The 50,789-nt window shown below is 41.4% G+C and overlaps 3 protein-coding genes across 6 annotated transcripts in view; 2 read left to right on the top strand and 1 right to left on the bottom strand.

Annotated features, from left to right (window-relative positions):
- The first annotated feature begins 13,127 nt into the window (after positions 1-13,127).
- On the top strand, positions 13,128-17,361 carry LOC128499972 (galectin-1-like). The gene is made up of 4 exons (XM_053468973.1): positions 13,128-13,140; positions 15,526-15,605; positions 16,638-16,809; positions 16,936-17,361. The coding sequence occupies exons 1-4, from the start codon at positions 13,135-13,137 to the stop codon at positions 17,077-17,079; spliced, it is 402 nt and encodes a 133-aa protein (XP_053324948.1). The 5' UTR covers positions 13,128-13,134; the 3' UTR covers positions 17,080-17,361.
- A 4,568-nt stretch (positions 17,362-21,929) lies between these two features.
- LOC128500850 (arf-GAP with dual PH domain-containing protein 1-like) lies at positions 21,930-42,271 on the bottom strand. Of its 2 annotated transcripts, none has more exons than XM_053470178.1 (11): positions 42,254-42,271; positions 36,782-36,912; positions 32,882-32,973; positions 30,798-30,877; positions 26,339-26,451; positions 25,610-25,756; positions 24,392-24,475; positions 24,196-24,258; positions 23,533-23,604; positions 23,215-23,446; positions 21,930-22,255 (listed from the first exon to the last, which is right to left on the bottom strand). In XM_053470178.1, the coding sequence occupies exons 2-11, from the start codon at positions 36,809-36,811 to the stop codon at positions 22,227-22,229; spliced, it is 942 nt and encodes a 313-aa protein (XP_053326153.1). In that variant the 5' UTR covers positions 36,812-36,912; positions 42,254-42,271; the 3' UTR covers positions 21,930-22,226. The 2 variants fall into 2 exon arrangements, with proteins under 2 accessions (XP_053326153.1, XP_053326152.1); XM_053470177.1 differs by lacking the exon at positions 42,254-42,271 and adding an exon at positions 40,307-40,609.
- A 4,886-nt stretch (positions 42,272-47,157) lies between these two features.
- The window catches only part of NOL12 (nucleolar protein 12), a 6,035-nt gene continuing 2,403 nt past the window's right edge, over positions 47,158-50,789 (top strand). The window contains exons 1-6 of one of the 3 annotated variants that reach the window (XM_053470181.1): positions 47,158-47,229; positions 48,240-48,366; positions 48,681-48,786; positions 49,116-49,164; positions 49,591-49,733; positions 50,468-50,559. In XM_053470181.1, coding sequence (XP_053326156.1) covers positions 47,190-47,229; positions 48,240-48,366; positions 48,681-48,786; positions 49,116-49,164; positions 49,591-49,733; positions 50,468-50,559 — 557 coding nt within the window. In that variant the 5' untranslated portion in view covers positions 47,158-47,189. Of the gene's footprint in view, positions 47,269-48,239; positions 48,367-48,680; positions 48,787-49,115; positions 49,165-49,590; positions 49,734-50,467; positions 50,560-50,789 lie in introns of all 3 variants that reach the window. The other 2 variants (XM_053470179.1, XM_053470182.1) reach the window with 2 other exon arrangements.

The following is a 50,789-nucleotide window of genomic DNA, read 5'->3' as shown; positions in this document are numbered from 1 at the left end:
GCACAGCATTGACTGATATTTAGCCCCCACAAGCTTGTGGGGACAAATGTTAACCCCATACACAATTGTGGAATTAAAGGGGTTAACGCTGACCAAAGAACCCTCTCCCCCTGTCCCTGAAGCTGCCTCTGGCAGCTGGGACGCAATTGCTGGTCTATAGACCAGCCATTGCAGGGGGGAGTCTCTGATGACTGCTGTAGCCTTCCATGCCTACAGGAATCATCAAAGGGGTTGTGAGGGCTCGTTTTTGCTGTCGCTGGTCTGCCTGGGCTTCCAGGCAGACCACCAGCAGCAGAGCCCCTTACAAAATGGGAATTAACCCCTAAAATGCCGCAATTGCGGCATTGAAGGGGTTAACGCTGCACTGTCGCTCTCAGGGAGCGATCAGGCAGCAGGGGAGGGTTGGGGCTGGTCTCCACACTCATGTGGAGACCGAAGAACCCTCTCCCCCTGTCCCTGAAGCTGCCTCTGGCAGCTGGGACGCAATTGCTGGTCTATAGACCAGCCGTTGCAGGGGGGAGTCTCTGATGACTGCTGTAGGCTTCCACAGCAAAACGGGAATTAACCCCTAAAATTCCGCCATTGAAGGGGTTTACGCTGCACTTTCGCTCTCATGGAGCGATCAGGCAGAAGGGGCACAACTGTGTCATGTCCCCACACTTGTGTGGGGACCCAATTAACACTCAACCCCCTTTCCTGAAGCTGCCTGTGGCTCTGGGGCGGGCTCTGCAGCAGCGCCCCCACGATCACAGGCTGACAAACACCTAGGCGCCTGGGATTTGTCGAGCCCTGTTTTACACACCGGCCCATATACACACACACACACAAGCTTACAAACACATACATACACATACACTACCGTTACATCCCTTTCTCCCCATCTCTTACCTCTTCTTCTATCCTTCTGCCTCCATCCTGTATCCTGCATCCTGTGGTGGGAGCACGAGGTCGTTCACTTCAGACTCATAAGGTGATGTGACAGACCTCGCGTTCCCTAATGTTGAGCCGTCTATAGTGAGATTGTGATCTCCCAGCTAGTCTGCAGGCTGCAGCTGCTGATCGGGCGGCTGTGCGGTGAGTACAGATCTTGCCTCACCCTTCTTCTGCAAAGGATCTTGCCTCACCCTTCTTCTGCGGGATAGCGGGACAGAGACCCAAAATTGGGACTGTCCAGCCTAAATCGGGACAGTTGGGGGCATGAGTTTCTTCGTAGTTACACCCACAAACTATCTACTATATATGGTTTTCTGAAGCTGGATGCATACCCATGAAAGCTTTTTCCCTGCTGAACACCAAATTATTCCTGAGGTGCGGAGCAGAATGGTTAGATTCGACTTGGAGTGCTAAACCAATAGATGTAGGTATATGGTCGCCCTTTGGTTGTATTTAGCCCCATCACCGCATTCACACAAAGGTTGTTCTTTAGGTTTGTAGCCTGTATGGGACCATGTTTGCAGCAGGAAGCAAAATGCTAACAGCACAATTTCACCTGCTCTACAGTCCTGCAATAAATAAAGTGCAGGAGTAGAAAAAGACCAGAGATAAGCATGCCTAGTGGAGGCTGGATACAAATAGAACAAGACAACATACAGAAACACAAGGCAAACTAAAAAATTATGGACACTCAGTGGTAGGCAACATAGACAGGGGAATGTACACATTATGGAGATGTTGCTAGTGGACAATTAACCCTTACAGCACCAAAGACATGGTGAGCAAATTGGACTCAAAATACAAATCACATTTCTCATATGTGATGACACTCTAAGCCCCCCAAAATTATAAGTGTTACCTTTCTGTAGTATGGTTGGATTATTTAGCTGGCTGTGCAGAACTTAATCCTTGTAGACCGTTTTGCATTATACAAATGTACATGTAAGGCTTTCATTATAGATAGACGCCACTCATGAACGTGTAAAAGAGAAGGCTATGGATTTCTAACCTTGTCTCCTTCATGAATCTGGGGTATGAGATCAAAATATAAGGATCTGTGGAGTACCAAAGAGAAAATACAAGGCATAATGGCAGAGCCGAAGATATGCTTTAAAAAAAATGCTTTGGATAGGCCAATATAGTTCACCAACAAGAGGCCCACACAGCCCTACTTGAGGGCTTTCAATAGCCAGGTGTCCTTTTTGGGATTTATCCTATTTGTATGTGTGTGTGTCTGGGTGTGTGTGTCTGTTTATGTTGTCAAGTGCGTCTTGGTATGTTTGTGTCTCTGGGTATTTCAGCACCTGCATGTGTCTAGTTATGTTATTGTGTGTGTGATTGGTTATGTTAGTGTGTCTGGGTATGTTAGTGTATGTGTGCCTGTATATGTTAGTGTGAGTGTCAATGTAATGTTTTCCTTTCTCTTTCTGCCCATATTTTCCTTATCTCTTTTCTGTCTCCCTCTGCCCTTCTCCCCATAGCTTTCCTTTCTTCCACTGCCCCCATTATCGCCATCTCTTTCCTTTCTCCCTCTACCTCCCAATCTCTTTCCTTTCTCCCTCTGCCCCCTTCTCTCCATTTCTTACCTTTTCCCTCTGCATTCTTCTTCAGACTGTCAGGACTACCCGCACAATGGCACTTACCGCAGGAGTTATTCTGCCCAGTCCCCTGATACAAAGGGAGAGGCCCAAAGTAACAGAGAACCAGGACTTAGAGGATACCAACAGTAAGGAGGCCAAGTACGGGCAGATAGATATAGGTACTGAGTAAACAGGTGAAGGAATCTCCAGACGAGCCAAACTGGTACACAGAGCAGGTAGTCGAACAAGCCAGGGGGTCGAGACACGGAGCGGGTAGTCAGACGAGCCAAACTGGTACACGGAGCAGGTAGTCAAACAGTCCAGGGGGTGGAGACACAGAGCGGGTAGTCAGACGACCAAAATTGGTACTCGAATCACCAGGCAGAGGTACAGAATCACAATCCAAAGAGTAGTCAGGCAGGCAAAGGGTAAAAAATAACGAAGATCAGGAGTTCAGCAATAAACGAGGTAAAGGACCACAACAGGGTGCAGGAGAAACGGATTTCCGGCTTTTAAAAAGCCGGCGCCAATCAGAAACCCCGCCTCCAAGATGACGTCACAGCCGAGCCCTCAGCCGTCCCCCCCCCGATGCCAGCCACGCGGCTTAGCCGCGCCCCCAGAGTTCCTGCAGTCGCCGCCAGAAGAGGAGGTAAGTATGGTGGCCGGGGAATCCTCAGACTCAACCCCTTGAGTCCCGTACCGGCGGCGGATACTTTGACCACCAGCCACGGGGCTCCGGGGAGGGATCTCTAGCTCCTGGCTACCACGGACGGCAGTCCGTCCTCCGGTATCGGGAACCGAGGAGTCGAGAACCCGACATCTGCGAGCGGCAGTCCCCCCGCCAACGCCGGGAGTCGGATCAGTGACACAGACATCTGCTTCAGTGCACCCTGTGTGTGGCCCACAGCATTAAGGAACACTGAAGCAGAGGTCTGAAGATCCATGATCTCCTCAACTGGACCAGGACAACACCTGTAACTGACGATTTTCTTTGGACATGTCCAGGGGCAAAAAAGTACTGGGATAAGCTCCCAAATCCTAGGACTGTCCCGGGAAAATTGTGACAGTTGGTTAACATAGAAAGTGACATAGAACCATAGAAAGTGACATTCAGCCCATTAAGTCTGTGTGTGTGATCTATGAAGTGAGTTTCTATCCGTGTGTACAAATGTCAATATATGTGAGTGTGAGTATTTGTAAACGTTTTTATATGAAGCTACCTGTGTAGCTGAACTTATCAATACGTATTATACACACGTACTTTTTTTTCCCTAAAAACTTAAGATACATTTGTACCTGTGTATTATTCATACAGTTGTGGAGAAAAAGAACTTACACCCTGTTTGAATTCTATGGTTTTACATATCAGGACATAATAGCAATCGTCCCTTGACATATTGACATATTATGTATTACATGATTTATTCAACAGAAATAAAGGCAAAATGGAGAAGCCATGTGTGAAAAGTAAGTATACCTTATTATTGAATAGCTTGTAGAAGCACCTTTAGCAGCAATAACTTGAAGTAGGCAACACCTAGCTTAAATAACCTGCTCCAAGACCACTTTTTCTTGTCAAAATCTAGCTTCTATCTTTCGCCTTCCAGATCCCAGAACTGCCTCTCATTACTTCCATGCAACTCTTGGCCTAAGAAAATCTTTTTTTTTCACCAACTCCTTTCATGACGCATTATCATCAACACAATGGGTCAGAGAAGTTCCCCTTAATTTGGCTTATAGGCCACCAACCAGGTAGGGTTATCTCCTCACCCCTCAAGATAATGCATATAACAATAACATCAGGGTGGTTCTTGGTGGGCAAACTGGTCAGTGTGAGTCAAGCGGTTTCAGGAGGCTTGCAGTTTAATGATGTTATGTCAGAAACAAGCTTATCCCTGGTGGTTTGGTACTCTAAAACAGATATAAATTGTGATGGATTGTCTGTGTCTTTGGAAGTGATCGGGGTGTCCTACGTGTGTCCAGCCAGATGTATGAGGCGGCCCTGATAATCCAGGTTCTTTGGTAATGCATGAAGACAGATGCTTTTAGTTGCATTTTGGAAATGACCGGGGTGTCCTATCTGTGTCCAGTCAGATGTATGAGCGGACACAAGCTATCTCTCAACAGGCTAGCCAAGATTCAAATTCTATGGGAGTGAGAAAATGCCCTAGTCAGACAGTACGAGTTTGGGGCAGGCAGCACAATAGCCGAGATCCAGATAAAGTTGGGGGTCAATAAGCCAGGAGTCCAAAAGGTGCTACAGGAGCGGAGGAACAGGGAACAGGATAACAGAAACCAATGCTGGGTCTCTGGAAGCAGGGATGCAGAATAACCTTGCACTGAGCTCCAGGTGCACGGGGCTTTATAGCTCTGGGTGAGCAGGAATGCCCCTGTTGCTGGAGTAATGAAGAAGAAGTCTCCCTAGCCCTAGCAGTATGTCCTGGATCCATGGGCGTGGCTTCCGGATCCTCACTTCATATGCAACTAAGGAGAGTGTGCACACCACACCCCCGCCAACCCAAGTGTGGACATGCGTGTGCCGACACAGAGGGAGCAGCTCCATCCTCGCTGCCCTGCTGGCATGCAGCGGGACACAAAGGACTATGTTACTGTTTTGGGCCTAACGGGTACAGAACTAATAAAAGGTGCGTGTGAACCAGACTGAGAAGAACTGAGACTCTGAAAGGAAACCACTGTGTGAAATCTGGGTGCTGGGTAAATCCTGTGAATGCAGACTGGGCATGTCCTGTGTCTGCGTGTAATCTGGGTGCTGGGGCAAGTCCTGTATATATTATATAGTTAAAATTGGATGTCTAAAGCAGATAGACATAAATAAATCCTGACTCGGCCAACATGCAATCAATCCTCTCCTACTATTTCACCTTCTCTCATCCACCTACTGTCAGGAAACTGGGTCCATACAGACGACTGTAAAGACCCAGGGCGCCCAAAGAAGGAGTTCAGGAGGTATTGAGCAGTAGTGGAGTTGGACAGGACCTGGTGCAGGAGCTACATACCAGCGCCCTGACATAGCAGCAGACGTAGTTCAGAACAGAGCAGAACGAAACTTGGCTGGATGTGGAAATCCGAACGAAACTTTGATCTGACAAAACGAAAAGAACTTGGAGATATCCTGCAGGCACCCTGGAGCAGGCATAGCACTGTAGCACTGGAATCATGTGCAGGATGCTGCAGGCAGGGAGTATGGAAGCTAAGGAACATAACCAGACAAGACATACATGGTACAGGGCACAACAAAGGACAGAGAACAAGGCAAGGAACACAGGGGAAGGAGTGAGGAGCCGGAATCCTCGGACGCTTCTCCATTAAGCAAGGATAGGACTACTTAACTGGGACATGGGGAGAGGAGAGAGGAACCGAAATCCTCAGATGATTCAGGGAAGGAGGGCAAAGGTACATAAGAGACAGACGCACATAGATACAGGAACTAGCCTAGGACTATATGATAGCAATTGGAGATTCCGTCACATCATATGGCCATAGTATGCTTAGCCCACCACTACGCCAAAGTACTCCAATGACGGTGGGTCCTAACGCTAAGCCCTGCATACGGAAGTACTGATAAACAAAACATTGAATCCAAACACAGAACCGAGAAGGACATACCTTAGACTGCAGACTGAGACAACCAGAACAAAGGGGTGGGACACACCTTATAAAGGAAACAGAGCTGAAGCAAAGAGCAGACTAGAATCAAGGAATCAGAGGTACAGAACAGAGCAAACGGAAATTCAGGAATGGATCACAACAAAACATGGGAACTGAGGCAAGGCAGGGAAAAACAGAGATATGCAGCTCCAGAGCCTGGATGGACCCTGACACCTACTAGATTGTAAGGTCCTCTTCTCCTTTTGTATCAGTTTGCTGTTGCTTGTGATTTTCATTCATTTTACTGACTCTGTTGTTGGGATCTGCTGGCGCTATAGAAATTAATATAATGTAATGAAACATAACTCTTCCTTTAATGAAAAAACCCATAGCGGTGAAAGGATCTAAGCATCTCTGCATTGTGTGTCAAAGGACACATGAGGGTAGCAGAAGCATTATTAAACAGTTATCTACACCCACCAGACAAGCCAGAAGGCTTGCTTTTCCCTCAGAAATCTTGTGGTGCTGCCATAACCACACGGGATTCTGGGTGGGCGTATGCACATAAGGTTAACCTTTCGCCTCTATATCCAAAGAACAAATGAAAACCTCGAATACAAAATTGACGGTTGCCCAATTCACTTTTATTTTTCTTCCATCCGCTATTCTGCTACTTGTTTCTATCTTTTTCAACTTTTCCTCTTTTCTTTATTCACACACTCTTTCTACGTCTGCCATATTTTTCCATTTTACTCTCAAATTCTCTTTTAATTTTTTCCATTCTCCTTTTTCTTTAACCATCTATTATTTTTTCCAATCTCCATTACTGTACTCTGCCCATGTCTTACACCCCCCTCCCTCCGCATCTTCATAATTCTTTATTTAGTATTGGCTCTGTTTCCTTCTAGCTCTAGCCCCTGCTAACCTCTCTTTTTGCCGCTTGGCTCTTACTGACTCACTATGACTCACCATATAAACTCTCTTTCCTCCCACACAGATTTCTCCAGCTGGACATCTCTCAATACCAAGGTCACATGCGTTTTGTGATTGCCAGCGCAGAATAGATATTTCCATGCACGCCACTCTGGCTCTGAAACCACATGAACCACTTTTCTTTCCACTCTTGTTACTACTTCAAAAAATACTTTCCATGTTTAAAACTTGAAATCTACAACGATAAAAATGTATTTCCATGTGTATTTACCTCCTTAAGTATTTATTGACTTTTTTAAATTGCTTTCCCCAGTCCAGGGTTTTTATTTCAGGCTATCCTCTCTGGTAAGACTCATTTTTAGAACTTGTATTTCTGAATCTCATAGTTCCCGTTGCAAAGTGAACACAGCTGTTTCACATTAGCATCACAAAGAAAGAGAACGCTGTGGTTCTCCATTGCTCAATCCTTCTGTGCATATTGAATTTTACAATTAATTTTTATCAAATACATTTTCCCTCAACAAATAGATATATATACCAAACAAAAATACAACATGTTACAAAAACGATTTAATCAAAATATATAATTTAAGGCATATAACTATTAAAGGTCCTGTTCCAATGGCGCTCGCGGGCAGACGTGCACGTTGACGCTGCTCGTCCGCGCCGTTCACGACCTAATGAGCGCGTTGCCATGGCACATTCGCACACTGATGTACGTGACGGCACTCGCGGGCTACAGTGCACGCCAACATGGTACATCAGTAGAATGATGTGCGTCACAACGCTATTCTCTTGCGTCGCTCGCAATGGCGTCATTCTCGTTTCCTATTGGTTGTTTGCTGCTCTTTTCCTACCCTTGTTCCTATTTAAACCCTTAGTTCCACTACTGCAGTGCCCGTTCAAAGAGTATTACTGTTGTTTGCTCTGGGTATTTGTGTTTCCAGTTCCTTGTGTTATATCTGTATCTACCATGTACCAAACACCTAAAAAAATTTCCTGCCCTATTTAAAAAAAAAAAAAATAATGCTCAGAAATGGACATGAAATTCTGATGAGGATTATGACTTGTTTCACGACACACCTTTTCTTTTCAGCTACAGCCATACTTTTTTATTTTGGCCCACTGTCATCTATGAAAATATTTGAAATTTCCAATTTGATGCCATAATAATGTACCAAAACAATGACTTACCTATACATGAGCTAAATGCAAAAGGAAGTTGCCAAATGAAAAACTGAGTGATTTTCATGTACTTAAAAATATTCAACCAGAGAAAACACGACAAGATTGTAAAATGTGATAATTAGCAAATGCACTGTAATGATAGCATCAGATGGACCAGTCATAAATAATACCAAAATACAGACACTCTTTCCTTCTTTTTTCTTTAACCCCAAACACCAGGGATTTGCCTGATTCAATGACCAGAATTGTATTCTATATTTGATATGTGGTTGTTTAAAATTATTCTCTTTCATTTCATGCACCCATACAAGTTATATGTTGTTTTTAAAAGGACAGTTAGAGCTTTCTTTGGAAACCCTATTTGTTCACTATTTTCCCATTCATTTTGTCAGTCTGTTGTGTGATGCTGCAAGAAAATACCCAAATTTTTGTTAAGCATCTCCTGAGTACAGTGATATCACCCATGCATAGGTTTGTCGGGTTGTTTTGGGGCAAAATGCCACATTTGGGACTTTTCATTTCAGTTTTTCAACATGGGGTTTTGACCCATGGCCCATGTGTTATGTGGGATATCTTTGTAGACGGCCAATTCAACCATATATTTTTGAAAACTAAACACCCCAGGGTACTTCAGATAGTGGTCTATTAACACTTTCCATGCACTAATTCTACCACCAGTGTAATTTTTTGGTATTTTGTTTCTAACACATTGTAGTTCAGGTATGAATTTATAGCTCATGGTATATGTCACTGCCAGTCAACACCCAAATATGTGTTCAGAACCATCCCCTGGGTACAGTGATACCAAATTTGCATGAGCAAACTTGTTAAAAACAGCCAATTCTATTTTACCCCATCAAATCGTGTATTTTTGAAATTAGACACCTCAGTGTATTTCAAATGGTGGTATTTTATTACTTTTCTCACTGCCCATTTTACTCATCATAAGGATGCAAAAGGGTTAACTACAAGATCCCCTTTCCTGTTACACTGGGTAATGTCATTGCCCTAAGTAGTGATCAGATGGTTACACTGGTGTTAAGTAATCCATAGCACATGACAATACTTTGATTCATCCTCTTCTCCTGATGACTCATAATCCATAAAGTTATATTGTTGCACTAAAGTGATCATAGGACCACACGGAAAAGGGAAATCTGTATATAAGAAACCAGTTTTATCTGTAGTTTTTAGACAGAACGTAAAGATGTGCTATAGTCATTACATGGACTTAAATACATATAGTAGTTTAGTGTCATTCTATATCAGGTCTCCAAAAATCCAGGGCTACAACCCACAGCAGATTTGATAGCAATGGAGTCAGCTTTGTTAGAGGTCGCTACAGTAACCTCTGTGAAATATGCAACTAAGTTTGTTTGTTTTAGACATGCCATTTATACTCTATAATATGTACATAATGCCTTACTCTGCACCTAGATTGCACCCACAGTCGTCTCCTCTAAAAATTTCACGTCTCCTCTTGATCCTCCCCCTTTTCATTATGTCTTCCATTTCTCTTCTCATCTCAGCACTTCCTTTGCTCTTTATCCCTCCTCCTTTCCATTTATGTCTCCATTTTTTCCTTTATCTCTTCTTTTTCTTTAGCTCTACTATCTATCTCTTCCTTTCTGTTCTGTTTCTCTTCTTTTCTTTATCTTCCCACCTTTGTCTTTATCTCTCTCTTTTCTCCCCTTTCTCTTCATCACTCTTTGTCAGGGTTTTGGCCTACCTGCATTGTTTTTTTTTCCTCCTCATGACTTTCTGTTTGTTAGGCCGTATCCACTCCCAACTTCTGAATCCAAGCTAACCCCTGCTCTTCTTTCAGGCTGTGACTAAAATTACCTAGTTAGTTCAGTTGCTGGTTCCACACTCATGAGTGTGTTTTCCTCCTGTGTTTGATTCCTGTGTATGACCTGGTCTGCCTGACTCCTATTCTGGTTCTAAACTCCTGCCTGATTTTGGACTATGCAGATTTCTGGACTCCTGATCTTCGACTTGTGTGACTACCTGCTCTGGCTCCCGACTTTGGCCTGATCCACGACCACCCTCTTATCTTACGCTTTGGCTTCTTCTTGTTATTTTTTAATAAATATTTTGACCAGTACCCACTGTCCTGATTCAGTGGTGCCCTGCCACTCCTCTTTCTCTTTACCTCACCTTTATTTTCTACCTCCCCCTTGCTCTTTATTTCACCTCCTTTCGCTCTCTCTTTTCTCCCTATCTCTGCCTTTTCTCCTTTATCTCTCCTTTTTCATTATATTTTTTTTTATTTACCTTGTCTCTTCCATTTCTCTTTATCTCTCCTCCGATTTCACTTTCTCTCCCTATATTCCCCACTTCTCATTATCCCTCTCTTTTGTCCTTATCTCTCCTCCACCCCATTCTCTCTCTCCTTTCTCCCTGTTTCCTTTTACATAAACTCTCACATTTGCAGAATACACACTTACGCCAACACACATGCTCACTAACACACATGCACACATACACATGCATGCTCACACACATTTACAAATCGATGCTCGCACATACACATCCATGCTCACAGACCTTTGCTTAATATGGTATTATGTAGTGGTGCTCAGCGTTAATTTAAAGCCGGTTACAGGGTGATCTAGGATCAAACCAACTGGCCCATAGCCCGGTATGCATAAGAGATTCGGGCCTTCAGCTCCAGTAGCCCCCCAGGGAGACCCCTGCTCTATACTTGCTAGGAATCAAAGAGCGTAGAGTGGTTCTGAAGCTGCAATATTTTTATGTGGTAAGAGTTTTAAGGCAAAGCAAAGAGTAACACACATATATATATATATATATATATATATATATAGTCACAGGAAAGACCAATAGACTGCCCCTTTAAGAAATGCAGAACTTTAGATTTTCCATGCATTGTTGTAAAATGGGTAACATATTGTATAACACATTTCAGTTTGAATGTGTGTGTGTAGAGTGGATGCTGATGTGCCAAATATTTTTAACTATGTCAAGGTAAACATTTTAACTTGAAAAAAAGATTTTCTGTTTGACTGTACTTCTGCCCTATTCTTTTGGGTTTTTTATAACTTGAGAAGCCATCATGCTTTAGGGGCATGTTGTAAAAACACAAATGTCCAAAACTGGGCCTGGGTGAAATCTTGCGGTTTGTGGCCACAAGGTATAAGTACTTAGATCCACAGAGGGGGATAAACAATGGGGGAAAATCTGCATTTGCCCCAGGGAGCCTGGTGGCAAGGGGCCACCACTTCCTGCTCTGTAATTTATGTATTTTCCTGCACAGCAGGCACACAGTTCTTAATATGCTGGATAATGTGGGATCCTAGATGGGTGCCATCTTTCCTGCTGCAGAGATATTTACAAAGACAGAGACCCCGTTGTTGGAGTATAATCAGCTATGCCAAAATGAGCGCCAACTTTTTGTGCCGTACCGTCTTTACTTAGATTTAAGGTACAAGTTCCTCCAGGTGATGGCAAAATAAAGGAGGCTGCCAGGTAAAGCAGACATCTGTTAGTCCATGGAGCCACCAGGAGACTGGAACGGATGTGATGACACGTGACCCCAGGGTAAAAGCCAGAAAAAAAGCTGCGTATGAGGTAAAAGAGTGAGTGAAAAGGTAAAGGAGGGAGGAGGTATGTATGCAAGAGTGTATATACGTGAATGTGTTTGTGAGCATGAATGCGTGCAAGTGCATATGTAAGTTACAGGTGGGATGGCAGGGGGCCGATGGGGCCTAACACAAACATACTAACATGCAAACTCAATCTAACTACCACACAAAAACAGTCTAACACCATACACGCTCACTTATATACACAGAACCTAACACTGTATGCTCACATACACTTTCAACACCACCGACACAGTCTTACACCATATACACACACCTCAACACATACACTAAGACACACACTCAAATAACATACGTTATACTCTACTACCACAGGATCATGTAACCCTGCTGGTGCCTCGTTACTGGGGCACTGCAATGCACTCCTGAAGCAATCCAAATAAACAAATATAGTTCGGAAGGTAATAGGCTCAGTGTGCTGTTTCCAGTCCTGTTCAATCAGCATTCAAAAAGCCACAATACATATTAAAGACCACACAAGGCAATTAAATGTAGTGTAAATGCTCCCTAAAGACCAACACCCATTTTACTGCAATATTGGTAAAACACACACACGTTTGCAGTGGGCCAAGTTACCATTCCCCCGAGGGTAGTGTTAAGGTAGGTGCACGGAACTGAGATGCCCAGCAGGGTCACTTAATGTGTATTATATGACCGTGTAGTGGTAGGGCGACACAGCACAGCAGCTAGCACTCCGTGAGCGCCAGTGAAGACAACGCTCGGTGTAAGATGGGTGTCCTAAGGCAGGTGGCACAGGCGGACGGCACCCAGCGGGGTCACGTGTTATGTGTTACATGACCCAGCAGCAACAGCGTGGCAGACTTCTGAATATACAGTGTGTTGTTACAGGGTTACCATCTATGCTTCCAGCAACACGTGGAATATTTTGTTGAGGCTGCTGGACAATAAAATAAGTGGTTATATCCCAGACTGCCTCTGCTTTTAGCTATTAATTACTGGTCAAGACCAGTGAGATATCCCTTCACTAACAGGGCTGATGCCTCCAAAGGACAGACAAACACATATATATTAAACAGTAAGTTCCCGGACACTATCGCCTAATAATAATACCCCTTTCCTACCTTAGAGTCCCTTGGGAGCCGGTCCCCCCAAGACCTCATGTGGAAAATATTAATCTACATCCTCGCCTCCACTTTTTGGGTTCACACCCCTCAGAAGCGGAATCTCTTTTCTGATAGGCTCGGGGAGTGAGCTAAATTCAATATAAGGCGTAGGAGCCCAGAGCGCATTCAGTCAAGCAGCTGAAGATGGAGGTAAGAAAGGGAGACGCTTGCTGAGCTGAGATATTGGGAGGGGTACTCTAATTCACGGTGCATATTGACCTTTAAGATTAAATATGTGGCCAGTGAATAGTTTTTAATTTTGCAGTGCATGCCGATAGCCCCATTCGGTAAATCTGTAACTTAGGCTGCTTTTAGGCAACATTCCTCTTGAGTTTTCGCAGTGGATGATTAGTTACTGGGGATTCCGTTATACGGTGTAATATAAATCCGTTAGAGAGTCTCCGTCTACAATTGTCTTCTAAAGTAATCTATCCCATGTTCTTTCGCCTCTTCTCTCTGTTATCCTATTGCTTTTTGTTTGGAAACTCGCAGGATTTGCCAAAGTCCTTTATTTTATAAACTACAGTCTTTAATTGGGATGAAAAAATGACCATATTTGGAGAGATCAGCGTTTAGTCGTGGGGGTTTTTTTTTTTTTTTTATTGGTTCCGAGAGGTGCCACACCCTTGTTAGTACTGAGTGTCTGATTGATGGCACAGATGGTGGTATAGTCTCAATGGTTAAGATATATATATATATATATATATATATATGTGTGTGTGTATGTATAATTACTCCCCTCAAGTATCTATTAGATCTAATTATGTTGGGTGCAAAACAAGGTGATCCTATCAAGGAGAAGGTACGACTCCCCCTTTTTCTTTTTCATCTAACCCTTCACTCTTAGTAGGTAGCTGGTACAGCTCCCTGGTTGTTGTCCTATAGAGCACCTTACCTGCTGTAGGGTTACGTGACACTTGTGTTCTCTAATGTCCAACATTATTATTGTTTTAAATAGTGCCATCATATTCCATGGTGTTGTACAATGACTTAACAGGACATAAAGTCGAATATATAACATAACTAGAGTTACAGAAGCAGATGAGGAGGGCTTATATATCTATCAATTATAAGACAACTCCCCAAAATCTGAATGTTAATTTAGGGAAAAAGAGCCTGAATCTAAGATGGCCCTATAGGAAATGTTTTACTAGTAAATATTTCATGTAAACTATTTCATATTTAATAAAAGCTATGATTGAGAAATATTTTTTGTTCCTTTTATTTGCTAATCTGCCCCCAGGCTTGCTACTCTGCCTCCCTGGTATGCCTTATACCCTCCTTTATGCCACTCTGCCTCCCGGGTATGCCTTATACCCTCCTTTATGCCACTCTGCCTCCTGGGTATGCCTTATACCCTCATATATGCCACTGTGGCATATAGGCGGTATAAGGAATTTCTGGAGGCAGAGTGATTAAAAGGGTTAAAAGGCATATCATCGGGCACTCTGCCTCCAGAAAAGCCTTATGCCCACCACATAACAACCCCCCCCCCCCCCTGCTTACCAGTGCTTCTGACTCCCTGGTGTCTGGTGGAGGCCGGCGTTGGTGCCGCTGGAACTTCTATGAGCACTGGAAGTTAAGTGAAGCTTGTGCTGTGTGATAGAAGGTACGGCGAAAGTGCCAGCAGTAGCGGGGGCTGCCTGCATCCATCCAGCGGCTGTTCTTCGCTGGCTGCCAGAGAAGAGAATTCTCCGCAGCGCTGCGAGGAAATTCTCCTCTGGCAGTCGGGGAAGATATGTGCGATGCGCGTAGACAACCTCCGCTGCTGTCGGTGCTCGGTGATGGACGCACGGTGTAAGTGCCGGCAGCAGCTGAGGTTACCAGACAGGAGGATCCGGGTCCCCTGCAGCACTGAAGGGGATCTGGATCTTAGTCTCATAGTCAGACCTCTATTTGAGGTCTGATTATAAGACGAGGGGTATTTTTCAGAGCATTTGGGGGGGGGAAACAAACAAACAAAAAAAAAAAAACCTTGTCTTATAATTGCGCAAATACGGTATGTTAGTGGTCCATTTAGCAATGTGTGCCAAGTAGATTTTATTTGAGCATTTCTAGACTTTCCTTGCCACACATTAAGAGGGTTGCATATGTGAAGCCTGACTATTGTCACAAATGGACACTTTGCTATATTTTATTTATTTTTGTGCTGCAAAAAAGCATGACTCAAGTAAGGTCTTCTGATGCCATCTGCAGAATAAATATTTATGTAACTATGTTGTGTCATGTGATGCTTCCAGATCACGGGAACCTGCTTCAAATAGCAGAGGATCATGAGCGTTTTTGCCATGGGAACCTGAAAATAAAATTACTATTTTACTGTGAGTTTCTTTGTGATTGTTAATTTCATCACAACTACGAGACAATAACTAAACTATATAAAACTATGGTGGAGGCTCCTGATTTAAGCATAAAGTCACTGAGAAAAGTACATTCTGTAGGATGGTGTCCTATATGTTATAGAATTATTCACAAATATATTCCATGCGGAGTTAAACCGTTCTAATCTAAGATATGGTTTGTTTTCTTTCACAGGGTGTAGTCTTGAATAACCTTAATCTGAAGCAGGGGCATTGCTTAGAGCTGAAGGGTCTCCTCGCAAAAGATGCAAAAGGGTAAGAACCATTAGATTTCTTTGTTAAAAACCTCGTACCACCATGTATGCAAACTTGAGACCCTTAAAGGGTCCTGTTTTTTAAAGGCACACTTCTGTTTTATTTTAGGGATACCTGTAAAGCCTTCTGGATTTATGTATGCTGTTTTAGACAATCTATTTTTCTTCACTCTTTATTTTTTTCTCTCCTATTTATAACTAAAAATTTACACTTTTTTCAGGTTTTGAGTTCTGTGCGTTTGTATGAATAGCAATCAGTGACTATTGTAATAAAATCACCCTTGTGATCAGATAGGCTGCGCCTTGTAAAAGCATTTATAAAAAAAAAAAAAAAAAAAAATGTGCAATGCGCTTTAACGGCCGATGAAAATCTCTAGTGATGTCATCATGACATCACAAGGGTCTCCCCTGTTTCAAAGGGATCCCTGGAATCTGAAAAGTGCATTGCTCTTTTATAGAGAGCAGTTCCCAAAATGATGTATAAATGTTATGATATAATCTCCCATGGCTTCATCAAAACATGCCAAACATATGCAACATGAGTGTTTGGATTTTTTGTACAGATCAACTGAAGAAATAAAAGCACCATTGCAATGTGAGCTAAAATGCTATATCTATATCTGAGAGCTAAAGGTAAAAACAAAGCCCTTGCTGCTCTCGCATTGTGTTCAAGGCTAATTTTAATCTAGTTTTGAATAGAATCTATCAGAACTCCCTTAAAATATTGCAAAATAAGACCATATTTAAGATATTTGCATGTTAATTAAATATATATTGTATACATTTCTCAATGTACAGTATAGGTTGATATTGATTATCATAGGTGACTGACAGGCTATAGTTTTCTTCTAATAGTATATTTTTCAATAGCTGCATCATCTTCAATATTTCTCAAATACTTTACACACTCACATACATATATAACGAATACAGACTAAATATGCACATTCACATGTATTCACACATACTGAATGTATTTTTATTTATATTTATTTGGCCCTCTTATAACACTAGATTTTTTGTTTTTCCTTAGTTTTTGTGTGAACCTTGGGAAAGATCCTTCCAACATTGTCATTCACTTTAATCCACGTTTTGACCAACATGGAGACTCAAATGTCATAGTCTGCAACTCAAAGGAAGCAGATGCCTGGGGCACGGAGCAGAGGTCGACCAGCTTTCCCTTTACGCTGGGGAATGAAAACACGGTGAGTTTGTCTAAAACTCTGTACACTATTGTCACCCTTCAAATATCCTTAAATCTGTATTCAGCATATAATGTTGTGCATCCCTTTTTCCATGCTTCTATGGATTTATTTTTTTTCCCCCCTTAGGTTTGCTTCGAGCACCAAGGAGACAAGCTGAAGATCAAATTATCTAATGGGGAAGACTTCACCTTTCCAATCCGTATGGCTGCAGACTCTATCTCCTTCCTATCACTGGAGGGCATTGAACTGAAGTCCCTTGCACTTCATTAATATAATTAAGTCTGTCTTGGTGTCATCTACTACTGGAGACTAATGGTAAACCTAAGATACGATAGTTTGGGCTACAGTAAAGTAACATTTACAAAATAACCATAATACTTTAAACTATGCACAGAGTTGTAGTTCTATTTTGTGGCTAGACAGCTTTGATATCCTAGCAGCTGCATGTGCATTTTTGGTGAACACTGGTCTCCAGAAGAAGGGATTGGAATGCAGTCTAACTGTCTTGTGAAATGACACCATTTTAATAAAATAACAATTCATCTGGTATAATGTTTTGTGGGTTTTATATACATCTAGTTGCCCTGATTTATTTTAGGGCCAAGCCAGTTTCAGCACATTCCAGCTTGTATTATGTGCACACTATACCAGCTAAGGGATCTAGCCAGCTACCTAGTCTGTTGCCTCAATGTATTGCAAAGTTGGCTTTATTGGCAAGATGTTGAGTTAAGCCTTAGTTCTACTCCCCAGACTCCTGATATTGCATTTTAACTAAACTGCAAGTTGTTACAAGTGAGAGCATGTAAGGGTATTAAGAGTTTAATGTGACCTCTCAAATCCTTGTCATTAACTTGCAAGATTAACCCTCCTGCTGTATTATAGAAAACATTTATACTCAATTTTGTCATGTTTCAGTCAAAGGCATGCATGTTGAAAAGTAGCATGACTGCATCTGATGTCTGCTGGATGACTACCCATCTTGCTGTATGTTGTACATAAACTTTACATAAACATTAATGAACTAAGGGGGTGGTACAACCAATTCCCCCACCCATTGTCGTTTGTATAATGGGGTATTTTAAAAGCCTATAAAAATATGGGAGACATGGAGCTCATTCTGTGTCTATTGGGAGAGAGGACAATAACTCATTAGCAAGACATAGACCCTATACACCCATGGGCGTAGGAACCGGGGGGGACAGATCCCCCCCCCCAGGGCCGTACGAACCCCCCCAATAGAAACGCCGCAAATGCGGCCCGCGGGACCTCGAGGTGCGGCCCGCGTAAGATCGGCAGCCAGGGCAACCGATCTTACGCGGCCCGCACCTCGAGCCCTGCTACTTACCTGTGGGAGGGTCTTCTGTACTGCACAGGGGAACCGGAACCCAGCAGAGTTCACGTGACATTACATCACATCCTCTGTGCAGTACCAGAGAACGCAGAGGGAGGCCGCGCCCTCTGCTGAAGACTGTGAGCGGCATCGAGGAGCTGCAGTGCAGGTAAGGGGGTGGGGAGGGTGTTTGAATGAGTATGCATGATTGAGGGAATGAGTGTTTGTGTGTGTGATAGAATGGATGTGTAAGTGCTGGAACCTAGGCATGATTGGACTGTGATTGATGTTGGCAATCACACTCCTATCATGCCAAGTCAGCCAGTACATGCTGAAACATAGCTAGCTGCCCCCTTTTGTATTGATGCTGCCAGCAGTATGGGGTCTGCACATCACTTACAGCCACCGTGTACCAGCATGTACTGGCTGACTTGGCATGATAGGAGTGTGATTGCTAACAGCAATCACAGTCCCATCATGCCTAGGTTCCAGCATTTACTGGATGGATGTGTAAGTGCTGGAACCTAGGCAAGATGGGACTGTGATTGCTGTTAGCAATCACACTCCTATCATGCCAAGTCAGCCAGTACATGCTGAAACATAGCTAGCTGCCCCCCTTGTGTATTGATGCTGCCAGCAGTATGGGGTCTGCACATCACTTACAGCCACCCTGTCCCAGCATGTACTGGCTGCCTGGGTATGATAGGAGTGTGATTGCTAACAGCAATCACACTTCTATCATGCCAAGTCATATTGCTAATTTTTTTTTGTCCAATTGTGGTGTTACCTACTTTTATTAAAAATGTGAGTTTTCATTATTATTTTTTAAAGGTGGGGGGTCATTTTCGGTTTTGGCTAAGTGAACCGTGAATGTTTTGGTCCAGAATTTTCATTTTGGTGCATCCCTAAAATAAATAGAACTATTTCATTTTTAATTATCCTGAGTCCTGAATTTGTAGTCACAAAACTTTCTAGGCCCAGAAATGAGTGAGAGGAAAAGTAAGCGTTTTGTGTCATTTACTTTATTTTAATCTGCATATTTTATTAAAGGCCATATTTTCTCACAGTGAAAAATGAGTGCGGCCCTCGCACGTATACAATTCTGATGAAGTGGCCCACTGCAGAAAAAACTTGGACACCCCTGAGGTAGACAGTGAGAAGGGGGGGTAGGGAGAGGGTAGCTAGTGAGAAGGGAGGGTAGGGAGGGGGGTAGATACTGTGAGAAAGTGGGGATCTGATGGGGGGGAAATGCTGTCTCCCCAGATTTTTAGGGGTTCCTACGTCCATGTATACACCCCCCCCCATTCCTATCCTATGGATGAAAAATGTGTCTACAGCGCTTAAGTAATAGTGAAGCTGCAATATGAACTGACAACATTTTTCGTAAATAAACATACAAATGGTAACGATGTGCTTCTCATAAAACACAATAGAAGAGGCATGCCTAGCCTGGAGGAAGCTCAGTTTGACAGGTGAAACGTGTTGCTGACTTGTCCATTGATGCTGCGCTTTTTTTGCAAACCCTCATGTAAGATATTTGCTGCTATTAAATTATAGGCTGGTCTTGTCTTGTTCAGAGGCTCCCTTATTACCACACTGGGAAGCTTTCGAGATATTTGCTTGGCATCCCTACAGAGAGCTACCCCCCCCCCCCCCGTCACGTCTTTCTTCCAGGCTATATATGTGTTAAGATCCTTTCACCTGTCCTGGTGAGTTTTATCCTGTAATCCATTTTAGTAGCCCTTCTCTGAACTTCCTCCAACATATCTGTATCCTTCTGGAGATACTATCTCCGGTACTGTACACAATACTGGTCTCACCAGTGATTTGTACAACAGCATGAGTACTTCGCTCTTTGTACTGCTAATACCTCTCGCTATTAAATTCTCAGAAATAATTACCCCTAAATCACTTTCCTTGCACGTTGAGATTAGGACAGTATCAAATATTCTATAGTCTGCCCTTGGATTTTTATGTCCTAGATGCATTACTTTGCATTTATCCACATTAAGTGCCAGTTGCCACAGCTCTGACCATGTTTCCAGTTTACCGAAATAACTTGCCATTTGGGTTCTCCCTCCAGGAACACCGACCCTGTTGCAAATTTTTGTGTTGTCAGGAAATAGACATACCTTTCCATCAAAACCATCTGCAAAATCACTAATAAAAATATTATAGAGAATGGGCCCAAGTACAGATCCCTGAGGTATCCTACTGGTAACAAGACCTTGCTCTGAATATATGCCATTGACCACAACCCGCTGTTGTCTGCCAATCCCTAAACCGTAAATAAACTGCAATCTCTGAGTTTAGATCCCTCAACAACATTGGGATCTAAACTCAGAGATTGCAGCTTATTTATAAGTCTTCTATGTGGCACAGTGTCAAAGGCCTTATTGAAATCCAGATACGCAATCTCTGCTGCACCACCCTGATCAATTACTTTAGTCACCCAATCAAAAAATCAATAAGATTTGTTTGGCGTGATCTTCCTTAGGTAAACCCATGTTGTTTTTGATCTTGAAACCCATGTGACTTAAGATGTTCAACAATCCTGTCCTTTAACATAGTTTCTGTTACAGATGTAAGACTAACTGGCCTGTAGTTGCCTGACTCCTCCCTACTGCCTTTTTGACAATGGGCACAACATTCCCTAATTTCCAATTCTCTGGGACGACACCTGGTACCAATGATTCGTTAAATAAATCAGTTAAAAGTTTTGCTAGTACACCACCAAGCTCTTTTAATAACTTGGGTTGTATCCCCTCGATAAACTCAAATACTTCAAATGACCATACCTGGGAACTTCTCGGCTCCAGCTGCCCGGAGCCTTCCTTTGTGGGACGTAGCCAATACTGCACTCTGACGTAAGTGGGCGGTCCTGCTGACATCAGGGGAGTTCCCGCTGATGTCGGTGGGCTGTCCTGCTGATGTCGGGGGGGAACACCCCCATGTAAAAGAAAAAATGGGTGGGGATTCGGGTCTTGACCCGGAGAACAGGAGGAGCAGCGGAGAGTTCTCAGGTATGCAAATGACTCAGTCTTTTTTTCCTAACTGAGGTCCCATTCCTTCATTTTTATTTGTAAAAACTGAACAGAAATATTCATTGAGGCAGTCAGCTAGACCTTTATCCTCTTAAACATACACTCCTTTTGGGTTTAATCTAACTAATCCTTGTTTTACTTTCCTTTTCTCATTTATGTATCTAAAGAATGTTTTATCGCTTAAAACTTGCTTTGCTTCTTTCTGCCTAATCTTATAGATCTGTCTATCTTCCTCGCTTTGGCTATTTTTGTATTTACTAAAGGCTAACTTATCGTTTTTTTTCTGATTTTGGCCACTTCTGCGGAGTACTACAGCGGTTTCTTTTTTACTCTTACTGACCAGCCTGATACAATTTTCTGTTATCTTCAATAATACAACTTTTAAATAATCCCATTTCTCCTGGACTCCATTTAAATTGCCTCAGTCTGATAATGACTCCTCTACACATATTCTCATTTTAGAAAACTCAGCTTTTCTTAAACCTAAAACTTTTGTTTCTGTGTGGTGCGACTCTGTCACTGTTTGTATATTAAACCACACAGACTGATGATCACTAGATCCCAAACTTTTACCCAAACCTTAGAAACTTCACACGTTTTTGCTTTTTTTTCCCCCAAAAATCTCATAGACCTACTTAAGCGGTTTTTTTTTATTTCTCATGACTTTAACAGGCAGGCGAGGGTTAGATCCTTTTTCACAGAAAAGTGTTAACACCAACAGACAGAAATTACTTCCCAAACCCTCCTCCTATCACATCAATATTTTAATGCTCTGGCCTCAAGTACTAAAGAATTTACGGCTGTATTTACATACATCTGTTTTACTCGGAACTTTTAATACAAAATGTATGCACAACATTGTCACTTAGTTCATCTTGAGGTGAAATTCAACTGCTTAGTTTGCTTCCCAATGTTTCATCTTTTGTTTTCAACCAAACTTGACCAATACTTTATTCTGTATGTGAAACACACTGCTAGACTGACCGCTAAGCTGTCATCAGGAAAAAGCTTACAGTCCAGATGTTCATATGGTGTCAGACGTGTTACGGTCTACGTTTAAATTGAGCTTCAACTGAAAAGAGAGAGAGAATACAAATAAATTAGATTCATTGCCTTATATGCTTTAACAGAGAAAAGTGTCAACAGTGATTAGTACTCTGTGGTTGCAAATGAAAGGAAAGGGGAGCAATCTCAGTATATATATGTATATATATGTATATATATATATATATGTATATGTATATATATATATATATATATATATATATATATATATATATATATATATATATATATATATATAGTATAAGAACAAAATACCCTATTGGCTCGAGTATAGGCCACACCCGAGTATAGGCCGCACCCTAAAAGTTAGGTGCTTTTTTAAAGAAAAAATGTAATTTAAAGTGTAATAGATATGCTGCCACTCTGTGTGTCCCACTCTGTGTGTGCCCCCTCGAGATTCAGTTACACTATATGGCCATATATTCCTTAGCCCGCCACCACGTCGAGGTACCCCAAGTTTTGAGAGTGCTATCTACATTTTCATGGCTATGTTGTTTACCAAGGAGCTGAATCGTTGGAACTGATTTGCATTTAAATACAAAAGAGATTCTCATGCAATTTAACTCCTTCTATTAACAATATACGGCCATATAGTGTGACAGAGTTCATATGCACTGAATTCTTGCTTTGTTTTGTGTATTTGTTGGTCATTATCATTCCTGCAGCAAACCGGAATCTGAATTTGTATGCCTTAAATCCTTTTAGGTTGTGCACTCTTCTAGTTTTGTATATTTATTGTTTATGCTTAGACTTGTGATGTATCTTTTTAAAACAAATAGAATAATTGATGAGGGTGTAGTTGTGAGGATCAGATAAGTCATTTTAAACATTGACAAATAAAGTAATATAGTGAAAGAATTAATGTGAAACTAGACATATAGAACAACATAATAAAAAAATTGAAATTAAGTGCGTTCAAGGAAGAGAAGTGAGTAAAATCTGGAGTTTCTGAAAAGATTGTCATACTAGTGTATTCGCGGAGTGTCATGGGTTGACTTATAACACTCTTAAATGCATGGATCCAGCTCTCCTGCTCACTCTCAGTTTCACAGCTGAAAAGATACGTGCGCTCGGGTGTACTGAAAGAGATTCCATAATTCCACATTGGGTTCCCATGACTGCTTGAGATTGTCTCTGCCATCACATGATAACCATTCTCGCTGCTTCCCAAGAACACCTCACCTTTTGCAAAAGCATCCTGAATAAAATTTGAAGAAACAAAGTCAACTAGGACCCAGGACCTTTATAAAACCTATACTAACTTGAAGTTAATAAACAGCATACCAAAGGGTCTTTGAAGTACATCAGTCTACGGTTATCAAGCGTAAACCACCTCTTCTTGAACCCATCATTCAGCTAAAGATAAAGAAAAAGTATATTATGAAATGTCAGGTAGACAACGTCAGACAACGAGATGATGGTTGCCAATAAATCCGTCAATTTTGGTATTTATGCCATTGCTCTTTTATTTATATGTAGTTTTGTCTGTCTTACACTTACTGCCTGCATGGAAATGAAGTGCCTTCTTATGGCACCACATGTGGGGATTTCTGTTTTATAATTGAATTCTGGTTACCCTTACCCTTTCAGTGCCAGAAATACACAAGCACTATTACTCAATTTTTATAGAAATAAACCAGTCACAATACAACCTAGTTTGACAAAGCTCCAGAGGCTTGTTTCTATCTAAATTAAATTTAAACACTTGCACCTACATCGATCCCATTTAGAAAAATGAGAGAGAATTACCAATTATTTTTAACAGAACGGGTGGTATTAGGAATCAAGAGGTGGCTCTGATAATTGACTTGCATGTCTCCACAGAAGCTTGTCTGCAGGGACCCAGTAAGAACGTCTGAGAAATGGTTCCTAAAGGGGTATGGAGGCACTACCGATAGCATCTTTACCTACTATCCAATCCTAATGCAAGAAGGCTTTATATTTTACCTTTGGTCCAGTCTTCTCCATGTAACCTTCCTTGATGAAATTCCGGGTCAAGCGTCTTACTATCTAGGGAGTAAAATATCTTTATGTGGTTTTTTGCTTCATTCCACTCTCAAGTCCTGTTTACAAAGTACCCCATCCTTTGTAGTCTTCGTTTCACAACATGCTCTTACCCATCTTGCATGTTTCTTTGAATTACCTCATTGTCACTTGCTGTAGGAAACGCAACTTGCATATAACGATACTGTGCTGAACGGATAGCATTAAACCAGCTGACAATTTCCTGCATTTGACAGACAAGGATATGGACCGTTAGGTTATTAACAGATCTCCCACTTTCACATACAGTATATAACCCGCTAATATACAACCTTGAGGTACCTTTCACCCCTACTTAACTTAAAAAGCTTTCACAAACCTATAAGATCCTATAGACATCAATACCCACCATTCTACCTTTCCTTTCCAACATCCCTACCTCCTCCTTCCCTGATGTTTGTCATGTCACAGTACACCCATACCTTTGCCTACTGTAAGTCCTAGATGAGGCTGCTGCTGCTGTGCACCACCCACCACACCTTCGACATCATCCATGGCACGCTAAACAGACTACCACCACTAAAAGTGCTCCTGTACTGCTAACGAATTCTGGCCTCTCCATCTCCTACCTTCTACCATTGCATTATATTATGAATACATCTGCCAGACTAATTTTTTTTATTCTATCACGCATTCATTTGCAGCCCATTGTGTTAGTTTTGTTACTGGCTCCACATACCCTCCAGAGCAAAATGTATAAACTATAGAATCTTTGCCAACATGATATTGCCCTTTTTGTCTACTCTTATGTATAATTAAATATGTTTGCAAGCATGAATAAGTGTATGTGAGCATGACTGTCTATGAATAAAAGTGTATGTGAGCGTGGATGTGCAAGTGTGTGTGTGTGTGTGAGTGAGCATAGATTAGTATGTGTAAGTCTTTGCGTATGACCATGTATGTGTAAGTGGTGTGAGACGGAGTGTGCGTTAGCATAACTGGTGTGAGAGGGAGTGTGTACATTAGAATGAGTATGTGCTTGTGTGTTTGAGAGTATGAATAGGTGTGCTTACATATTGTCTTTGTGCGAGAGTGTATATTGGAAGGGGCAATGATGGCACAGAAAAGCTGTTTGGGGGTACTGACAAGCTGGAGCAAAGATAGCACAGGCAGGCTGTTTGGGGAGCAATGATAAGCTGCTTGGGCCAAAGGTAGCACTGTGGGACATCTTGCTTGGGGAAGTTGGGTTGTGCTGTGGTTTCTATGTATGCTCTTGCTCTCCCCTATTCTAATAGGGGCCATGGAATCTGTAAAGTCATGTTCTTCTTCATGCAGTACTCTGCACAATGATGTAATATACACCAGACACCCAATTCACCTGTCCATCAGAGTGGTATAAAAATATATTCCTGGTCCTGTTGTCTTTGATATATGTGATTTGCAGTCCATTAAATTGTTTCATCTTCTCTGGCTGGAAGGAGGCATTTATTGAGTCAACTTTAATCACTGCTTTTGGCTCTTTGGCCTAGAAAGATGATAGAGATAGGTTTTAGCCAGAAAAAAAAACAAGACAATATGGCTTGCTTAAAATATATTTAACTGTCCGACTGACTGGATTGGGTACAATTAGCATCTTTCTGCCCTTTAAAAAGTGGATCAGTTTATTGTTTACAGTGGGGAAATACAGTATATGAAATAGGAGACTTCTTAGCATCTTCTTTAAGAACTGATTCAAGGGACACCCTACCCATCATATACACTTTATGATAGCTGAATGTCCTTTTTAAATTTTATTTTGGTCCCCCTTACAAGTACATACATATTTGTCTTTTTTCCCTGTCCTAATGAGCCCCCTGTCCACGTGTGCAGAAATTACAAAACAAAATCCTGCCATTGTACCATTGTACTTAATATGCATTGGTGGTAAGGTATGGTGCACTGGAGTGTCCCTTAAAAAATGAACAGTACTAGATCATTCACTGCTACTTAACTCATTAAATGGCAAGTTTTGTTTTTTTATGGTTATTTTTTTAATGCTAACCACAAAACAATTAGCTAAACAAAGTAATCTATAATTTCATTACACATCCCTAGTTAATATTCTTACATCTGGTCTTGTGAAGTATTTAAGGGTGCCATCCATCTCGGACAGGATAAACAGTCGGGAAAGGTACTGCCCATTATCTCGCCCTTTCTTAAAAAGGTTTCCTTTCTTCACACCTGCAAAGAAGCATCTAAAGATTTATAACAAGCCATAACTTAAGTTTAGGTCAATTTAGTTCTGCAAATCTGGCATCTTGTGAGAAGATTCCAATATTTGTAATCATCTACACGATGGATAGTTTGGTCGACCCACCAAATGTAAATTCCAAACAATCTGCTGTTATATATGGACTTATCATATTTGGGATGGTCTTCACAAAGAAATTAACTTAGCTGTGCTTAGGACAACATGGCAGCCATGGGTGGGCTGGTGGAGAGATAAAGGGAGGAGTGGTGTGCTCTGAGGCCTTTATAAGGAGTGGGCAAGATGATTGGGGCTTCTTTTTCTGATGAGAAAATAGCATCCCACTCTTCCATCCCCATGTTATGTCTGTATCTGGTGTGTGTATGGTTGGGTCTCAGGAAGCTCTGCTTTTGTGTGGGGGCTTGCTGACGGTGGAAAGCCAGCCTGGGCTACACCAGCCTGAAAAGCTTGACCTGGTGCTGGGGGCTAACCCCACCCAGAGGTTGCCCTGGTCATACATTGCTGTGCTAGGAACAAAATAGATAAAGAAATGTCCACCCTAAGCAGACCTAGAAACCAAATTACTGTGGAGGTATGCTAGATATAGATTTACTTTAGTTATATGGTTGTCATTGTGTTTCATTAAAACCTTGTGGTTTTTGGGGATTGGGAGGGATGTCAGAGTTGGCATTTCCCTGTCATGTTGTTCTGCCCCTTCTTTCCCAATCTTAGATCCATATGTATATCTGTTTGGTTAATCAACAGTTAAATACACATTCTCTTCAGTGCTCTAACACTGATCAGATTCATATAATCATTTTGCCTTGCTCTGCTGCAAAGAACATTGTTAAACTGTTCTACTGAATACAACATTTTGGCACTGCTCTGCTGTATTCCACCTTTCTTTGCACTATTTAGCAGACACTTTGACTAAAACAATTGACACCAGGAGTGACTGCTTAAAGGGACACTCCAGCCACCATATGCACTTTAATGTAAATTCATGAGTGAATCTGAAGACCCCTGCCCCCCAACTGTCCTGATTTACGTGTGGCAGGGGCAGAGGAAGGGTGAGGCGAAAGCGATACTCACTTCAGGTGCAGCTGCGGGGGGCACACAGCCGTCCGATCAGCAGCTGCAGCCAGCAGACTAGCTGGGAGACCACAGTCTCCCTCTAGTCGGCTCAACATTAGGGAGCACAAGATCTGTCACTTCAGACCTCGTTTTACTGCTCCCTAATCACTATGCGCCGGCAAATAATGCTGAGCGTGGGGATATGACATCATCCCTGTGCTCGGCAGCAGTAGCCGGGGTGTAGTGATGAGGGAGTAGTGACAGAACTCGCGCTCCCACCGCAGGATACAGGATGGAGGCAGAAGGCAGAAGGATGGTGGAAGAGGTAGAGAAAGGGGTGTAAGGGCAGTGTATGTGTATATATGTGTAAGCTTGTGTGTGTGTTTGGGCCGGTGTGTGTAAGAGCAGTATAGGTATTTGTTAGCTGGTGTGTAAAGGCAGTGTATGTGTGTTTGTGTGTGTAAGGGCAGTCTATGTGTATATGTATGTGTGTGTCACCGGGTAAACAGGTCTGGTAGGAGCCCAGGTGCAGGGGATACAAGGGGTTCATACGTTGATATGATCTGTATTGAATATGCTAGCATGAAAAACAAGCACAGGTGGCAAGTCTCTTGGCAGGAATGGGGCGCACGGTAGGTAGCCCTCTGGATGGGGCGCACGGCTTGGAAGCCCACTGCCAGGGCACTCGGCTTGGGAGCCCACTGGCAGGGCACTCGGCTTGGAAGCCCACTGGCAAGGCACACGGCTTGGGAGCCCACTGGCAGAGCACTCGAAGGAAACCAGGAACAAGTCAGGATCAGGTATACAAGAAGCCAATAGCAAGTCAGAATCAGGTACAGGGCTAGAGTAAAATGGTCCACTAACTTCAATGCAAAGGCCCTGACTGAAGGGCTGGCCAGGATTATATAGGCAGGCTGATCAGAAAACAAGGTGCAGCTGAACATGGTAATTAAGTCTCTAATTAAGAGTTCTTCAGAGTGACAAGGGCGGCCACTAGTGGTTACTTAAGGAAATGAGCAGCACAAAGTTGTGAGTATTCCAGGCTGTGAAGGGTGGAACATGACAGTGTGTAAGGGCAGTGTATGTGTATATGTGTGTGTAAGGACAGTGAACGTGTATGTGTGTGTGTAAGGGCAGTGTATGTGTGTGTGTGTGTGTAAGGGCAGTGTATGTGTATACGTATGTGTGTAAGGGCAGTGTACGTGTATATGTGATAATAATAATATGTGTGTGTAAGGGCAGTGTATGTGTATATGTATGTGTGTGTGTAAAGGCAGTCTATGTGTATGTGTGTGTTTATGGGCAGTGAACATGCATATATGTGTGTGTAAGGGCAGTGTATGTGTGTGTGTAAGGGCAGTGTATGTGTATGTGTGTGTGTGTAAGGGCAGTGTACGTGTATACGTGTGTTTATGGGCAGGTGTTTGTAAGGGCAGTGTTTATGTGTGTTTATGGGCAGGTGTGTGTAAGGGTCCTGGAAGGGAGTCTAACATTAGCCTTTTTCATTTAAAAAATCTCTGCTGCTGTGGACTACTCTTCCAATGATCAGCCAGCATTATGGACACCTGGCTGGCTGAGAATCATGGGAATTTTTGTTCACAGCTAGCATCTGCAGCTTTACTGTTGCCAAACTTCCCATGATGCTCAGCCAGCATCATGGAAGCAGTATGTCTGGCTAAGCCTCATGGGAATTCAATTCAATGTGTTGGTTATTTTTAATATGCATGACTGCTGACAAAAACTAAGTGTGTTTTAAGTGGCGTTTCAAGCGTGACATTGTAAAGTGCAGTCGCTTGTATTGGTGAGTTCCGCGAGATTTTTTTTTTTTTAAAAGTGTCCCTCTTTCACATTTTGAAATGTTGGGAGGTATGCTAACATGCATTCACCACTTTTCCCACTCAAGCCATGTGCCATGCAGGAGATGTGTTTGGCCAATCTGCGAACGCTTCAGACACAGGGTCTAACAAGTATGCTGAATACTTTAACCCCTTTGCGACAATGGCGGTGCTCGTGTTTAGCTGTAATCTTCTTTCATATGTACTGATCCCACACAAGTTCTATATTGGGTTTTCTCAGGACAAGACGGCCTTTCTTTAGATGTCATTATTAACTTAGCATTTTTTTTCCCCACGTACACTTCAGGTATGTCACACGACATCCCAATATGTGTTCAGCAACATCTCTTGAGTACAGTGATACCTCCCATGCATTTGTTTGTCAGCTTGTTTGGGGGCTAACAGGTCACATATTGGGCATGCACAATTTCGCTTTGCAACTTGGAATTTTGACATGTTGAAAATTCTGCCCCATGCCCTATTTGGGACATCACATGGGGATTGTCCTAAAGGAGTTAATATGCATTCTTCCAAAACAAAACAAAAAAAACACGACACAGAATTTGAAGCCATGGTGCAAATTCTTGACGCTGATCAGTAGCAGGACAGTATTTCCAAGGAAATCTATGGGAGTATTCCCGCCACTGAATGGCAGCTTAAGCAATAGAAAGACTTTACACATGAGCACTGGGGTCTAAACAGTGAAGAGACAGTGCTGCATCTGACTGGAGGTAAGTACATCAAATGCAGGAAGATGCATTTGGAGCTCCAGCAGGGCATAAAGCTGGGTGGTGTGCAAAGGGGCAAATGGATTTGGGGGATTCTGCAGAATCCCCCATACAGTTGCAAACTGGACCACATTAAAGTGCATATGGTCCCTTTAGTAAGTCCTTGGTCTTGTCTTAGATTCAGGATAGCCAGCCGTCATGTGGTGGCTGCTGGCCTTAAAGTACCAGGGCCGCCAAGTTATCCCCAGTCCAGCCCTGGCCTATGCCATATTTGTTAACAGAAAAAACCCTCATTGCTTTAGCCTCTACCGCTTGTGATGGGAGACTGTTCCTATTATCTACCATCTTCTCGTTTAAGTAATGTGGAGGGCTCACATGTGATATATACTGAATTGTCCAGTAAAAAAGCACAGGTAAACCTACTACACTTACTAATATGTAATAATATCTGGGCAGATTGAATGCCAGAGATAAATATAACAAAATAAACTGAGTACTAATACTAATTGCTATGGACAAAGAAATAAAAACAGATGTATGAGATCATAATACACATAAAATGCAGCAATTGTTTACCTCGTTTGTTTCCATTGCAAACTATATTAAGATTGCTATTGAATTACCTATAATGGATTTATTTTGGGCATATAATTTACCCATTTGTGCTTTCTGTGGAATGACACAGTTTATTAAGCTTCTTACCATAAGAAATGTTTGAAATTCCTTTCCCAACAAATTCTTTGCGTTCATATTTTGAGCGAATCCATTGTTCTCGTAAGACACTGCAAATCAAAACAAAAAAAAGAAGTTGGGAGGAGTAGTTGAAGAATACTTAGCATTGCTTGCATTGTTTAATCATGTGTTAATTGCCCTGCACCATACACCAATCACTGACAGAAAGCGTGTTAACCTTAAACAGTCCAAAAAAGGGGGGAGCCCAGGCTTATTTTAGGGCAGCTGGTCCTTGGGCTCTCAACAGGAACCATAGCCCTTTGGAGGTCTGTGTAACAGAACTCTTGCATCCTGTCGGATAGTGCTGGGATATAATGTCATAACTTGTCATTCAGGAGCACCCGACATGCAGGCCACTGAGAAAATGTTAGCTAAGGGTTCTATGTCAATAGTTGCAAAGACTTCCATTTAGGTACAGTTGGTTGGGCATGTGGGAGGACCTTAAGTTAAAAACAAGTAGATATATAAAGCATAACTTTTAATAAAATGGAACTAAAATGAAGTTTCTCTGTATTGTGTGCATAAAATTAAGTAAATTGAAAACAAGGAATGTAATCTTTTAATAATCAGGCAGCCCCATAATAACTGAAAACAACAGATATTGGGATTATCACTTTCATTAATGCAATAATCAATTGAAATGCTGAAATGAAACAAGTGGCTTAACAAAATGTTGGGGAAATCTGCAAGATTTACAGTGAGGTTCCTCAAGTTAAAACACTTGCGCACACACAGAGTAACATACTTACACACATACACATACTAGCATACACACTAATATACTAACAAACTTAAAAACACTAATGCTGGACAAGTCCTATATATCCAACTTGGGTGCTGGCCAAATCCTATATGTCCAACTTGGGTGCTGGCCAAATCCTATGTGTGCTATCTAGGCAGGGCCGGCCCAAGGCAAAATGCCGCCTGGGGCGAATTTTAAAATGCCCCCCCCCTTGTACTTACCTTTCAGCAGTCCTGCGGCGAGTCTACCTGTTCGGTCTCGGTGCCGGCTTGTAATTACAAACCGAGACCGAACAGGGAGACTCGCCGCAGAGGAGAGAGAGAGGGGCGCCGAGCGGGTACTGACCACTCAGCGCCCCTTTCTCTCTCTTTCGCTTTAAAAAAAAAGGGCTTGGGGCGGCGAAGTGCTGCCCCTTCAAAAGTGCCGCCTGGAGCGGTTGCCCCACTCGGCACCATTGTCGGGCCGGCCCTGTATCTAGGTGCTGGGCAAGTTCTCTGTGTACAACCTGGGTGCCAGGGCTGTCCTTTGGGGTGGGCGGCCTATGATCTATGCAATTTAGGAATTCCATGCATGATTTATTTGACCATACCTCCATTGATGAATTTGCTTGTTTTCCAGTTGCTGTATACCTGCAATGTTTCCATGTGGTATTTATTTAATCTATACCTGCAAATGCAGGGTTTGTATGTCTTGTTCATGTCTTGTTTATTTTACCTATTAAACTTCATGATGGAGAAAAAGAGAGGTGTAGCACAGTGAAGGAGGGGACAAAGGGTGCCTGAACACCTAAGACTAGCAGCTGTTGTGTCCCGACACAGAGGAGAGAGGCACCGCACTGAATAAGCAAGCACCTAGAAAGCCTCCTGCCGCCACAAATGAATGGACCGGAGACTTAGGCACCATCGGGGGGGGGCTCACTCTGTATAATGCGGAACACAAAAGGGGTGGAGCCAAGGGGTGGTCAAATGAGGTTTTGCCTAAGGTGACAAAAATCACCGCACACTCATGTAAAGGTCTGTAAAGTGTTTGGCAAAGACGAAGTTGCATCAAATACAGTGCTGTATACAGTCGTTTAGTTTAGTATTGGCAAAAGCCTAGTTTCATGTTGAAGATAGCAGAGCTACAGCTCATACAAATATGCAAATATGCAGTTACCTTAAAAATATGCAAAAACAAGATTTGAAAAAACAGTATAATATGAAAACGTATTTTTTACTGTGATACTAAAAATATACAATAGTGGAGGTTCCTTAAAAAAAAAAAAACACAGTAAATGAAGTAAGTTACACATGATTTGAGGAATATCACTTACTGACAATCCTTATGTGTCGGTTTGTAGTAATACACAGGAACATTAGCCTCATATATTTTTTTGGCTACGTCGTTTCCATGGTTTTCAAGAAACTGAGTAAGTAAAAAAGTAGATACAGTAAATATAGAGAGCAGGTGTGTATTACAAACATATCCATTATATCATGACCCAAACAAAGTTTCCTGAAGCACATTACTTTTATAAATAAGAGCATGTTATAAATAAACATTTTACAGTATAGGAATGCAAAGGTGGCAAGAGATAAGAAGAGGAACTGAAAGGAAACAACAGAGGACTGATGGGAGAAGATAAATGAAAAAAATAGAGCGGAGGTCACAGAGCAAAATGTATTCATTAAGAGTGAATAGGTTTTTAACTTGCACTGTCCACTATTTATGACATCATACACAAAATAACAGGGATCTTGAAGACAAACAGTTGTATGATTAAACAATTATCCAAACAGATGCTAATGATCATCAATTTAGGTTACAACACAATCATTATCTGAAACGGAAACATCTGTGTAGATGGAATCAAACTGGATAAGGAACAGCCAAACTCACAAACCAAAGGTGAAGTTGCTGAAGACAGTTTAATATCAAAAGTCATACACCATGGAAAGACTGAGCACAACAACAAGACGCATCCGCAAGGAATCTCCCAGGCAGAAATTGCAAAAGCAGATGTTCTGTCCAAGGTCTTTTGAAACGTACAATGTTGGAGACTGTAAATGTAGTGGTAGGTCAAGGAAATGGCAGAAGTGCAGCAGATGAAAGACACATCATGCTTACTTCCCTTCCCAAAGATCTCCGGCAGTGCCACCATTGGCAGAATATAGTGGGACCCTGGTACACCCATCTTCTGTCCGAAAAAGTCTAGTCAGAACTGGTCTTCATGGAAGATTTGCGGCCTAAAACCATAACTCCGACGTGGAAACAAGGCCAAGCGACTCAACCATTCATGAAAAAAAAATGGCCAAAGGCACTCTGGACTGCTGTCGAAATTTGACATATTTGGCTGTAGAAGAAGGCAGTTTGTTCACCAAACGGCTGGAGTTCGGTACTAGAATAAGTGTTTGGAGGCAACAGTGAAGCATGGTGGAGGTTCGTTGCAAATGAGTTGGGGATTTGGTCTCCTTTCCATCATGCAATACCATCAGGAAGATCTGATTGGGATCAAATTTATTCTGCAGCATGACAACAACCCCAAACATAAAGCCACAAATAAAAAACTATCTTCGACATGCAGAAGAACAAGAAGTCCTAGAAGTGATGGTATGGCCCACAAAGACCCCTGATCTCAACATCATTGAGTCTGCCTGGAATTACATGAAAAAAGAGACGCAACTGAGGCTGCCTAAAACCGCAGAGGAACTGTGGTAGTTCTACAAAATGTTTAAAACAACCCACCTGCCGAGTTCCTTAAAATGCTGTGTGCAAGCATACCTAGAATAATAGATGCTGTTTTAAAAGTAAAAAGTGCTCACACCAAATTGATTTGATTTGGATTTTTTCTTCTGTTCTCTTTGCATTTTGTTAAATGATAAAAATTAACATGTCTATTTATGAAAGCATTCTTACGTTACAACATTTTTTCACACCTGCCTAAAACATTTGCAAAGAATTATATTATACGTCTCTCAGTTTCCTTCTTCTAACTAAGGTCCCTTAGACCTTTACCCTCATTTAAATATACCCTTTAATTTTTTTCAGTCTAAATATCCTGTGTTTATTTTTTTTCTTTAATGTATATATTCAAAATATGTTTTACCTCTTTTCTTTATTAAGTAAGCATTTTTACTACAATGGTTTTCATTTTCTTTTATCGTAACCTACAAGTTCAATGTAGTTTTCTGTTGCCCTCTGTCTCTAGTACCGTACAGTACAGTACTGCAGGCGCTTCATGACCTTCATGGGCTGCATGTATATTAAACCACATCTTAATTTAATAGGGGGATGGGGCCTTAAAAATGTATTCTTTTTAAGCTGCTTTTACTACTTGTTTTGGAATTTATGGGGAAATAACGTGGGGGAGTTCCTTTTTTGCTTGCAGATTTATCGTTATACCAGAAAAGAAGAAGTTAGAAAAGACGCTGGTTGTTGGTTACTCTAATTCCATTATAGTGACAGCCGAAATCAACCCTGCATTTACAAATAAATAAATCTATCATGGCCTCCTCCTTTATTGGCTCCACCGTTGTTTACTTTAGAGCTAATTCCAGTAAAGAGCTTAGAATATCTCTATTCCTGGCTGAACCGGTTACTTGATTTCTCCAGTCCACACAAGAGAAATTAAAGTCACTCATAACGATACACTTGTCTTTCATTTTCACCAAAGTTTCTTCTTTAACTAACATATAATCAAGCTTCTCCTGTCATATAGGGATCTATAGATTACACATATTTTTTCTAGATTCTAAAGTTACCCAAACTTTTAGAATATTTTTAATTTAAAGGGCAAACTGCCTTTCTTCTCCCTTCTTCTGGTAATTGCCATTTAACCCACATTCAGTGTTATTATAAAAGTAAAATAATGTCTCCAAACCTTCTGTTTTAACCTGGGTGTCACAGGCATACATGCAATGGTGTGGGTGGCAAGTGGATTTAACCAGTATCATCCCACTGCCAACTTTTCTAGTTTGAATGCAACTTATCTTTTTATAGAATTCATTGTTACACCAAATAGTACTGGTTTTAATATGGCAAAAAATATTTAAAAAATGTAAACAAAAACATGCAAGACCCAAGGGTTGCTAACGCTAAAGAAAATAATATACGATTAAGTATTTTCACACATTTCTGCAACCTTTTCAAAGCCTTCATCCTAACCCTAATAAAGATCCATTGGTGATTATGCACCTAAAGTATTAAATGTCCTGGCCTGCCACAAAGGAAACAATGCAAAAATAACAATTTTGTTCACAATGAAACATGTTAAATGTATTTTTTTGATCTATAAGAATAAAAATGATATTTGTTTACATTGTTTGCCACCTAGTGGTGACAGAGGAGAATTTTCTTTTAGGACACAACAAACCTTTCGAGAGTATTAGAGTATATACCGTATTTGCCTGAATATAGGCTGCACTTTTTCCCCCCAGGAATGCGTAACTCTCCAGCAGCCCTGGACTTCTACGCAATGTGCTGAGACAGCCTCCCCTGCCAGCACTTTCCGGGGGGGCACCGTAAGTTGTCTACGCGTATGGCGCTGTTGTTCCGCCGGCCCTGCTAGATACCCGGGAGTCTGCATTGATAAGTCTAGCGGGAGGGGCATATCTAGGGGTCTCAGAGTGGCAGCATATCTCGGGGGGGCAGAGTGGCAACATATCTCGGGGGGCAGAGTGGCAGCATATCTGGGGTGGGCAGAGTTGCAGCATATCTGTTCCACTAAGTTGTTTTTTTTCTAACTTTTAGGGTGCGGCCTATAATCGAGCTAATATGGTATAAATGGCATTAAAACAAACAAAAACAACATAAAACTCTGAGACTAACTAAAAAGTATATCACATTAGTGTTCTTGTGGTCTATAGATATAGTATATGTATAGTCAAGTGTTACTGTTTACTTGCGTTAAATAAAATAGCAACACTTATCACATTATGTATACTACACCTTGGAGGCATTACATTATAACAGCCTAGAAACTGTGTTGGTTTAAATGTGTAGTTTTTGTTGCTACTATATAACTGTATTTTGTATCTTTTCGTTATTATTTACTATATATTTTATTAGTGAAGAAAAATTGATACAACTCTGGCTTTAAAAGTAAATTCCAAAACTGTTAGCAATTATGAATCCTTGATTTGAGGTTACCATTGCAGCACATACAATTAACACATGGGTCCAACTTGGTCAGGTCTTTGATCTTGGCACATGTGATGAGGTAAAACAGAATTACCTGAATCTGTGTTTCTTCCCAGTGGTCCATGGTTAAAGACCTCACTTTACTGATTTCCGAGAGATTCCGGTGTATGCCAGAACAATCCACACAAATGAACACACCTAGCGGGAAGGAAGCCCATCCTGGATCTTAAAGACAGGAATGTTGGTTAACACTTTGCCTCGTATTCATTCTCTTTCCTCACAACAACCTTGCCTTACCAGAGACCTTTGCTCTCTCAATCTTAGAAATTCTACCCGCTCTCCTCTCTCCTATCACAAATGTTTTGCCCTAGCCTATTTACCTCTTTCTATAACTACACCATCACATCTGCTCTTGTATGTAGCCCCAACTACTACTCCCTTTTTACACAGCTCACATTTCCAACGGTGAAACGCGACACTAACCAGACACCTGTTCCTGCACTGCTGAACTTAGTTTGTGGAAGTCTCATTCTATGTCTGATTTCTTGCACTATAAATTCATGCTTCATTACTACTGCTATTCTCTCATCCTTGCTCAGGAAACCTGCTTCATCACCTCCTTTATTTCGTCCCTGTTTCCAAATCCTAAATGTCTCTTCAGTACTTTCAATTTCCTTCTTCACCCTATTACAATTACCCCTTCCACTAACCTTACTGCCTTTGTCCTTGTCACATACATCAATACTAAGATTGAAACTATCGGATGTGAAATATCTACACAGTCCTTTTAGTGCCCTTGCCCTCCCTCTGACTCTGCACTCTCCCATACACTGGACACTCCTTCCTCTTCTTCATTTAACTGAATGTCTCTTGTCACTGGAAGTGAGGTTTGTGCTTTCTGCTTTCTTCTTGTCCAACCACATGTCCTCTCGATTCTATCCTTTCTCATCTAACCCAGTCTCTCTCTCTCACCTACTCTTGTCTCAACGCTAGCTCATACCTTCAATCCCTCCCTCTCTACTGGACCTTTCCCATCCTCCTTCAAGCATGCTACTATAACTCCTATCTTCAAAATACTCTTAGTGGACCCGACATATCTGTCCAACTGTCGGGATCCCTAGCCGAGACCCTGATGGAGTGATTCACCTGAGTACCCGCTAACCGCGAGTACCGGATCCAACGATGCTGCTCTTGCTCCCTCTCCGTTCACTGCCCATATGGCCAGCTCTGGGCTCGCGTCACCCCCACTCCACTTTATCTGTCCCTTAATGGAGATGTCGGGGAATGCATGCCGATGACGTCACTCATGGGGCAGCACGTCCCCTGGCGGCAGGTTTACAAACCGGCACTGAGTAACACTCAGTGCTCAGTTATTGCTCAGAGCTCTTTCCTGCCTTTTGTTATTTGATTCCTGTTGCTGACCCTGGATTATCTTCTGACTATGCTGCCTTCTGTGACCCTGACCTTGGCTATTGTTTATTGGATTACTGCCTTCTGTGACCCTGACCTTGGCTATCATTTACTGGACTCCCCTGTCTCCCTTGACCCTGGCTACATTACTAGACTTTGCTGTGTTTAGTGAGTCTGACCCTGCCTACCCTCTTATCTACTTCCAATAAATTGTATAAACCAAACTAACTAGGTTTCTTGACTCCAACTCTTTACTTGCCCTTCTTCAATCTGGATTCCGCTCTTGACATTCCACCACCCTTACTAAAGTTACTTGCTAATCCCACTGTACCTTTCTGCTGCTTTTGACACTGTGGACCACCCTCTTCTCCTTCAAACTCTTCATAATCTTGGCCCCTGTGACACTGCTCTCTCCTGGTTTACATCCTATCATTCTATTCATACATTTGTTGTCTCCCTCAACAGTAACACTTCCCATCTCCTTCCCTTCTCAGTCGATATACCCCAAGGCTCAGTTCTAGGACTCCGCTTTTAGTTGTTCCTCTGTCACCGTCCCTGACCTTTTAATTTTAGCAGTATCCTGTTGCTATCTTGCCGTGTGACCTGCCCGAGGAAATGCTGCTGTTCACCCTACCCAAGGGCTATCCTGCATCAGCGCCCTGTCTGAGGGCTATCCTCATCAGCGCCCTGCCTGAGGACCATTAGCTTGCCCATGATCATGTTATCCATAATTTTATGGCAGGCTCAAAGAAGCACAGGATGCTCTACTTGTAACCAGGACTCCTAAACATGTTGAGGAAATGACAGGGTTTTGATGAAAGAAAGGTCGCGAGACATTAAATAATTGGTGTGGAAACTTATAAGACACCATGTAGGAGACATGGCCACCATAAAATGATATATGTTCCCTTAGAACCACTCCCTTAAACATAAAAATCTGCCAGAGACAGCAAATCATTGCTACCTTCTGGCTCGGGGGGGGGGCTCTTAGGTAAGGCCAAGTGGCCCCATTGGCTCCTTAAACCTAACATTCACACTGGCACAAATATTTACACACATCCTCTTACACTAAAGCAAACTTACACAAATGTACACACTTATAGACTCTCAAACACACACATATTCACTTTCACACTAACACATACACAGATTTCCTCTAACACACTTACACAATCATGCTAACACACTTCCTCTAACACACACTTACACATTCACACTCACTTATATTATAAACTATACATATTGTACATTCAATCCCTCCCTAACTCCCTTATCCTTTCACTCCCTTACTCCCTTATCGCTTTACCTTGCCTGCACCCTTCTTTCTTTGCTTGCACACACTTGTTACCTGGCCCTGCCTTGTTCCCTCTGCAAGTGGGCTGGTCCAAGGATTTTGGGAATGTTTGGGAAAATGTATGATTCAAAAACAGGTTTCAATAGAAAAAGGAAATCTCAACATTAACAAGTAATTAACAGAACCTCACTGAACTGTCAGTTGAAGATGAGTTGCTACAAGGAAACAAATTTCAACCCACATCATTTATGACCAAAATACCTGAATACCACACCTAAATGAGTTTGTTAGAGATCCCATTCCAAACCCATGGGCATTCATTTGGAACACCATCCCTCCTTGCCACTATAAAAGCTTCCACTCTTCTGAAAAAGCTTTCGACAAGATTTTAGAGTGTACCAGTGGAAATTTCTTCAGGGCTCTGCACAGGCCACTTGAATTCCTCCACACAAAACTCATGAAATCATACACTTATGGACCATGCTTTGTGCACAGGGGTATAGTCACACTGGAACAGTTTTATTTCTTCTGACTCTTTCAGTGCCTGTTTTACCATTTAGGCAAATTAGTCAGTCACCTAGGGTGCTGAGCTAGTATGGGGCCACCATGATGGTCTTTCCTACATTAATACGTAAGTGCATACAGGAGGGGGCAGCAGAGCCATACTTCACCTAGGATGTTGGAAATCATATGGCCACCCCGGATTGTTTTAATCCTCATAATGTAAAATTTTGAATTTTTTTTTTTATCGTTTCTACCATTTCTCAGCTAATTTATTATTCCCATTATTTACACTGTTCTCTTAGTATTATGTCACCCAAACTTTCCCTGTGGCATTGTGAAAAGGCTTACGATCATTCTTTGTTGCCTACACATTCCTCCCCCAGTCTCATGTTCCATTTTCTCACTTCTTACCTGGAGCTCCACAATCTGCACACTTTGTGTTCCATTCTTTTGTGATCAAATTTCGAATACTTGTCTTATTCCAGTCATGTTCACCAGACATTTTTCCGTATAATCTATACAAGGAGGCTGTACTTTTCCAAAGATGTCCCAATGGGTCACAGGGTGTGAGGCAAAGCTTCGATTAACAGGATATGATATAGCAGGATACATACACACTGGTGTTCTCATACAGTTCAAAGGAATGAAAAAACAAGGGATATCCCCAGAGCGTGAAAATTCAACCCTCATAGAAAGAGAATACATGCAATGTGCAGCAACATTTCTGTAGTCATGTTCAAACAAGGGGGAGGGAGATTTTAATCAGTAAACCAGTTTTTCAACATTTCAGTCTCACAAGAAGACTAACACTAGGAGCCAGGGGAAAGTATTTGTCATGACTTGTATTCACACTAACAGATTAATTCAGCCTGATCATTATGGTATCCAAATGACTTGTACATTGTTTATCTGCATGTGAACATTTTTTTTCGCTTATCAAGTTGTCAGTACCCGCTCAGCGCCCCTCTCACTCCTCTGCGAGCCCTCTAGCTCGGTCTCGGTGCCGGCTTGTAATGCTGAGCGCCGGAATATGATGTAATTTCTGGCGCTCAGCAGTAAAGCATTGCACACCGTGGCAGAGCAGGGAGATTCACCACAGGACTGCTTAAAGGTAAGTGAAGTACAAAGGGGGAGGATAGGGTAGATAATAGGAAGTGAGGGAGAGGAAGGGTAGATAATGACCCCTGGCGTCGGCCGGGGGGGGGCGACATTTTAAACTTCGCCCCAGGCGGCATTATGTTTTGGGCCGCCCTGCAAACCCCTCGTATGAATTTGAATATTTCCCCCATCCAGCTTTCCTAAGAGTGTCTTCTAAACACATTGCAGCAGTATAACACCCATTATCTACTAGACTTGTGAATTTGAATTTCTACAAAGTTAATTTTTAATGAAATTTGCTAGTTTTGTGCCTTTATAAAAATCCCTGATAACCAGGTGGGTCCCCAGCGAAACATTAGAAAAAGAAATGGCAAAAAATGCTGATTTGTCCAATAGATTGACACATTTTTCTGCCAATATAATCCATTTATAATGCACTCTTTGTTGAGGTAAAGTGGGAAAGGTCTGTGTGTAGGAAGTAGTGATGTCCGGTTCATGAATGAATCATTCTTTTGAACCGATTCTTTTCAATGATCCAGATAAATCGGTTCACTAGACTGAACGATTCATTTGTAACAGTTCTGTCTGTGAACTGCAGTTGTAACATGAGTCATCTGCACAGCACACAGACACGGACTCTAGGATCAGGTTACAGATCATAGATTCTGACTCCTTTGAATGAACTATGACTCACGACTCGTTCACAGAGTCGTTCAGAGACTCGTTCACTCGTATACAGCACACTGACGCAATACTTTTATAAATGCATACAACTTTAATCTTCACTGCCCCCAGGATTTAGATTCCCTTTAGTTTGCACCCCTTTACCTCTAACTGCTCCCTAAATTAACCTTATTAAATTAATTAGATTAACTCTCAGTCCTCGGAATTAAATTAACCCTAAAGACCCCATTAACCATAACTGTCCCTAAATTAACCCTAAAGACCCCATTAACCATAACTGTCCCTAAATTAACCCTAAAGACTCCATTAACCATAACTGCCCCTAAATTATCCCCAAAGACCCCATCGACCATAACTGCCCTTAAATTAACCCTAAAGACCCCATTAACCATAACTGCCCCTAAATTAACCCTAAAGACCCCATTAACCATAACTGCCCCTAAATTAACCCTAAAGACCCCATGAACCATAACTGCCCCAAAATTAACCCTAAACACCCCATTAACCATAACTGCCCCTAAATTAACCCCCACCTCCCCTAACTTTCAGCAGCCCCAATATTAATGTTATACTTACTGTTAGATTAGTTGCTGAGCAGTGTGGATGCTATAAGGAAAGGGGTGGGGGTAATCATCCGTGAGACTGCAGGGAGGGACTGGGAAGTAGTAACTGCTGCGAGTGACATTGAGTGATCCGATTAATCGGATTATTTCAATGAACAACTTGAAATGAACCGATTCACTTTACTGATCCGAACGTCCCATCACTAGTAGGAAGGTACGTATAAATCACTGATAGGTAGTACCCAATAAATCGAGGATTGTCTCATTGATGGTTATGGCTGTGATTGATGGGTCCAACAACCTGTGGGGGGGGGTTCCTTACATTTTTTTAATTTGGCCAATCAGCATTTACAAGGAAAAAGGAAAAGCAGCAGATATATAAGTGTGCTGATGCCATTTTAGCTTATCAGTAGCAGTTACAGACTGTTGGAGTCAGAGAAAGTCACTGACAGTTAACTTAGTAGAGGCTGATATTGATGCTCATCTACCATACTGTAAGTGCCAATTCAATAGTGTAGTGCAGAAAATGTACTGGGGTGGTGTATATTGGAGAAGCTGTAGTGTACTGTATATTAGTTTGTTATTGATATACAGGGACTGCAGCAGACCTTTCTTTATCTTAGTTGATCTCAGGGCTATTTTTTCAATTAAAAATGAACTTAGCCAATACTCTAGTTTATGGACAAGACAAAACTCATTAAAAATATTGGTGACAAAATTAGGCATTTGACAGTGCTTGTTAAAAATGTTCCTAAGTAGAGGTTATTAAGACAGTTGCCCATATACACTACCAGCAAAACCTCTAACTTGTGGACAACACAAAAAAATTATATATATTGATAAATATTGGTGACAAAATTAGGTATTTGACTGTGCATGCGCATAGCATGACTATGTTTTAGTTGTACAAATAATGTTCCTGAGTAGAATTTATTAAGACGTTGCCCATTTACACTACCATCCAAACCTCTAGATTGTGGGCAACACAAAAAAATAATATTCATCAATAAATATTGGTGACAAAATTAAGCACAGTGTTACTGTGTTGAATTTGTTAAAATACTGTTCCTGAGTCGAGTTTATTAACCCCTTAACGACAATTGCCGGTCCTGGCACGACACGGAAAAGCATATGCTTTACGACAATTGACGTGCCAGGACCGGCACGTCTTTAAACGGGTGCACGAAGGGGCCATCTCTGGCCCCTCCACGGGGCGTCAACATCCGCCATACTTTGTATGGCGGCGGACGCCCATTTTAAAAGCGTTTAGGAGGCGATCAACGATCGCCTCCTAAACTTAAATGGTGTCACTGGAATGCCTCGATCAGGAGGCATCCAGCGACACCAAACACTTACCTTTCGATGGGCTGTGACCGCTCCGGAGAGCGGTCACAGCCGCAGCTGCCGGTGATCTTCGCCATCAAGCAAGATGGCTGCCGCCCTGCAAGAGAAACAAACAAGTTTTAAAGTTTGCTAGATGGTCTCCAGACATCTAGAGAACTCTGGCTCCACTTGCAGGTTGAATACAGGTACTGCATTCACCATGCAAGTCAATGGAGCCCAGCTTTCTAATCACAGTGTGATTAGTAAAAATAAATAAAAAAATAAAATAATATTAATAATAATTAGAAAAAAATAGTAAAAAAACAGTAAAATGTAAAAATCAGGGGAACCTCCAAGTTGAAAAAAAATGTTACATTTTTTTTTAAAAAAAAGGCAAAAAAAAATAAAATATATATATAAAAAATATATTTTTGTGAGCAAGTCCTAAAATTAGCATATTAGCTTAAAACAATTCTCGCATGGAAAGAGTTAAAATACTGGCATATTAAATGCCCGTGGGGTGTCTACTTTAAAAAAAGGTATGATTTGATGGGGTAAATTGAATCGGCCGGGTTCAACAATGTCCCAATTAACACCGGGGGAAGGATGGCCACACATCTAATTTCCAATTAGAAAAATGCACACGTACCAAATGTGGCCTTTTAGTTCCCCCAAAAAATGACAAACCCATGCATGTGGGGTATCACTGCATTCAGGAGATGTTGCTGAACACATTATGGGGTGTCGTGTGACAGTGGCATATACCAGGAGCTGTAAATTCATACATAAAGTAGGTGTGTGTGGGAAAAATACACACACAAAAATACTACTGCAAACTTTGAAAAAATGCTGGTGGTAAAATGTGTGCATGCAAAGAGTTAAAATACCAGTATTTAAAATACCCTGGGGTGTCTAGTTTTCAAAAATATATGGTTTTGTTGGGCACACTGAAATGGCCCGGCTCAAAGATGTACCAAATAGGGCATGGGCAGTGGATCCCCAAATGCCAAAGTTCAACATTGAAAAATGTGCATGCCCCAAATGTGGCCCTTTTGCCCCCAAACAGCCAGGCAAAATCATTCATGTGGGGTATCACTGCGCTCAGGAGATGTTGCTGAACACATATTGGGGTGTTTTGTGATAGTGACATAAACGAAAACATTTTAATTCATACCTGAAGTAAAATGTGTGTGGCAAAACAAATGCAAAAAAATGACTACCATTAAGTTTGACATAGGCTGCTGGTAGAATAAGTGCATGGAAAGAGTTAAAATACCAGCATTTGGAATACCCTGGGCTGTCTAGTTTTCAAAAATATATGACTTGATGGGGTAAATTTCATTGGCCGGGTTCAAAGATACCCGAAATGGCACATGGGGGGAAGAATTACCAGATTTGGAAAAAAATGGCTTTGAAATAGCAAAACGCTACCTGTACTTATTGCCCCATAATGGGTAGAAAAAAGCAAAAAAACATAAAAACATTGGGTATTTCCAAACTCAGGACAAATAGTAGAATATATTTAGCAGGTTTTTTCATTACCTTTTATAGATGAGTAAAAGATTTTTCAACTAAAAGTTAGAAACAGTCATTTTTTTCTAAATTTTTCACCATATTTTATACTTTTTTTAATAGTAAATAATATGATACAATCAAAACAATGTCATCTAAAGAAAGCCCTTCTTGTCCTGAAAAAAAACAATATCTAATGTGTGTGGGTTCAGTAAACGGGAAAGAAGAAAATTACAACTAAACACGAGCAGCGCAGAAATGTTAAAAAGGCCATTGTCACGAAGGGTACAAAAAGTAAAATCAGCCTTTGTCACGAAGGGGTTAAAAAAAGTTGCCCATTTATGGCCAAATATCGGTGACAAATTAGGCATCAGACTGTGTGAGTAGGGTTATACTTTTTTTTTCCATTTTTACGGGGGAGACCAAAAAATTGGAAAATGTCTGTGAGAACGAGTGATTCCAGTTTTCGTGAGTTGGGCAGAGCTGGCGGCAGGTGTGTGCAAAAAAGTAGTCAGATGACCCCTGGTATACCAATCCCAAGTACGCTGAAGTCTTCCACCCTTGCTCAAGTAGTGCTAAATTCTTGTCCACCCAAGACTACCAAGGACTCAAGGAGGGGTCATGTGCTGGTGACTTGATGAGATCCAGGGGGCAGAAGCTATCCTATGGTGAAGCATAGAATGAAACAACTACCAGCGCCACCACAACCCAGAGCAAAGATGGGCACGCACAATCAAATGATAGGTACAGATGTATTTTTGGTCCAGAAGAAAGTGAGGAAGAGGAGTGAGGAACTCTTGCAGCAGGAGTGGATCTTAACCTTCCTTGTGCCCAAGTGGAAAAGGATATAGTCATCGACAATTACACCGATTTAGATTACGAGCCAGATTTGGAGGGGTCAAGTGACATCTTCCAGTACTTTCTCTGTTAGATGTGTTGCTTCTTCCACTCTGTAGAAGCAGAGTAGCTATGCCACAGGTTCCCCTTCATACACTGGCATCACCACAACCATCACTATCATGGAAAAAACTTCAGGTCCCGATGCGTCCGCAAGCTCCCGCGGTCACGTGACCCCACCCTGCGAGCTATTTGTTTCAGCTCTCCAGCCAAGTTGGAGGCAGCCTGACGACGTGGGAAGTGGTTGCTGGGCAGGTAAGTCCTTACAACAGCAAAACCACAACAGCCGCCAGCAGCAGCCAAAGCAAAGGGCATGGTGAGGCCTCAGCCTTCTCTAAGAATCTGACTGGTTCTGACTGGTTTCCAGAGACAAGAGAGGCATCCACTGCACCAGTCTACCCTAGAATACTTTGGGGATCTCCATTGAATGGGCATTTCAAATAAACTGACACAACTACTTGTCAGCTGTTGGAGGGCCATGTCATCCCCCTAATTACCTACCTTAAACAAAAACTGCATGACGAATAGAAAGCAGCGTAAAAAAAAAAAAAGTAAAATACATTTAAGAAAATATAAAAGAAAAAAACAATATAAAACAAAATCCTTGCTGCTGAATACTTCTGTCACTTAAGTTCTGGGCAACAAATAAAATGCAACATGCAATATATAAGTACAAAAAAGTAGTTATCACAAACTATAATAGATTGCTGATAAAATAAATAAAAATAATAAGTTTGCCTGAAAAGTGACAAAATGGGTTGTCTTCTTTTAATTAACATATGGTTTTGTGGAGTGGTTTTGATATATACTATTGAAAGTGTTTCAAAAATGTCAAACTAGATGAAATTCCTGGCCTATAGGGCAGTTTTCAAATCATGGCAACTTACTGAATATATTTTGGGTATTTTCCACATTGGCTCCAGTTGTTTAAAATTGATATACCTATAAAAGTGTAGGGGGAAAATTCGCTTCATACACAGAAACAAAATTGAACCACCCCATTCACACCTATTGCAGACGTATAAGTAATGCTTATCTTCTGCAACCCTTAGACAACAGAACGGCTTGAACGGATATGAAAAAAGAAATGAATCTCTGTGGAAAGAGCTCTAAAGGTTCTCTAGTGCATACCACTTGCGTGAAGTCATTTAAAACAGACAGGGCCCGTTTCAATGACGTCACTGCGTCGCAAGTTACGTTAATGGAGAACTTTGCGCATGCGCAATAGAAAAGAAACAACACGCGAGCGTGCAGCCGGTATGTTAACGTGGGTTTGTACGTCCTGTAAGTCATCTGGTAAGAGGAGAAACGTGCTAGTGTCTGTGAGACCGAGTCTGGGTTGTATTCGCTACGAGTGCGTATAGCAATGTGTGTCACATGTCACTAACTGGCTCAATAAACATCAAGCCCCAAAATATTACGTATCTTTATATAGCTTTTCAGTGTGGTTATTGCAGTGACTACTTTTAGGTGTTTCACAGTTATTTAAATTAAATTGTATACGTTTAGGTTTATTACAGTGTTAGTAGGAGTATCTGGCATGTATAATTATTTACAGTAATATTTGTAAATACTGTGATAAGTTGTATAATATTTGGGGGGTGGCGATTGACCTGTTTATTTTTTAGCAGTATGAGTAAGCCACATGGTCACTTTGAAAATTATGGATTCATCTGATGTGATTTTATTTTGGTTAGGATTGCTGAACAAAATAAACGCCACTTCTCCCTTATTTCATTGTCAGCTGTTTTATAATAGTTATACTCATATATTCATACATTAGAACATGTAGTGAATATATATTCTGATGCTGTTTGTATTGTAACATAACATTTGTTTCAGTAACCTCATCTAGTCTACCTGTTTCATATTTGTTTGCCCAACCCAATACCCACAGCTGTTTTCTGAGCAGGAGATGCGGTTGGTCAAAGTTATCTCCTGGCACATGACATACTTACTGCCAGTCACCGGCACTGATTCTGTGAATGCTGCAAGTGGGTCTAACAAGACACTTTGATTTCAGTGGGGCGCTTTCTTACCACTGATTGGCACATAGTACTTCAATAGGTATTATTTGTCTGAGTCTGTCAGGGACAATAAACTGCCTTTACCTTGACCGTTGTGTTCAAGCTGCCTTTCTGTAACTGCAGATTTACTCTAATTTGTAGATTGGTTCTTGCTATCCCTTTCAAAACAATATATGACGAGCTTCTACTAAGTACATGCCTTGTTTACGGTTTCTTCTTTGTCTTGGTTCTTATTTTTAGGAGTCCTAACTGTCGTTTTCACAAGTAGTGGTGTATGGTGCACGCAACAAAAAAAAATGGGGAAAAAGAAACAGAATAAGCGTGCTGTCGGCAGACGGGAACTGGTATTTGATGAGGAGATGAGACGGTGAGTGACTGAATAATTTCAATGTATATTTAGATTAAAATAGATGAGTAGCTTCAGAGAATATTTGACGGTTTTACTTCAAAGGGACCGTGTGTACACCTGTAAATCCCAGAAACAAATGTATACAACATATAGGACAGGCACAAGTTAAAGGAAAAATAGTAACTGTGTTATGAGAACTTCTGTGGTGCCAAGAGTAATGTATAATGAAACACTGCATGACTTCTCTTGATAATCCAGCCTGTCCTTCAAGCTAGGATGCAGATGGTACACCAGTGTATAAGCAATTAACACCAGGATCCCTCTGTTTTTAGTGAATACCTGACTGGATTTCACAAGCGAAAAGTGCAGAGGAGGAAAGCAGCCGTTGAGGAAATAAAACGTAAGATAAAAGAAGAACAGAAAAAGATGAAAGAAGAGGTAAACTTATTACTAGTAATAATCTTTCTAGAAAGTACTTCCAACAGGTGTAAGATATGCACAGTATCAGGTTAAACATACCTGTTGAACCTGAAACACAGCAATATTAGTAGGTACCTATCACTGTGAGCTTGTGCAAGAAGGGTTTTGTAACAGGAGGTTATTGGATTGGCATATCTTTTTGCCCAGGAAAAACTTTTTGCCCCCTCCATAGAGACGGTAAGTTGAAAACTGAAGCTTGCATTGTTTATTTAGTGACTTAAACTACATGGTTAAGGAGTAAGTATATTTTTTTGTGTGAAAAGTTCAGACATGTATATCTTTCTCAGAGGCACAAGGAATATATGAGGATGCTAAAGGAGAGAGAAGATGCGTTGGGTGAGCACCCATCAAAATTATGTCTGTCTTCAGTGTTATTTCCTTTCCTCTGTGAATTTTCCTTCACCTCCCTGTATGTGCTTTGTTTTTCTTTTCTTTTTGGTAAACTTGCTGTTTCAAGGTGGTCCATAAGCGGGTCTACCCACAAATTACCAAAATTTATAGAATTGGCTGTTGAGTCAAGCTTCTTAGGTCAGTTCAACTGTGTTTATTGTAATGGAGCATCTAATGGATATACTGCACAGAACCTTATTATTATTATTAAATCACAAAACAAACTTAATGTAAAGCTCTCAAGTTAAAAAGTGAATGTTCATTTAAATCTGCTAGAACAATGATTTCTACGTTAGAAATAATCCTAGTGATTATTGCTAAAGTGGTTTACTCTTCTCTGAAACCTTTTTTAATGTTTTTGTTTTCCTGTAGAAGAAGCAGATGAGTTGGAAAGGCTTGTTACTTCGAAGTCTGAATCTGTACAGTATGATCACCCGAACCACACTGTAACTGTGACAACTATCAGTGACTTAGACCTGTCTGGTGTTGGTCTTTTGCCTGTTAAAAGAGCAGAGGTATGAAATATGTATTTTAATTTTTACTCATTTTCATTAATACTAACTGTTTGGATACTGTGGAAAGCTAGTGCTTTGTCCATTATTGACCTGCCTTATGTGTTCACCCTGCAGTTATTAATGTTATATCTCATAGTACTTCAGGACAGTGAAATTCATTAAAATGCCTAGTCAATGCAGTGTATAGTATAGTGAACGGAAGTGTGTTTTAGCAGATTTGCATGTTACCTCCCTGTTAAGTCTGTATCTAACCTCACGGTATGAAGCAGACCGTTGGGACACAGATGAGAACAGTACAGGATGACTAAAGATCCATGTGCCGTATTTTGTAGACCTCAGGGATCTCCATTGTAACTAGAAAAAGCAAAACTCTTGTGATGTCATGCTGACGTTACAGGGGGGTTTAATTAAAATGGGAAGAACTTTGTGTCCCCTCTTTTTGGCTCTTCTATATTTGTCTCTTGAACACATAGTAATAATGAGGCAGCACTCTGGAGTCATGTCTGCAGGGTCTTTCCCACTATTGGATTCCTCCTGCTATGTCACTTGCTTAAGGTTGTTATTTTGAACCTTGCAACACTACTATAATTCTTTATAATTCCAGACGTTTGTGGAATTTGTGTATTTTAATTAAACATGTTGTTAATATTCTAATACTTGTTTCCTATTCGTCTGCTGACTTGGCATGAACTTAGTATTCATGTATCTGTAATGTATGTGTAACAATCTCCTAGGAAGAGGAAGCAGAGGAGCAACTTCAGGAAGATCAGCCAAAATCATTGGTATCTGCACCCAGGAAAGCTGGAGACCCGCTCCTGTCTAAAAGGTAAACACGCCTGATCCTTTTTTTAAATGGAGATCCGTACTTTATTTGCTTGTATTTACTCTGGGATTTTGTTCATTTTTATAAAATACTTCTTAACAAGGTTGCATATTTGTTCCAATAATTTGTGTAAAAGTCACCCTACTCTTATTCTTTATCTTCCGTATTGGCTATTTGACAAATGAACATCATAAAAAAAAACATTCAAAGTATCTGAAAAACCTTTGCCGCCA

This window comes from Spea bombifrons, chromosome 6 (assembly GCF_027358695.1).
Source record: "Spea bombifrons isolate aSpeBom1 chromosome 6, aSpeBom1.2.pri, whole genome shotgun sequence".
In the NCBI taxonomy this organism is placed as follows: domain Eukaryota; kingdom Metazoa; phylum Chordata; class Amphibia; order Anura; family Pelobatidae; genus Spea; species Spea bombifrons.
This window is presented reverse-complemented; position numbering and strand designations above follow the sequence as displayed.

Excerpts from the sequence above, each read along its gene's own strand:
- LOC128500850 (XM_053470177.1), bottom strand. The coding sequence starts at position 40,397 with ATGTCTGGTGAACATGACTGGAATAAGACAAGTATTCGAAATTTGATC. Across the intron at positions 36,913-40,306 it reads TGCAGATTGTGGAGCTCCAG|ATCCAGGATGGGCTTCCTTC; the intron begins GTAAGAAGTGAG and ends CCTGTCTTTAAG. Across the intron at positions 24,259-24,391 it reads CTACAGCAAGTGACAATGAG|ATAGTAAGACGCTTGACCCG; the intron begins GTAATTCAAAGA and ends TTTACTCCCTAG.
- LOC128499972 (XM_053468973.1), top strand. Across the intron at positions 15,606-16,637 it reads CTCGCAAAAGATGCAAAAGG|TTTTTGTGTGAACCTTGGGA; the intron begins GTAAGAACCATT and ends GTTTTTCCTTAG. Across the intron at positions 16,810-16,935 it reads CGCTGGGGAATGAAAACACG|GTTTGCTTCGAGCACCAAGG; the intron begins GTGAGTTTGTCT and ends TTCCCCCCTTAG.